Source organism: Copadichromis virginalis, linkage group LG12 (assembly GCF_057382275.1).
Source record: "Copadichromis virginalis isolate Kocher_CV1m ecotype Utaka linkage group LG12, C_Virginalis_male_GT1.1, whole genome shotgun sequence".
NCBI classification, from domain to species: domain Eukaryota; kingdom Metazoa; phylum Chordata; class Actinopteri; order Cichliformes; family Cichlidae; genus Copadichromis; species Copadichromis virginalis.
This window is the reverse complement of record NC_140629.1, coordinates 39,074,946-39,144,992: the sequence shown is the minus strand read 5'-3', so window position 1 is coordinate 39,144,992 and position 70,047 is coordinate 39,074,946. Positions and strand designations below refer to the sequence as shown.

At 46.3% G+C, this 70,047-nt stretch overlaps 3 protein-coding genes across 7 annotated transcripts in view; 1 reads left to right on the top strand and 2 right to left on the bottom strand.

The window, feature by feature from the left end:
- Nucleotides 1-9,072, bottom strand: part of fbp1a (fructose-1,6-bisphosphatase 1a) — a 9,179-nt gene extending 107 nt beyond the window's left edge. The window contains exons 1-8 of one of the 3 annotated variants that reach the window (XM_085476502.1): nucleotides 8,980-9,072; nucleotides 5,800-5,901; nucleotides 3,200-3,362; nucleotides 2,650-2,742; nucleotides 2,297-2,437; nucleotides 2,058-2,195; nucleotides 1,768-1,887; nucleotides 1-493 (exon numbers count right to left, since the gene is read on the bottom strand). The exon at nucleotides 1-493 is cut by the window's left edge and continues 107 nt beyond it. In XM_085476502.1, coding sequence (XP_085332628.1) covers nucleotides 302-493; nucleotides 1,768-1,887; nucleotides 2,058-2,195; nucleotides 2,297-2,437; nucleotides 2,650-2,742; nucleotides 3,200-3,362; nucleotides 5,800-5,837 — 885 coding nt within the window. In that variant the 5' untranslated portion in view covers nucleotides 5,838-5,901; nucleotides 8,980-9,072 and the 3' untranslated portion in view covers nucleotides 1-301. Of the gene's footprint in view, nucleotides 494-1,767; nucleotides 1,888-2,057; nucleotides 2,196-2,296; nucleotides 2,438-2,649; nucleotides 2,743-3,199; nucleotides 3,363-3,975; nucleotides 4,331-5,799; nucleotides 5,904-8,979 lie in introns of those variants that run through there. The other 2 variants (XM_085476503.1, XM_085476501.1) reach the window with 2 other exon arrangements.
- A 2,762-nt stretch (nucleotides 9,073-11,834) lies between these two features.
- On the top strand, nucleotides 11,835-61,132 carry kank1a (KN motif and ankyrin repeat domains 1a). Of its 3 annotated transcripts, none has more exons than XM_085476469.1 (12): nucleotides 11,835-11,894; nucleotides 39,565-39,694; nucleotides 49,245-51,902; nucleotides 53,821-53,985; nucleotides 56,273-56,369; nucleotides 56,584-56,802; nucleotides 56,919-57,006; nucleotides 57,180-57,399; nucleotides 58,776-58,918; nucleotides 59,772-59,972; nucleotides 60,101-60,199; nucleotides 60,346-61,132. In XM_085476469.1, the coding sequence occupies exons 2-12, from the start codon at nucleotides 39,658-39,660 to the stop codon at nucleotides 60,406-60,408; spliced, it is 3,990 nt and encodes a 1,329-aa protein (XP_085332595.1). In that variant the 5' UTR covers nucleotides 11,835-11,894; nucleotides 39,565-39,657; the 3' UTR covers nucleotides 60,409-61,132. The 3 variants fall into 3 exon arrangements, with proteins under 3 accessions (XP_085332595.1, XP_085332597.1, XP_085332596.1); XM_085476470.1 differs by lacking the exons at nucleotides 11,835-11,894; nucleotides 39,565-39,694 and adding exons at nucleotides 36,335-36,396; nucleotides 37,444-37,490; XM_085476471.1 differs by lacking the exons at nucleotides 11,835-11,894; nucleotides 39,565-39,694 and adding an exon at nucleotides 36,334-36,396.
- Nucleotides 61,133-68,717: 7,585 nt separating this feature from the next.
- The window catches only part of LOC146697636 (uncharacterized), a 20,993-nt gene continuing 19,663 nt past the window's right edge, over nucleotides 68,718-70,047 (bottom strand). The window contains exon 7 of the mRNA XM_085476514.1: nucleotides 68,718-70,047. This exon is cut by the window's right edge and continues 124 nt beyond it. Within this exon, the coding sequence (XP_085332640.1) occupies nucleotides 68,718-70,047 (1,330 nt within the window).

Below are 70,047 nucleotides of genomic sequence, written 5' to 3'. Positions count from 1 at the left end.
ATCTGGAATGTGTCTTTGATTTAAGGCACAACTGGAGGTAAACTGAGGAGCAAAGGTCTCAGACTGAAGTGCGTTTGTGTGTTTTGGCACATTTTTGGTCTTTGGTAGCTTTTGTTTAGCAGTATGTGAACTTATGAAGCACCGCTTAAAAATGGGAGCGCTAACGTGGCATGAAAACACCGTGCCTCCAAATCTCTTCACATTTTTGGTCTTTAAAACCCATTTTTACATAAAAACCATCATTACAGAGGCGGTAACGTGCATCCCAACAGGAGGACCGCTGTGTGAGTCCCGTGCGGTCTCACTTCTTGGCGTGTTTCTGGCAGATGGCGATGTACTCCAGCACGTCCTCGCTGGAGCCCATAGCCACAGGAGCTCTTTGGTGGATGCTCTCAGGCTGGATGTCCAGGATGTTCTCGAAGCCCGTGGAGGCCATGCCGCCTGCCTGCTCCATGATGAAGGCCATGGGGTTGCATTCGTACAGCAGGCGCAGCTTTGAGCGAGAGGGGAGGGAAGGTGTAAGTGCTCATGAGAAAGTCTGGAAAACTCACAGGCTCGTTCAGCATTTTAGTGCTTGAAGGAAAAAAATTGAGAAGTCACAAATGAACACTGGACCAGGATTTTCTAGAAGAGATCATTCCTCCTGTTCATGTAAAGATCTTCTTTTTGTGCTTTAAATGTAATCGACAGTCTGCTACAATAGTTCATAAACAGGCCTTTTGGTGTAATTTCATATATATATCACATTTAAACTGTCAGATGTGTTTTTTGGTTTTAGGCACCGTTACAGAGGAGCTGCTGAATCCTCCTGAATGACCAAAGTTTACAAAATGGTTTTTCTCCAGTATGAGTCAAACTAGCAGCCAGCTCAGGTCAGGGGGGCGTTTTCCTGCAGACCTCTGGCTGTACCGGCTTCACTTTTCAGAACCAGGAACCAGAATGTCAAAGTGAGCAAGCTGATTTCATCAGCCATAAATAATACCTGCCAGTTAGTGCAAAGTAACAGACTGAAATGCTCATTTAAACCAACGTAACCGAAGCACAAACTACTGGAAATCAATTCTATTCAGTTTTATTTATACAGCGCCAAATTCAACAGTTGCCTCAAGGTGCTTTATATTGTAAAGTCGACCCTACAATAATACATACAGAGAAAAACCCAACAATCATATGATTGTTAAGTGCTATGAACAAGCACTTAGGCGACAGTGGGAAGGAAAAACTCCCTTTTAACAGGAAGAAACCTCCAGCAGAACCAGGCTCAGGGAGGGGCGGGGCCATCTGCTGTGATTGGTTGGGGTGAGAGAAGGAAGACAGGATAAAGACATGCTGTGGAATGATCTGTAACTCACAGCAGGTCAAAGTTTCTGTCAGATAATTCAAATAGAAATGCTCCAAAAAGCACCGACAGCACCAACACTTCAAATCTGTGAAGGCGGACAGCAAACCCGTCGCTCAGCTAACTGGACTTTAAACTTTACCAGAGTGGGTGAGTTTAAAAACCTATATTCTACCTGCAGCTGAGTGACAAACTATCGACCCCAAACCATCTATGTACCTGCACAAAAACACTGTAGACATTAGTTCTGCTTGTAATCATTTGTAATCATCTGTGGGAACTGAGCTGATTTTGATCCCAGCCTTGAGGGGCCAATCGAGGAACTCAAGTTTTGACACGTTTTCCAAGTTTTTTTTAAGGTGCTACAGCATTGATGTCACGGACGCCTACACTGCATCCATCTTTTACATACAGCTGCAGGACCTTACCTTTCCCTTGGGGCTTTTCGTATTTCCTGGGTATAAAAAGATCCCTCCATACATCAGCGTTCTGTGCACATCTGCCACCATAGAGCCAATGTAGCGGGAGCCATAGGGCTCACTGCCGTCCTACAGGGGCGTCAAAAACAACATCTGCTGAGTGACGAGGTCTACGGTAAAAATACATCAGTGTGCACTATTAGTATTTAGTGTTTATTGTATATCCAGCATGTTTGTGGATACTGCTGGAATGTATAAATTTCCCCCTGGAGACAAACATGTCTGGACACCTGCGTTACCTGAGGGAACTTCTTGTTCTGCAGGTACTCTGTGACAGCAGGGTCAAAGTACTTTGCATAACCTTCATTCAAGCTGTAAATCTTCCCTCGTTTCTTCATCTTCACATCCCGCTCGACCAGTATGAACTCCCCGATCGCCTAAAGAGCAAAAAGCAGTAACAACAAAAACATGTTTGTAGATAAAATCAGTTTGCAGCTTTTCTATGTGGAACACGCGAAACCTTCAAAAGAGCGCTAACCGGGTCGAGCATGAAGCAGTTGACTCCCTGGCCGGTGGAGAGCACTACCATGGCGGCGCTGCCGTAGAGGGCGTAGCCCGCTGCCACGAGGTTCCTGCCGGGCTGCAGAGCGTCCTTCTCACAGGGCTCATCATCTGTGGTCTGAGGGAAACGGCATCAGTCGTGTCATTATTGATTCTGTTGCCTGATTCGACATCAGTGGAGCGTTTGCATTAAAATCAGTTTAGTCCCTGCTTTAAACATCTACAAGTGATGCAGCTGTAAAATCCAATACAAACAGTTTGCCAACACTTTAAGTTTTTAAATCAAGAACAAACCAGTTTCATCATAAGCTCTTAACCCTGTGCTAGTACCTTTTTGTAAATGGCAAAGATGGTGCCAATGGAGACGAGACAGTCGATGTTGGAGGAGCCGTCCAAAGGATCAAAGCACACGATGTATTTCCCCTGAAGAAGTAGAAAAACATGCAGTGAATATGTGACGTGTTATATACAAGAGAGTTACTTCTACAAAGAGGCGTCTCAACAGCTGCCTTGAAACGCCTCCGGGCAGCGAATCTGAGGCCTTATCTAATTTCACTGATCACCTGATGATCACCGAATCTGACTGTATCTATGCAACTGTCAGATGTCATAGAAAATAGTTGGTTTCTGAGTTTGCTCCAAAGGTTTTACAAAGCAGATTTCCCCTGGACGTTACACTCGGATGATGTGGAATTCACTGTTAAAGGAACTTTTAAAAAGGTCAACTTAGAAATATCTGAATGATCCGTCTCAGTTTTCAGAAAACGTCCCACACAAATAAGATCAGGTTTTTCAGGCTCGGTGGGTTCTTAGAGGAACCTGGAGCGTTAAACCCGGTTAGGCTCAAAGTCTCAAATATCTCACCTGGTCTCACACTTACCCTCCTGTCTGGCTCCACTATGATGGCTTTGTCATTCTCTTCAGACACCAGCACGCAGGAGCTGAACGATGACTTGAGCATGTTGATGACCAGATCGTTGGACAGGATGTCCAGCTTCTTCACCTGATCGCCCGTCACATTGGTGCTGCCGGCGATGCCGTAACTGAAAAAAGCAAAAACAAGTGAGCGTGAAAAGTTCACACACACACACACACACACACACACACACACACCAGGTAGTAACAAAGCAGTAAGCCTGCCTGAGTGAAACTGCTGGGACTACTTGCGGCTGCTCTGGATACTGAACAAAGACGTCTTTGTGTGGAATTAAATGACAGAGACTTCCTTGTTTCCATCAGACTGGATAAATAAGAGTAACAGAAGCGTGACGCTGCACTTCTGAAACACTCGTTACTCCTCTGAGACGCAGTTCTGCAGGAACAACATGCAACATGTTCTCTTACTTCACATAAACCAGCGGAGATGGAGAAATAAAGACAAATGCAGAAGTGAGCAGGAGCTGGCCCGTTCCCCGACTGGTTCGGGGTTAAAAAAAAAAACAAGTACCCCAGTAATAACCACCTGTGGACCGAAGCATGTCTCATAAAATGGGCGTGTCTGTTCCAGGTATGCGCTTTCTGATTGGCGCAGAGACCCTGGAGCCCTGCGTGCCGCTGAGGGCTTTACACAGCGCTGCATTCAAGTACGGAACAGTGCTGGCAGGGCCGTAACGGCTACTTCCAAACCCAACGGCGTGTGTAACGTGGCTCACTCACAGGTGGGCGATCCCAGCTTTGCGCACAGCGCTGGAGATGGCCTTCACCGCCGTGCACAGCGAGTTGAGCAGCGTGGTCAGCTCCCCCGTGCCTTTGGCCTTCCTGCCCTGCTCCATGACGAAGCGGGTCATGGTGACCACGTTGGTGTCGAAGGTGCTGCTGTCGGACATAGTGCCGGTGAGTCGCTGGAACTGCGGGTTTGAGGAAACTCTGCAGGATTTAAATGCGGCAGCAACGCGGAACTGCGCGTGGACAGCCGTGGGGGGAGTGTATGTAGCGGAGAGGTGTGGCCCCGCTGTGCACACTGAGCGCTGCAGCGATGACACGATAGTGTTACAAACACAAGGATGTGAGCAGAACAAAGAGAGCTGCACAAGCCCGAGTCCAGACTTTTGTTCCCTGAGAGCGACAGCCCGACACAGATACGAGGAGTGCGGACACGCATTGTTTCTGCGCACGATAGTCAGCGTTTACATTCCTCTTGCGCACACGAACTTTTCAGCGCGTTGCCCTGGATTTTCTCTTTGGAAAGATTAATGGCTCCAGAGACGCTCGCATGCTCATTTCATACCTCATTTCATAACTTGTGCAAATCAGCTGGAGTCATAAAACCATCAGGTCGAACAGAAGCGTGGGAGTGAGGATCTGAACTCCTGAAACTCCAGCATGCAGAAAACACCGAGTCAAATGAAAATGCTTCATGCAAACATGAAACTGTACAACATGCTGTAAGTCAGGGCGAAGAGGCTAAAACAAGCCAGTGCAGAGACAGTAGTGCTCATGTCCAGTATGTGGTACGATGAGCTTCCAGTTAGAACAGTTTTAACGTCTGCAGTGTTTTAACGCTGAGGTTGAAAGATTTTTCTAAAAGTCACTCCAATGCTGTCATGTCCTTATTGTAAGAAAGTCTCACCTTCCTCTTGAACACTTCAGTGCGATTGTGACACTTGAAGATGCTGCAATGGAGCTGAAAACCGTTTTTACCACATACCGCTGAAGACACACAAGCAAGCTGTCCATCATGTGTTTCAATAAAACCGATGAAGAAAGGCAAAATGTGACGAAGCTGCACATTCAATAAAATCCAACATGTGCGCCCGTTTGCACGCACACACGGAAACACAAGGATGTTTGTGTAGTTTAGAAGAGACCGAATCAAAACCATGGAGGAAATCTGATCTTCCACAAAACAGTTTCCCAGAGTACTAACATGTATCTGGGGTCACGCTGTCAGAAGATAAAGATATGGGAACAGCTCAAACATACCTGTATGTTGAATCGTTGCTTCACAGAGAAACACTGGTGACATTTCAGACCCATAAATCTGCTTTTCAGTTCAGTGCAGTGGAATAAACTCACCGAATCTCAACACAAATATAACTCATAATAATTGATTTTCACTCAGGGCAGACTGTGTATGCTTTACCTGATTTAAGTGAAATGAAAAGAGTCAGATGAAGCACTCTGTCTTATAACCTTTCAGCCTTTAATCTCACGTGGCTCTGTAACATACAGTAAACTTCACTGCTGACGAGCTCTGTGACCTCAAAGTACTTCAAGCAAAAATGATCTCTGTAAGCTTAAAACTGGAAACAAACACTAGGAGCTCATCACCATCTCCAGGCTTTATCTAACTGAGCTGTTTACTTGGTGATGAGACAAAACACTGACAGTTCAGGAACAGCAAACACACTTTTATAAAAATCTACTATGACTGACTGTTTAATAGTCCTTAAGCTCTCCGAGCCAGTCGGCTGTTATCAAAGATGACCGGGATTATATCTATATCCCACATATTCAATAGATTAGTGAGCATGAACTCACTTCAGAGATGTTCTCCTGCCTGCAGCTGCGTCCAGCATCCAACCGGTAGCATCAGCAGCACATTAAACCATATGTTAACTTTCTTGGGCTTCCATATGAAGGCTGTGATTGACAGATAAAGGTTTTGTAGTCGAAGAGTGAGAAAAAAAAACACAACAAAACATGGCTTTACTAATAAAAAAAAAAAAAAAAAAGGAGAGTCCCATGAAGGCCAGATGTCCCAGTTCTGCACTAGCACTTAAACGCAGCTTACATTTGTGGGTCGGGTAGCGTGAAAAGTGCCCCCCCCCCCCCCCCCCCACACACACGCACACACACACGCACACACTTGCACATGTGACGTCATATGTGCGGTTTTTTTTTTTAAACAATCTGTGATAGTGTTAGACGTTTGTCCTGCAGCACAGGAAGCGTTTAAAGGTGAAAACGATCCGATTTATATACATTAAATTAACATTTGACGCGTAATTATCAGCATTTATTCAAATTTTGATACTTACCATTTGAGAAATAGTTTTAGGTGAGACCAAATTGCTCTGTGTGTAGACACACGTCCGTGTACTCACTCATTTGTAAACTGTGGTTTGTGCTATTGTAGGAACTGTTTTGCGCACAAAGATGTGCCAACAGTAGCCGTTCAAATAGTAGATCTATATCAGGTCTAATTACATTTGTTTTCTCTAATGAAAACAAAATAAAGACGTTGGCTTTAAATGTGCAATGAAGGTAAACAGTCAGCTGTCAGTGCTGCGTGTTTATTCCACAGACCACATTAGATTCAGGGAGTTTGGCTTCTCTTTGCTGTTTTTTTTTTTGTTTTTTTTGCCTGTCCCATTTGGTTCTTTAGCCGTCAGAATTGTTGTCTGAAGACCAACAAGGATACCCAATGGATTTACTTTGCCAAATGGATCATCGTGGCATTGCCGTTTTGGTCCATTTGGTCGATCTTTGTTTTTATTATTTATTATATTTTATTTTCAGATGTTACAGACGGGACAGACATGAGTGAGAGATAGGAAAGGGAGAAAGAAAGAGGAAGGAAAGGAAAAACAGAAGGGGAGAGGGACAGTGAGAAAGGGGGGGAGAAAAAAAATAAAAATCTCCTGGATCACCTGTTGAGAGAAGAATAGAAAACAAGCAAAAAAAAAAACAAAAAACAACAACAAAGCAACATATTAAACACAACACCATCGCATTAATCTAGCTAAGTGTAAACAGCAGTAAATACTAAATATTCAATGTTGTTGTGCAGCACGCAGGACAGATGTGCTTCGAAGTAGCAGCCAAGAAAGGTGTAATTTGGGTCTACGAGCAGTGAACACCTGTGTGCATACCTGTGTGGATCAGCATGCTTGTATTCCAAAGGTTTCTCCATGTAACGATCTGCTAGGGAGTGTGGGGGGGCCACAGCCCCGTCCTCCAGGGTGTGAAGCAGGTATGGAGGAGATCAAAACTCCAGACATCCAGAGGCCCCCAGAACACAAGAAACCATGGAAGACCAACAGAGGGGCAGCTGCGCCACTGTCCCAGTAAGAGCTGAGGAGAGTCCCAGATGAGGGCTCACTCAGCAGCCGTGGAGCAGAAGCCAGGGGGAGTTGCAGTGACGCGCCCGTGAGCTCCGCCGGCAGCCAGCTGCGCCTGAGTGACCGAGCCCCAGGCCGAGAGGCCGGGGGCACCCCACCCCCGAAGGGGCCCGAGCGAGCCCCAGGCTCCAGGCCCCGATAAACGGCCGCCAAGGAGTGAGCCGGTGTGTACCTGGACGCCCATCCCCAGACACAAAGAACCACCAACGCACCGACGTCTGAGGGAGTCCGCCACCGGCAGGGGAAGTGGTGGTGGGTGGAGATAGGCCTCCAAACCTTGGAGGGCCTGAGGTGTCCCCAGAGAGGTGGCGTCTGATACCCAACCTGACATATAGACACAGACATACAGGCACACACAGACACAAACATCCATTCCCACCCTCATGCTCTCATATGCACTCACTCCACACTCAAAGAAAAGAGACGCTGTACACACGATCACACTCCCCAAGCGTACTCTACAAACCGGGTCTAGGTACCCTTGCCCCTGGAGGGGGGAACTGCACCCAGACCCAGGTGGTGTTTCCCTTTTCCCTGCGGTGGGGGGAGGCAGACCGCCCCGACTCCGCAGCAGCAGGGAGGCCCCACACTCCAGACCGCAGTCGGACGGCCAACTCCTCCTCCTAGCCCCCCCGCTCCAGCAGGCCGCAGAGAATGGGGGTGGGAGAAGACTCCAAACCTCCCTCCACCCGCTCATTGTAATGTTGATGCATGTGTGTTCTAAGGTGCAATTAAAACCCAGGAGGGCATGGAGCTACCTGCCAGAGAGCAGCAGGTAAGCGCATGGTCCCTCCTGCTAGCCCTCAATGTCTACGTGTATTTAAAATTCAGAGGTGGGCAACGATGCCAGGGGTTTGGGTGTACACCCTGATGGTAATTTGGACTCCGTGATTGTGCCCACCCCCAAGATCCTATATGTATGTGTAATGAGAGTGTGAGTAATGTGAATGTCTAAGTTGTGGGATAAAATTGAGGCAGAGGCAGCCAGAAGGGGACGGGGGGGGGGGGTAGCCTCCTCTGCACCCTGGTGCCATACCCCTACTCCAAGGCCCTGCATGTGTGGGTGGTTGTGGTGGAGCGGGAAGAGGGAGGCAGCTGGAGATCTCTTTGCTGTTAACGCCACTGGTCACCAGATGGCGCTGTCGGGCAAACGCAGCCTCCGGCGGGACGCTGACTCTGTCCAAAGCAGTGAGGATGCGTTTCTGAAACTTGTTGTCATCATGTATCTTTGAAATAATGATCATTTTTATGTACATGTAGGTATTCGTGTGTCTGCGTTAAATATTTAGGTTCATTTAAAAGTGTAAGTATTTTAAAGACCGTAAAAAATGAGCCCCGATAAGATTATCTGACACAGAACAATTAAGAACACTTGATATTAATGCGCCAACTGAAACCGCTTCCATCTATCGTCCCGATCTCTATATTGTATCGCGGAAGAGAAACATCTTCGTTAGTTATAGTAAGTTAAAACTACAAAACTTTAACTTTGTAACGTACATGTCTTTTTCTCCCCGGTGTGGTCACAGTTTTACGACACAACGTGTAGACACTGGTTAGCAAACGACGTGCTAACTGCATTAACCTACACGTTTACCTGAGTTTTAAGGTGAGTCCGGAGCGCGCTGTTTGCTCTTCGTGACTCAGCTAGTGTAAGTAGGCCGAGCCCTGTGCGCAGGTAAAGCAACACCTGTGCCTCTAACTCAGTGGCGTGTCTAGAAAATTTTTGTTGGGGGGGCCAGGTAGGGGCACAGATTTGGAGAAGGGTGGCAGATTTAATTGGCAGATAATGTTTAAAAAAAAAATTCTACCAACCCTTAACCATAATTCAATAATCCTATAAACCTAATAACCAAATGCACTTTTAACTCTTATTAGAATGAGATTTTAACCACTACGGTGCAAAGTTTTTAGATACTGCGTTGATAAAGTACAAGAGATACAATCAGTGCTTTGTCAGTGTTTACTCAGCATTCAAGGACATCAATATTTGCATAGTATTTTTACTGACATATAGTGCACATATGTTTTGGGCAAAAACATTTTTGAAAATTAAAATACGAACATTTGTAACAAACAATTGACAAATTAGCCAATGCCAATGCAAAACTTTATCTGCCTGTTAAAAAAAGAAGATAATCTTCTCACAAACTGGTGTTTGATTTTGAAACAGGAAAAAAGTGGGGAAACAACTGAAAAGACTAACATTTGAATGAAACCTGAAAGCAAGTAAATACTTTCTATGCTGCCTTATCGTAAACTTTGGTAATATTGATAAAGAACAACACTGGCTGATGATAAAATACAGTCAGCTGGCATGGTGACACTGCCAGTATTAACCTGCAGGGCTGGACTGGGACAAAAAAATTGGGCATTTTTACTACAGACCGACCCACCAGGTAGTAAAGCCATAAAGACTTTGACTGAAAACAAACCCTGTTGTGACAGTGATGTACAGTCTTGTTGGTATATGTATGATTTCTATACATTTTACGTCAGATAAAAACTTTGGTTGTAAGATTTAGATAATTATTTAATAAAAACTAGGTATTTTAAATGAGAATAAGAAAGAAAAGTATTTCTTTGTGCCCACCTTTCCCTGTTAATGCCCTACCTGGCCCCCTGGCAAAACTTTGCTAGACCCGCCCCTGCACAGTTACCAGCTGTCTGCTACATAAAAAAGGATCCTGGTGTTATTTGTCTCTCAGAAACAGTTCATAACTTCCCTTCAACTCATTCATGTCACCTAAAAGGTAAACCTGTTTCTCCATCACCTGTTCAGCTCTGATGGTTCAGTAAGGACATCTCCTGGTTTCATCTTCATGTTTCCCTCTCACCACATATCTAAACCGACATCATGACCAGCAGCTTTACAGCTGTGGCTCCAGCAAACATCAGCTGATACTAGAAATTAATATTAAATACATTCTAACAACAGCCGATCAAGCTTAAACGTGCTGCTGTTGTTTAGCGCAACATCTGCTGGTTTCCTCTTTCTGGCGCAAAGTGGGCGATAAACAAGAGAGAAAAGCCGATCAGCTGATCATTGATCAGTTTCATGATTGAAGTAGCAACAGGAGAGGGAGGGGGAGAGAATGAGAGAAGAGGCAGCTGTGCAGCATAAAGACAGAATAAATCCAGCTTTGTGTCTTTTTTCCATTCTAGCTAAAGTCCGGGACAAACTGCGTCTCTTCTCAGCTCAATACGAAACGTGTAATATTTTCTCTGAATGAGGGACCATTCCATTTTTTTAAGGAGCCGTTGGCAACTCTACTAACCTTATGAATAAAATAAAGTTCACTATCAGTAACATCATAGCACCCACCCAGCTGTATAAAAACTCCGTCAAACTGGCTAGAACGCAGTATGAGTTATTGCAACTGACAGTAAAAAGTCAGCAACATGAAAATAAACTCCACCTAAACTTGGTTTATATCTGACCCAGATAGACTGCAGGTCATAACTTCTTACCTGAAGTTCAGTTCACCTGACACTCGGACTGGTGGCTGCTTCGGGTCTCCCCTCCTGCCTCCCCTTCCCTCATCCACCTGTTGCCTCTGTGGAAGCCCCGTCATAGCCACCACCAAACAACGGAGTTATTTCTACACATCGACCTGCATCTGGCCAATCCACCACCTCTCATTGTTCATGCCATTACAAAAAAAATAAAAAATAAGTCACTGGGGATATGCCCGGTATGCCCGATGGCCAGTCCAGCTATGTTAACCTGCAACCAAATCTGCAGCTCCATACAGCAATGTTACGACTTAGATTATATCTTATAACGCATAACTCTTATGTTAGCTGCCCTCAGTAGCATACTGTCTGAAATATTCCACAGCTGCAATAATTCTTTAAGTGTTATTTTTTTCCTTGGTATTCTAATTTCACCGAAGTTTACTAAACTCAACAAACTTGATATTACTTACCGGGACATTTATTCTGTCCTCATTTTCTTTCACCGAAAAATTCTTTCCTGCAGTGCCATCTTTCGCGCTTGGCTCTCCTACCTTTGCTAACGTGATGCGCATAGCGCAGAAGCGATGCTGCATTCACTTACACTCGGATATCTGAGCGTCACCGTGAAAACATAATCGGACATTTGATATTTGATTGAATTTTATTGTTTTGCCTTTGGGGTGGCACCTGGGGTGGCCAGTCTGGTTTGGGGGGTGGCCTGTGCCCCCCCAGGCCACCCCGCTGGACACGCCATTGCTCTAACTGACCTTCACATCAGCTCAGACTGGGCTCCTGGGAGGGCACCGACTGCGCATGACCGCGGGTTAACTTGGAGCCCAGGCACGAGCGGACAAGTACAAAGAGGCTGCTGCTGCTGCTGGCGCAGAGGGGACGTACCGTGTGCGGCGGGCACAGACTGGAGCTTTGCACACTTTTGCGCAAAGTTAACGCATTACCCAGCTTTTACCCTCCGAGACTCCGACCCCGAGCACAGAAAGGAGTCCGAGGAAAGGAGCTGCACCTCCAAAGGAGCCCGGGAAGCGTTAGCGTGGGGTAAGTTAAGGTCGCTTTTGCTAAGACAAAGTGTGTTTTAAAGTGCTTCAGTTGTCCCAGGTGTCTCTGTGGGCGCGTGTAAGCGTGCACGAGCCCTCTGCTTAATTAATTACGTAAGTTGAGCGTGTCTTCAGTGCGTGTTGTCGGCCAGGTGGTCCTGCAGCGAGCAGACGAGACAATCCCATGAAGCGCTGCTGGTTAAGCTGGATTATATTTAAAGTCAGCTGGTGTTTGGGAGTCCTTCAGGTAATCTGGCGCTGTTTTTTTCCACTTCCGTCTGCGCTGCGCAGGTGTTATGAGGCTGAACTTTGAGCTCCAAGAGCGGGGAACCGGAGGCGAGGGACGGCGGAGGTTTTCAGGGGGATTCGCCCCTCGAGACCAGTTTCATTAAACTCGCGATTAAATCCACAGTGAGCCGCCTTCGCTCGGATTCAGAGTAAGTCAGGTGTCACCACAGGCTCGCGGACACCTTTAGCTCAAGCGCGAGAACGCAGAAATGTCTTTCGTGGCACTGTTTCCACAGCCGCGTCCTCGTAGCGCAGTGCGTGATGAGCTCTTAACAAAAGAGTTTCCGTGGAGCTCTAAAGGTCACTCAGCAACCCCGAAATGCTGCCAAATGAAACTAGTGTTGGACACGTTTCCTTCTTTGCTACCTGTTTTCATGCGGGGGGGCTCAGACCTGGATGGTAGTCCCCATTGTGCTGGTGAAGAGCTGGGGTCAAACAGAGGGCTCCTCATCCTCTCCTGGCTCACAGGCCTTTCCACTCTTCAGTACAGATGAAGCACTGGGGAATTGATATGTGAAGAGGAGGACTAATGGCCTTGTGAAGCTTCCACTGGGGTTGTTGCATATCTTAAGATCCACTTGTCTACACTTGGATAATAAGTGCAGATTTCATCCAGGATGCCACACAAAGCATTCCTTCAGGGCCCGAATGCCTCGCATTTTGTGGCTTTGCAGAAAGCATCGCACTTTCTGCAAAGTCGCTTCTCAAAGCTGCTGCTTTGCTGTTTGTAGCACTGATTAACAGCTTTAATGGGGTTTGAGGGTTAGCGAGTCATTCACTAACCTTAAGGTGGTTAAAGGGTCATCTCGGTGTCTCTAACAGCTCAGGCGTTCTTTACTTCACTGCAGGGAGCTTGTTTCATATTTTCATAAGAATAAACTGAAGATGAGAGAAAAATGATATTTCTGGAAGCTTATTGATTTCTAATGCTCTCCTCCTCGGTATCGTGGACATACGGTGGAGGTCTGTGAAATGACGCCTGACTGAGACGACCCTCACATCCGCAGGATCAAAGCCGGGTCTCATCTGCTCAGACGTGTGGCCTCCCCCGCCTCCCCCGCCTGTGATTACGACTCCCACCCCTCCTGTTTGTTTAGAGGAAATGACTTCCACTCCACAGCTCTGTGCGAGCAGCTTGCACGTCACGACTGGCCTCGCTTCTCTTGTGGGTGTTCAGTTTTTTTGTGGAGTCCTTGCCGTGGTGTTTTCTCTGTAATTTTATCTCGAGGGGGTTGCTGAGTTATAATTTTAGTTTTGGTTGAACATCTGTGCATACTTGTCTTGTTTGTGCTTCTCTTGCATGTTTTTGGTTCTAAAAATAAAGCTGCTCTGCCTGGGTTCACTTGAAAATGTTAGTTTTTGCGTGCGTGCACGTGAAGCTTCACTGCTGGGTAACCCCGAAGAAACCACTCTTACTGGCTGGACTGGAGGTGAAGGGAGTCGTCACAGCTGCTCGGCTTTAACGTGTGGGATGAGGACCTACATGAGCCTCGGGGTCTGCCCTGTTATTACAAGATCAAATGTACTTTAGTTTGAGTGGAAGATCCACTTAAACTAAAACCATAAGAGCCCCCTCCTGCAAAAACAAGAACAGCCCAAGATGCATTTGAGAGGATATAAATGTGTTCATGGAGATCTTCGATAAGACGTTTCACAAAGGACACAACGACCACGACTGTCTGAGCCGGGGCTCAAACCGGCAACCTTCCCATTACAAGACGAGCCGCCAACTCTTGAGCCACGATCGCCCCCATTTCACACACAAGTAGCACTTATGTGTTGGCAGTTTGTGGCAACAGTTGGTAGTGCTTCTTGTAACTGGAAGGTTGCCGGTTCAAGCCCGGGCTCCGACGGTCTCATTCGTTGTGTTCTTGGGCAAGACACTTCACCCGTTGCCTACTGGTGGTGGTCAGAGGGCCCGGTGGCGCCAGTGTCCGGCAGCCTCGCCTCTGTCAGTGCGCCCCAGGGTGGCTGTGGCTACATGTAGCTGCCATCACCAGTGTGTGAATGGGTGGATGACTGGTTGTGTAAAGTGCTGTACAAATACAGGCACCATGAAGCCTCTATAATGACTCACAGCTTTATTTAAGGACATGATGAAGGTGACACTGCTTACTCTGTAAATGAGCTTCTCTGAATCTCAACCATTCTGCAGTGAGTTATTTGTGATCTTGGCTTTTTCATTTCTAAACAGTGAAACTGTCTGGTTTCTAACTACCTTTACCAATAAACTGGGATCATTACTGGCTCAAAATTGAGTTTCTGGTTGGTGACTGATGCTGAAGAGCAGCTGGTCTGCATAGTGTTAAGGCAAAGAGTTATTATTGCCTTTAGTAAGAATAAGTCAGAGTCGGGGAGCACTGGAGATGAGAAAAAGAGCTTCAGGTTGCTGTGAAGCTGCCGTCCTGCTGTTCTCTGGGCAGTTGTTGCAGTTATTCTGAAGCATCAGCTGGTATGAAACTGGTGCTGCACCTCCACTCACAGTGCATGAGTTTTGGATGTAAATAAAACCTTTTAAAAACACCAGTGGACCGGCTGAAATGAAAAGGCTTGCATAGCTGATTCTAAGTAAAGGCGATCTTCAGGGAGTCCTAACAGATTTCCAGCAGCTCGGAGCAGCTGCCAAGTCGGCACCACGCTGTTTGCAAATTTGCAAGGAAGTTATTACCGCGGTGATCAAAGCTCTGGCAGGACCGCACGAAATTCTTTTCAAATCAGTTCTTGTGGATTTAGCAGCTTAATGGAGTCAGAGTGGCCTGAGATGGATTGGGAGACATTTGTGTGTGTTGGCACAGATTGTAGAGGAGGCTGTGAGGTGTGTTGGACTGATACTTAAAGCAGAGGTGAGATTATTTAGTTTCTTCTACAGATGTTTGGTGTCTGGGGTATCTAGTTTTGCATGGATGACTTGCAGCTGGAGTTATTCTGCACAGCCAACATTTTGGGTGATTCAGGAGGCCGACGGTAAACATGATCCCGGTCGCTTCTACCTGCAGAGATTATGAAACAAACCAGGTGAAGTTGTTGTGACTTTGAATTTCACTGACAACTTACATAAGAACAAGCGGACACATGAGCTATCACGATGAATGTCAGCGGCCCGCCAAAGAGCCCCGGATAGTGTTTTATGTTGTTCCGCCTGCTGATGATTCATTTCTGCATGCTTCAACTTGCGAGATTCTCGTTGGGTAGAAGATTGCTGCGGCGAACATGAAGGAGTGAAGCTTTTTGCTCTCTGTGGCTGGGATTAACCCTGCCTAAACCTCGGAGTGCGTTTCACAAAGATGTTTTGTTTCCTGGTATGTTAATCCCGTTCTTTCTTTCATGCTCCCTCACAGTCGTCACATGCTCGTCGTATCACAGACGATCAATAAGGGATCATTGACCTCTGACATTATGAAATTAAGAGTTTAAATGAGACGTTTTTGTTTCTCAGCTTCGGCTCCTCACAGACTTCGTTTCTTTAAACCACCCGAGCTGTTGGGACAGCAGCAGATTTGTGACGGGGTCTTCTACGTAAATATTTGTGTTGGTGTCGGCCTCGCTCGTGTCGGCTGTGGAAAACTCGATCTTTGCAGTGCTGATGGGACCTTTTGAATCAATGTGCCGGGACGACGCCCTCGTGGAAACGCGCTCTGCCTGACAAGACTTGCAATAAATGATTGTTTTTAATTTTCACTTTGATGGGAGGAGTGATGGTGCGTGGAACTTGAGGCTAAAGCGGGAACACCGTTGCACACCAACCCTTACAGGGGAAGGAAGTTATTCTTCCAGTGTAGAGCTGACGCCTCACACACTCATCCAGTGTGGCATTCTGGGAAATCAGTTTTCAGCTTGCTCGTTTTTAGTAAACAAGTTTTTGTTCTCGAGTCACACAACAAATATTTCAGGGCATGTATAAATGTTTATTACTCCAGGCACCTGTTTGTGGAGGTTTCAGATCAGTGCTCGTGTCGTGTAAGAATCTGTTAACCTTTTAGGATAGAAATAAATGTGACTTTGATTTCATTTGGACCTGTTGGTATTAAAACATTTGAATAAATGTATAAGGAAATCTTTGGATTATAAAATAACTGGAGGGTTTTTTGTGTGTTTTAAGAAAAATGACTAAAAACCTTTATTTTATATTAAAATAAGTATAAATAATTGGGTGGCATTTATTAATTTGTGCAGTTTTTCTCTTATCAAGGTGAAAATTTGAATATTATTGATATGATTTATATTTATTGGAGCAGAACAAATACTTGCAAATAAAAATCTCGGTAAATGGTCATAAAATCAAAATCTGAACGATGAAACCAACAGAATCATTAACATCACTAAGACTTTCATATAGAGTTGTTCACATGGTGACCATCATCTGTCCATGAAGCCATGCCGTCAGTTTTCCGAGCAGATAATTCCCAGAAAAGCTCTGAAAGTTCAGCTGTTCCTAACCTCAGCAAACTGCTCGCTGACCTGCACCGTCGTGGCTTACAGGTGTAGCACCAGCACCTGCAGCAGGTGTAGCACTGGTTCATGTGCTGGTGAAGGACTAGGGATGGGTACCGGTGTCCGGTGCCATGATGGCACCGGTTCTGACATAAACGGTAGTAACCAGACCGAAAAGCAGCGCACATTTCGGTGCTTTATTTCGGTGCTTTTTTTTCCTGAGCTGTGATACACTTCTAGCCAATCATTTTACGTTTCCGAGGATAGTAGGCGGGTCCAGGTACGTACGTTCTGTTAGAGCAGAGCTACAGATTAAAAATGTCCAAGGCGAAGCGGTCAAAAGTCTGGCTGTACTTCACAGCAAAAGATGCAAACTCAGCAGCAACAAGTGCTTTAAGCTGATACTGTGATACTGTCAAAGGAGGTAACACCAAGAATCCGATGAAACACCTGGCGACGCATAGCGTTTTTTTTAAAAGCCCAGAAATGCGCCGTATTTGATAGCTTGCTGCGAGACCTCACACCGAGCGCATCTACTGCGGGTGGGTTGCCTGTTATGCAACATCCCCCAAAAACACGAAGAGGAGAGTCCTGGCCCCTAGCCCTGCCAGTGTAGCAGAAATGATGATGGCAGCAGCAGCCGTTCTTCTCTGCGTGAGTAGCTAATTTACGTTGAGTAGGCTAACCACGTTATTACATTAATGCATGTAAGGTGAACTAGCAAACATCATCATAGCTACATGCTGCTGTCTTCTTGTTTGATGGCAGATACTCCCTTCACCCTGGCCAAAAAGGCTAAAATGACCAAAGAAAAAGTGGGAAACAGTTAAACATGAGAGGTTTTTGGACAAAGTTTGTGTTTTTTCCATTGATTAAGCACTGCTTCCAGCCAAGAGTGATACTATATATGCCCCATAGCTGCAGAAAAGGCTAACATTGTTATATTTTTACAAAAAACAGCTGAACATGAGAGGTTTTTGGACCAATTTTGTGTTCTCCATTCTTTAAGCACCGGTTTGAGCACCGGCACCGTTTCAAAAGTACCGATTTGGCACCGGTATCGGATAAAACCTAAACGATACCCATCCCTATGAAGGACTGTTGCTAACTTCTCTCCTCGTATTCACAGAAGCCGTTTTCTACAGCATATTTCATAATTCTTTGAGAAAACTTCATTAAAACTGAAAGTAAGAACTATTGTATGGTGCATCAGGCGCTGGCAGCTGACTCCCTTTTGTGGTGCATGTAGATCAGAAACGAAGGCGTCCAACACACGAGACGAGCTATTAGCCCGTCTTCTTGTTCCAACCACAAAACTCTGGAGCTGCAGGCGGGGAGCAGCGGCACATTCGACTCCTCTGAACCAAACATCCTTTGCTCTGCACGTCAGGGGGAAGTGTCGCTTCTTAAAAACGTCTCACCCGTAGCCTGTCATTATCCTTTCAGAGCTGCTGATGAATGAAAGGTGAGCAGTCTCAGAGAGGAGGGAGCGAGAAATCCCACACGTTTCTTGTGCATTAAGCAGGACAAGGCAGGTGCAAAGGGGATTCAGGGCTCAGTTGATACTGTGATAATCCCTCAGCTATGCAGGCATGCACAGACTCTGCTTGTCAAGTCGAAGCATTCCACAGTCCGGGGGTCTGACGGGGCTTCACGTTAGCCAGAACCTGACCTGCTGATTAGAGATGCAGCCAGCTGTGCGCGGGACACATTCAAGCCTAGTTTACATACAAACCTTAGCATGAATTTAATACAAATGTCTTCATTCTTGGTTCATTGTTTGTTTTTTGAGGGAAATGGATGATGCCCATTTTTGTGAGCAGAGTATATACAGTAAAGCACTTTAAAAATACACCTTAGCGCTCATTATTTGAGAGTTTTTCCTTGTGCAGCTTTTTTTGCTGGCAGCTCTCGGTCTGAATCTCCCATCATCCTCTGCAGCTCAGAAAGGGCTGTTGAGTTTGTTCCCTGTCAGGGATGCCGCTGTTTACGGCCGAGAGCCTCGGCCCAGTGGTCACCGTGCTGCTCATATTACAGCCTCCCTCATTGGCTGCTATTGTCAGGTTACTCTGTGTGTGTGTTCAGCGTTTGCGTGGCCGGGCTGCGATTGGCTGTGCCGTGTGAGACGGCGCCGGGTGACGTCTCTGCTGTAATCCCTCGTTTCTCTCTGGTAGCGCTGGCTGCTCTGTGCCAGCTGCAGCTCTGTGAAATGCTTTTACAGGTTTCTAACTGAGGAAGGTGAGTAAAAGGTGCAGCAGTTACCAATACAGCTGTTGTAGTATTATTGTTTTGGTTTTTTAAGTTGTGTTTAGTTTCTAAAACTTGCTGGTGCAGGTTTTAACGTTTGCATGGTGGGACCAGTGAATGTTATCAGAAGGAGATGTGGGGAACAGGAAGCTTGAGTCATGGTCGTAGTCACAGTTCGGGTGTTGGGTGTGTTGTTCATGTAAGCATCTGATCCCTGGTTTGGAAAGCCAGCTGAGCTTGTAACCTGGGTTTGAGTTCAGATTTACACTCGGATGTTGGTGCACATAAACTGCTCAGATGAACCTGGATCGTGCTCTTACACATTTCTCATGTCACATGCCATTACCATTATCTGACCAGAACGTGGATGCTGATGTGCGTGTGAACAAATTATCCAGGAGGAACGCAGTGAAGTCTGCGTGTGGAGATGCCGCCGCTGTGTGACGGTGTTACTGCAGCTGCTCGGGAGATAAACCTGCGTGAAACGCTGCTGTCGTTGCTCTGACTGCAGAGAGCACGTAATGTTAAATGCTGCTAGTACAAGTCATTCACTTTATCTGCTTGTTAGTGTGAACCGGTTCAAGGGTACAGCCGGGGTTTGCTGGGCGAGGGGGGCGGTGGTTGGTTGTGTCTACAGCTGCCACTCTGCACATTCCGACTCTCGGGGCTCTGCAGCTGTCTGAAAAGTTTTGGCATCTTTAATGAGACGCAGGCTGATGTGACTTGTTTTTCTTGGGTGCTTTCAAAACCAACCTCCTGATCGCTTGCAGAGTGATGCTGTGTTCAGTCATGTGACCTTGTGGTTTTTAGCATGTTTTTGAACTGAGAGATGCACTACACAGTTGCATTGTGGCCTCACCACAAGAAGTGGTTGTAGACGAGAGATGAGATGAATGGATGAAGGCGGTTAAAGAAGAGCCACGAGGACTTTATTTCCTACCGCGTGTTGATTCAGGAGGACCAGAGTCACTGAAATTGTGTGATACGAGTTACAGCTGAGTCCACATTAAAGCCTGAACAGTGCTCGAGTTGTTTTTAGGGTCAATACAGAAGTAATAAATCTGATTACATCAGTAAATGAAGGGTAATCGACTTCACACATGCTTACCTGAAGGCACTGCTCAGCTGTGAGGTGTAGTCAGCTACATGTGCTGCACACTGGGCTGTATGGCTGTAGCATGCAGTGGCAAGGTTTCCCTACTACCCCATTATGTTTAGTTTAATAATTAAAAACGGCTGTACACCAGCTGATGGTGATTAACCAGTGCATCTGTTTATCTGTGGGCCAAAATCCTCAACGTTTAATCCTCCTGGTTTCTCTGGAAAAATCCTTCATGAGGAGAGAGCTGGTTGCCTCTCTGCCACGTCTCCGTCTTGCCTAAACTTGGCAACCTGAGGACCAAATGCAGAAAAGCATTAAAAGGGGTTCAGGTGAGAAAGTGAAAGACACAGCCTGTACCTGCTGCAACTGTGTATGGAGGGAAACTGTAGCATTCATTTGTCTCATTTAAATGTGATGTGTAGAGCACGGCCGACAGTCTGTGGAGCTTCATGCAGTATAAGAGCAGGCAAAGATGTGGGTTACGATCCCCCACACAGACCCTGCACAGCAGCTGTCCTCTTGGCCTGTATCAGGTCACTTTATCAGATCTACTGTAATTGCAAGCTGCAGGAAAGGCAGGAAACTCTTTGTATGCTTTGCATCCTTGTGGAAGTAATCAGCCGGACATTTGGGAAATTTTTTTTTTTTGCAGCGTCACAAATTGTGGCAGTTTGTAACACAGATGGCAGCCATTTGTGCAAACCTGCAAATCGACAGCGAAGCGCGTAAGTGCGAGGAGCACGTCCGGTACAGTGAAGTCTTTCAAGCTGTGGTAACAAATTGTCGTAGAGGTCGTTGCATCAGTTTCAGGAACTTTCCACAGGCAGGTGACGAAGCTCCGTCAATATAGAAACACCTCTCCAGCCAGACGGCTTTCATGAAAGCCGTCTGTGGTTACATGCCTCTGATTTGGTGTATAAACACCGTCCTGAAGGAGGTCGGGCGTTTCACTGTTAAACTTCAGCAGTAAACCATTTCCTGTTACGGTCAGCTGGGCTTACAGTGGAGATGGACTCCCTGCTGGCACCGTTGATCTTATCTGGGCTGGTTAATGTTCCTGTCAGCACACATGGGCACGTTTTCATACGAGGCTGCGCTTCCACACCTAAACTTTCAAGTGGGGACGAGTATCGATGATAAATTTGATAGTGATGAACTTTGAAATGGTGTTACTATAGCGACCGGTTTACAGCGTTTGGCTGTGTGTGTCCTCATCGCGGTGGTGCGGTGACGTAGGCTTGCTAATGGCCTGGCGTCCTCTCAGGTTTCAGCCTCCACAAAGTGACGGGCACATCACCATGGCGATACCAGTCCTCGTTCCCCTGTAGTGGAGAGCATTAAAGGTCCCGCATACTTCAAATCCACACTGCAGCAGCTGAGAAGGATGTATGACGTGTGAAGATGGGAGTGGATGCAGGTCCATCAGAAACCTCCTACGTGATCATCTCAGATTCAGTTCTTATTAGGAATGATGTAAAATTTCAGCTCCTTTTAATTCTTTGGTTTTATAAACCATTTAGAGAAAATTAATCGTCTGTTAGGCAGGAACAGACATGCACAAGCTTTACTCATCAATCTACAGACTGCTGCACACCTGCATCCTCAGGCTCGTGTGTGTGTGGTGCCACAGATCGTTTAGATGGAACAAACTCACAGATGTGAATGTTCTTCATTAAGGACATGTTTGAAATCCATTGATGGGCTTGTTGTCTGAGTAAACAGAAGTAATTCTCGCTGACGTTGGATGCTGCGCGTTGTGTAATTAGTTTTATTTGTTCTAATCACACGGCTCAGACGGTAACGCTGTGGGAAAGGAAAATTACCCATCAGGACGCGGCTTTGTTGGTTTAAGGTTTTAGCAAAGCAGTAATTGGGTTATGTTGTGCATAAATCTCTGCTCTTGTCGTTGTTGAAAATGGTCTCGCTCGATTAACATCGTCTTTGTTGGGAGAAGCAACCGTAAGCTCGTATTCAAAAGCTGCAGTCGTGAACATCTGTCTTATCGTACTGTAAATATTGTACTTTGGTAGTCATGCACAGTAACCATTAGTCGTGGATGGGGGGGCTCGTAAGATGTCACGTGCCAGTGACCCACGCCCACAGTCAAGTGGAGCTGCTTTGCTTATTCAAAGCAGAGAGCAGGTTGTTGTTTCAGCGCGCTGGCTGATGGCAGCGCTGCTGTTGTGATGAAGGAAGCAGAGAACAGTTTTCTGTTGCTGCTCTGAAATCACTTTGTTTGTTTTTATTGTACTTTTTAATCGTTATGGACAGTTTGTGTCTTTACTGCACTTTTTAAACAGCTGGTGCGTGTTAGCAGCAGCAGCTCGAGGTTAGCACGTGAAGATCGGGCAGATCTGACTTTGTTTTGTTTTCTCCCACGTTCTGTACGATTACCTTGGTTTTGTTGTTCTTTAAACACATCCAGACCCCAGTGCAGTGCTGAGGGTCACACACAGGCCTGCTGCCCGACCCACAATACTCCTGACCATAATGGCTGTCCCTGGGAGCGGTCAGCCCTCGGGCTAGAGGATCCTCGTTGTTCTGGCTATGCATGGCCAAGCCCAGTGAATTCAAGCCTGAGCACCAGACACATGCCTGCAAGCTCCCCTCCCTGCACTGGCTCTACAGGCCCTGGTTTTTACTTCCATACAAGTTATCCAGAGTCCATATCATGACCCACGTTGTAGTTTGTAAATACATGCTTTTAGTCTGTGTCCTGGGAGACCCTGCCAGGAGCCTCTGTCCGTGCCAACACATCCCCCCATCTTGTGTTGGGTGGTTCGGTCCAGCGTTGGAGCTCGGGTGAAGAGCGCAGATGACCGAAGCAGCTGCTGCTCTAATATGTCCCAAGGAGTCAGCTGAGGTGGTTCTTGGATGCTTCTCTTGGAGGTTTTTGTGGGAATACTCAGAGGTGACACCCAGAACCCACTGGAGTTCTCGGGGTTGTGCAGAGGGTCATCTGGCTTGGGAACGTCATGGGATGCTTCAGATGCAGCCTGCTGCCACATGAATCGGATAGATGAATGCAGTAGACTTTAGCTACAGTAGTTAATGTTAATCCTTAAAATTGATCAGTTTGTTTGTCCAGTTTTATTTTTGCAGGTCTGTTTGCTTCGAGTTTGGTTCTTGAAGCCGCAGAGTGTGTTTGTGGCGTCTCAGCTTAATGGTCTGATAATGACAACTCTGCTTAATGGGTTTATTTGATAGAGCCACTTTAGAGTTGCAGCGTGGCGGTCACTTTTCCACTGAGCTCATTTTAAACAGAAACGGGCCGAGTTTTGTTTCCTGTCAGGCTTTGGCCACAGATTTCCACCACTATCGGTTTTATCTGCTTTTACTGGTCGATGCATCTGCTCTTCCTTCCTGTCTTTTGCATATTCAGTGACATCTGCCACCAGACTGCTCCCACATTGTTCTTGTCCTCCAGTGAAGCTGAAATAATAGAAGAGCACAGGCCAACATTCGAGTCAATATTTGCTCATGAGCTGTACCTTCTGGGCTCTGTTTTAGAGACGCTTTTGTTATAATTCATAATGAACTCTGTTCTGTTAAAAGTCAGAATAAGGTTGGACACCCAGCTGGAGTTATGAGGAGATTCATCCCAGCAGGACAATAATCTCCTGAGGAAACGGCTTCCTGTTACTTTGGCTACTTCAACAGCAACCAGACCAGATTTGCATTTTAGTTCAGGACCAGACGTTAGTTCAGACGTTAAAGATGGACTGCATGTTTGTTTGTAGTCCTGTTTTCAGGGCTCATGATGGGAAAATCCCCCATCTCTAAGTGTGAGGCTGATCTGTGATGCACCTACAGGCTGTCAGGTCTGAAGTCTTCTCTCCTTCCTGTGTTTAACTGGAACAGGAAGAGCTCAGGTTGTCTCATCAGTCTGCAGAGTAATGCAGAGTCACCGGTGCACAGGTGTAAATGCAATAAATGCACTGCAGCGAGGATTCAGCGCAGTGATGTAAACCCTACATCTGTCATACAGTATCGTGTATTTACAGCAACATTTCTATCTCTGATAAGACAAACACAGATCTACCACTGAGTTTATGTTTGCAGTGTAAATGTGCAGCAAAGTTCAGCAAGCCAGAAACAAAACGGATGCTTAAAGCTGAGATGAAATATTCGGGCAGTCATTCTTGGAGCCGGACGGATTGACGAGTGTGGGAATTTGACTCATCGCTGTCAAAACACGCAGTCAGTTTAGCAAATATGACTGTTCACAGGTAGGAAAAGCCGGACAGCAAAAGTTACTCTGTCATTCCTAAAGGTGACACAAAACATTCCCAGAATGAGTTCATCCCTTTGTTTTGGTGGAAGTGGCGATCCTCCCAGCGAACAGACGCCCTCCACAATGCCACAGTGTTTCCAGAGGAATGCTGCTGCTATTGTTGATCGGAATGACTCCCGCTGGGAAGACCGCCCCGCCTCGCCCCCTCAGCCCTCCACTGCCAACACAATACAATGTGTTGCATTATACCTATGAAGGCATGCTACTGTTTTCATAGCCTGCGACCCTGCGAGGCCAAGATAATGAAAAGGATAACACGGAAGTCATTAGTTAGTCCCACAGTTTTTCCCACTTCCTCCACCCAGCGATGGCTGGTAATCTGACGCGAGCCCGACCGTGCAGATGAATTTACATCTGCATTAAATGTCCAGAGCTTAGTCTTAGCCCCGAATTCATGTTATGAATGTTTAGAGATGTGCATGATTTACTAGCTGCAAAATAAATGTTAGTTTTCCGACTCGGACCGGTTTTCGTTTGTTAAACATCGCTGATGATGTCCTCTGCAGACGTCGACACCGTCCACGTCTCGTCTGTCTTCACCTGGAGCGGCGTCTCGCTGAGCCAGACACCCATTTGGTGTTTAACGACTTCCTGAAGCTGCTGAGGTTTGCTGTAACGAGCCGTGCTGTCAGGGTTGGAGGTTGCACCTCTCACCGATTCCTCCTTCTGGCGCTGATGCTAACGCTCTGCTTTACTCTTGTTAATCGTATATGTTAAATTTAAATTGTGTAAACTTGTTCTCGAAGCAGATAATGAGACTTTTTAAGGCTTGTTTGGGAGGTTTTATCTTTTGTGGGTCATGGTTTTGTTTGAATTTGGCGTGTCCCCCACTTTTATTTGGTGGTTCCTTTTCTGCTTCCCCTCTTGGGAACAAATTAGACTTTCAGATTAGGGCGTCAAGTGACGTGTGGACGGCTTCAAGCGCTGTTGATGCTAACGGGGAAAACGGGAGAGGTTAGTGCCTGGTCATTACTGTCATTCCCCTCAAACACCCCCCTTCTCTCCCTGTACTTTCCTCCCCCTCCCTCAGTGGAACAAATCATTTAGCTAATGGGATTAATCCTCTCTCCCTGCCTCCCCCCTCCCTCCTTTCCTCTCTTGTCTTCTTTCTTTTCTCAAGTCCATCCTTGAGTTCCTCTTTCTTCTTGGCAAACACGAGTGCTTCGTGTCAGTGAAAAGCTTTAGAGGGAACACTGAATTAACGAGGACTAAATGCAGGATTTGGGAGCCTCGATCACCTTCCTTGTTACTAAACGTTCTCGTTGCTGTGATCATATAAATGAGGAGTCTTTTCTCCAGACGACCCCTCAGTTGGGAGCCAGAATAAACTCTTAATCGCTGTATTTAGGCTGCTTTGTCGTCCCAGTAACAGAGTAGGGATAACGGCCAGCCCCCGAGATGGCATGCTCGATATCCCCGATGACAAATGACACTAAAGCCAGTTAATCAGGGCTAGCACTGATGTCACCACATTAACCTCTCCATGACAAACAATGAGGCCAGCTAAGAGCGCACAAAGGCAGCCAGCGTCGGGACCAGCTGGGGCGGACACGCTCAGCAGATGGACATTAATATATTCTACATTACATTTAAATTGAGGCTTTTATTTATAAGCTGAACTACAGGATCTGTAATAACTCAAGAACAGAGTTTACTCACATTAACTGACTCACTGCTCTCTGACCAGGTATGAGCTGCAGAGTGGTTAACCGACCTTGCTGCTGGCGCTCCACCTTGCTGCTGGCGCTCCACCTTGCTGCTGGCGCTCCACCTTGCTGCTGGCGCTCCACCTTGCTGCTGGCGCTCCACCTTGCTTAAATCAGCACTTTGTCTCCAGTATCCGTTCCAGCTTCTCCAGACTGGACCGATAATCTGTCGAAATATCAGAAGAAGTGTGAAGGCAGTTTTTAGGCCATTAAATGATCTTTAAGTTGTTGGTGGAGGTGGAGCAGGTCGCCTACTAACCGGAAGGTTGCTGATTCGTTCCCCATCCTGCTCAAGGATACTAACCCCATGTAGCTCTCTGATGCATCCACCGGTGTGTGACCTCTGCAAATGGGAGGATGTACAAGTTGTGTAAAGCTTTGAGTGCTCAGAGTAGAAAAGCGCTATACAAGAACCGGTCCATGTACCGTTAACGAATTCCATGTGTTCTGCCCGAGGTGGGACTGCAGAGAACTCAGGATGTGTGGGCAGCTAACCTTCTGCCCAAAGGCCGATTCCTGGAGTCATAGTTACAATAGATAATTATCAACAGGCAAAGTCCACAAACGAGCAGCAGCAGGTCTGATGCTGCTTCATAACTGGTGCTTGTGAGGCCGTTTAGACTTCCTGACATTAAGGCTGTTTTGTTGTGAGGGGAAAATGAAAACAGACGCTTGTTTTCAGGAGTTTGCAGCTGTAACTTTGGCTGCTTGTTAAAACCTGCGTGCTTGTTGTTTGCACAGTGATTCGCTGCTTTCTGTTACGTCTCGGTCATGATGAGATTTCTATCAAACTGAACGGCCAGCTGCTTTCAGTGGAAAACACTTTATCGTGTGGAGGCGGTTTCATGCTCCCCTTGTGCTTGAAAGCCTGAATCTGGCAGGTGTCTTTTGTTCCCGGGACCTGGGCCGCGGCACAGCTGGGACTGCAGCCCCCAGAGATAAAACTGCCTCTTCAGGGAGTCCTGATTGATTCTGAAAGCAACCCGCATAAACACACAGCCTGCGTTGTAACAGCTTTGTGGTGGTTTGACGATACAGTGAAGTGCAGCAGGGCTGCTGTTGTGCTTCTAAGCAGTGCGTGGGACGGTTCTACAGCTGTTCAAGTACTGTAATTATTTAAGGTGTGTTATGCTAATTTCTAGTTACATACTGGAATTGCTAAACTCAGAGTAGCTTTGCATGATTCAGAGTTCAAAATACTCCAATTAAACCTTATTTCTGTTACGCAGGGCATCAGGGTTTCTTCTGATTGGCTGCCCCTCGTAAACAGGATTGAAATGCAGGTTGGTGGGCTTCTGTGCCTGAACACAAAATGACCTAAATGTACACAGGAAGAGTTGAATAGGTCCATTTTATTTGAGACAAAGTTTTATTCAGAGATGTAGGTCGGCTTAAAAAAGGAATGTGAAACAGACTGACGGGGAGAATAAGTGAAAGATACCAGGCTGTGGGTGTGTTGCTCGTGACCCTGAACCCGGTCTTGCTTTTATCTCCACAGCCTGCGCACTTTCTTTCATGTGTTTTCTGAAGAACAAGCAGCTGCATTCTTAGTGTCGCTTTAGAAACTCTGAGCAGTTTCCACAAATGTGTGTTAGCTGTGCAGATTTTAAGGTTTCCACCAATAAGAAGCGGCGCCTGTAAACACACCAGTGCATGCCCATCAGCAAGTGTGCCGATAAGAGTTTATTTTCTCTTCCATGCTGCATGATCCTTAAACCTACACTTTTCTGATAATGCAGCAGTCGTCTGGAGCATGTGGGCCTCGTATCTGTGGAGATATGAAGCTTGTGTATTTTTGTAACATGAACTTTACGCTGTGAAAGAGTGTATTAGCCCCCCTAAACCCTGCACAAACAAACGGACTCCATAAGACAACTGAAGGTGGGAAAGTCCAGTGGATGAGTCCTCTGAGCCTTTCCAGCCCCCAGGGGCGGGTCCTTGTCCCCATTTTAACCAGGAACATGACTTAAACTGCGTTGCTCTAATGGCCACCAGGGGGCAACACCTTGAATTGCACAAAAGAGAGTTTATGGACTCAGGTTCTTATTTTAAGGTTATACTGAATAAAGCATGTTAATATATTTTGATTATTATAAGTGTCAGTAAGTGATGCTCACACATCACCTGCTGGTTTTACTCGGTTCTGAGAAAATCACGTTTTTATCTGTTTAATTTTGGGAAAAACCAACGAGTTTAGACTGTGTCAATAAAAATGACCGTCCGCATCATCGAACCTAAAGGACCTGCGAGCGCTTCTCGTCTGTGCTCGCTTTGTTCTTTTCCAGTTCTGGGAAAAAACTCAACTTGTATTTAATGCAGATGGTCCAGTTCCTGTTTTAAGCCCATCGGCGCGGCCGCGTGTGGTTGGAAACTGTTTCGCATTTACAGTTTAGAGGGAGATGCCTCTTAAATTTCTGTAAGTAGAAATATGTAACAAAAACAAACTCTTTTAATTTTGTTTTGTAGTTTAGTGCACTTTATTGCAGTTTATGTAGTTAATATGTATGCATTAAGTCCATAATATTAAAATTTATGATATAATTAATATATAGCAACTTGAAACGCTCTACAGCATGTAGTTCTGGGCTTTAAAGGGGCAAACATCCAAAAACAGGAGGTGTGAACTCAGCCTGCCTCAGCAACATGCAAAATCAGCTTTCAGCAGTAGCTGCAGCTCATTAGCTTACATGCATGTGTGACAGAGTGATATCTCTTATTACTGTGGGTCAGGGAGGACGCTGACCTGCATCTCTGTACATTACAATGCTCCACAGCTGCAGCTCTCCTCCGCCTTCCCCTGGCTGTGATCCAGCTCAGTGGGACTCATTAACGCCATAATTGGCCCACCGGCTCAAGTGTTTGGAGCTCGCTGAAAAGGAGGGAAAAGTAGTTTATTAATAATTACAGCCTCCAAAAATATTCCTGAGATCGTTTCTGTTCAGGTAACACAAACTGCAGAAAAATACGTGGAGGCTTTGTTTCTTTAAAAGAAGCTCATGGTTTTATTTTACCCTCTCGTTTTGGCGTCTCTTGCCTTCTTCGCTCCACCACATGTTGTGATCACTTTAATTAGCTTGTCGTTCATTGTCCGGCAGCTGTCAGAGGAGAAGGGCAGCGCAGGAGGCAGCGCTGCATCTCATTGGTCTGTCTCCAAAAGGTCGTCAGAGTGGGCTCGCTTGGCACAAAAGCAAACACGGGAGCACTTAAGTCGGAATTTCTCCCACAATGCTTCTTTGAGCGAGCTGACAACACGAGTGAAAGCTGTGGGAGGGACCGCCTCTCTCTGGAGGTTGCATCTGAGCGCTGTGGCGTGTTTAGAGCAAACACAGACGTGTGAGCTGTAAAGGTGTCCACGTGGCTCGTACCAAAACTTTAGTGTTTGTAGAGAAACCTGAAGGCTGACGTTTGTCTTTGTTCTGATTCGTTGCACCTCTCACATGTTTGGAGTTTACGTTGTGGTTGGTTGACTCTTTGTTTTATTGAATTAAAGGTGATCGACGAGTTTCAAAGTAAAGGCGAGTGCATAACACGCCTTGTAATTAAGGCTCATTCATGTGGTTTCACTGTTGGGTAACACGAGAACAAACCCAGTGATCTGTGTGCTGAATCACGATGGCCGAATAAAACCAGTTTGAACTGAAGGATGAGTTTCAAAGTAAACTGTTCCGACTCACTGCTCTGCAGGAAACTTTAGCTTCAGTAAAATCAGTCATGTTTGTTGTTCTAGTCATAGATGTGAACTCCATTAGATGGAGAACAACGTCTGTGCAAAGCATGTAATTTAAAAGTAACTTGGTGCCTCCACCGGCTGCGAGTGATGGGCGGTGTTCACCGGCCCATAGCTCCACTCCGCCTTAGTGACTCCACTCAAGAGCTGAACAAATAAGCGGCTCCAGCCTGTCCTTGGTCAAGAGCAGGCCAGACAGAGGAGGACCTGTGGGGGGGGGGATAAAGAGAAAACCAGAGTCGACACAGTGATCCGGGGAGACGGCGTCTTCTGTAAAAGCAGCTCTTTAACTCTTAGAGCGCAGAGAGAGACGGATGTGTTGATCTGTGGCGTTTTGGTGTTTGTTTCACATCTTTCAGCCGTAACCTGGAGCTGAGTCTTGTTCCTGCAGGGGGCAGTGTTGTCAGCAGAAAGGCTTCGTGTGAGTGCAAAGACTGGGTGACCTCTTAAATCTGTGCTCAGGACGGCAGTGAGGCGAACAGGCTGATTAATGGCGTACCACGGCGTCTGCAGTAGAGTCTTCTTTTCCCTCTTTGTTGTTCGGTGCTGGAGGAGCGGCGAGCGAGACAGAGAGGTGTAAACGGGCGTTTCGCTGATTCCTTGAGGCTGAAAATGACCTTTTTTTTTTTTTTTTTAACTCAGTAGTTCATCCAAAAACAGTTACTGGTGCAGCTAAATGTTTTTCTCACTGCAAACAAATTATTAACTCAAATAAGCTGAAGGACGGACAGTTTAGAGCCTGGCAACTTTGGCATGTTTAAAGCAGCTGATTGGCTCTTTGGCTGCAGGCGAAGAAGTAAAACTTGGAGGAATAAATCAGAGCAGAGCTGAAGTTTCTCCATCCTGGCAGACAGAAAGCATATGCCAGTGTAATAAACACCAAATTCACTCAGCTGTGAGCTTATTCTTCATTTTGTAGCCCTCAAGGTCTAATTTCTTTATTTGTTCAGAGCTGTAAGGAGGAGGAGGGACCCTGACAGACCTGCAGGGTCTGCTGTTTGTGTGCATTCGATGGTCTTGCACAGAATTCCTTTGTAGGGACTCTGAACCTCTGGAGAGCAGCTGTCGCGATAAATGGCTGAAGCAGATAAAGTCGATTACTAAAATAAAGGGACAGCAATCAAAGACACTTCTGCACCATGTCGTCCTCTCTTGGCTTTACTACGGTGGAGGTCATGACGAGGAGCCACGCTGGGGGGCTAAATGCATCTGTGTGCACTCAGTTGCAATGATAGGAAAAAAGCTCAAGACCCCAACAAGCTGCATTTTCTGTTAATGGCTGTGAAGAGGACATTTAACACGATATTTAGGAGCTGCCACACGATGTTACCCTTATTAGGCGCTAGCTAAACTACAGTACATATTTACTGTGTGGCACCAACGCCATGTTTGCATCATGTGTTACAAGCTAAATGTCAGTTTTCGGTCTCATTCCTCTGACCTGTACATGCACCGCACAGATGTTGGTTTTCATTAACATTTGAACTAAAACCTCAGACGTGAACGCGGAGCGTCGGTGCGGTGGGGGTGGCCTGTTAAAGGCTGAATGTTTACACGGTGCTTGGCCACTTGAGCGCTGAGTTTAAACACAATATAACTGAACAGACTAAAGGAAGGATTGATGGAGCATGGAGCACAAACAGCCTGCACTGAGACTGTTACTAGAATAGATCTGCATATTTTTAGGATGGCCTATTACGCTCTGTTTAAACGCTTCGGTTATAAGCACAGCTACACTCCTTTTGTGGTGAAAGGTACACAGAACTCTTGATATGCAAGTAAACTTCAAAAACGAGTATGAATGAAAGGTTGGAGGCACTAATTTAAACCGAGCAGGCCCACTGTGGTTTTAAAATGCAGTGCTGTCTGTCTGATAAGTGCAGGTTAACGTCTGGAAGAAGTGAACCAGCGACTGCCTCGTCTCACAACATTTTCACTCCTGCCGATACCTTTCCCAAATTTCAAAGCATCCGAACAGCTGATGCTGGAATTCGAAGCGCGTGCGGTATGGTGCAGATTTCAAAACGAGCTGGATTTAGATCTGCAGGTGTGACACAGATGTGCTGTGATCTGAAGTCCTGGTTCCAGTTTGTGCTCAGATACTGATTCTTCTGAAATGACCGGGCCGACTTCCACGTGCACGCTGCTCAGATTTTTATGAACGAGATAAAGCGAGCGATGGCTGGGAGCGTAATGACAGGGCCAGTATGTATAATTGTCTTTGATTTCTATAATTCCAGTCTCAGTGGAGGAAATGCTCGTCGTTCGCCAACACTGTGTTTATCTGCGAGCACGAGGCTCGCGGCTGCCTCGGAGGAACAATAGCAGGGAGTTGAAAGCGTCTGCACCAAAAATAACTCCATGTGTGATTATACAGGAGCAGGAGTCTCTGCAGGTCGGCTCATCAGCTGACCTCACAGTGTTTGCAGGGTAAGTTAAAGTGTGTTGGGTTTGTCTGACCTCAGCCCCGAACCAGACACAGTAGTGACAGGTGATCACTGAGGTTCTCTGTAAAGAATACAGGCTGCAGTATTTACAAAGAAAGCAGCATGAAGCGATGCTCTGTGAACGCCTCTTTTTCCTCAGAAGCAATACTAAGTTAGAGGCACATTAGTGGGAAAGGACCAATCGTAGAGAGGCGAGGCTGAGCTGGTTTGAACACGTGCGGAGGAGAGAGTGGATCTACTGGACAGGCTGGAGGAAAAGAAGATTAAAGGTCATACAGAGGGTTTGTGTGACAGGATGCTGCAGGGAGCATGGCGAGATGGAGGGAGATGAGCCACTGTGGCGCCCCCTAAAGGAGCGAGGCAGCAGCCCCACTGCAAATAGGTCAGCGTTTGATGAAGCAACATGGCTGCTTTCACTCTTTTGCTGTGTTGCACTCTTTGTTTGACGGAGACCTTATCTCTGCTCATATTTGCATCAGACGCCTGAATGAAGTGTGTGCGTGCGCGTGAGCATTTCCACGTCTTTTAAAGAAGCTGCTGAACTTTGCGTCTGATAAACGTCGTCGTGTTTATCGTGTGGTCTTTGGCGCTCGTCAGCTGGGAGCGTCAGTACGTTTACACTCATGGATGTTTAAGAGCAGCAACATCAGCCTCGCTGCTGTTTATCACTGAGGTCCAAAGAGTTTGTTCTCCAAAGATCGTCACCATAAGAGACGTCTATAGAAAAGCAAAAACACAAGCCCGTCTTTATCCTTTCAATGAGTAATTTATCATATGTTGAGCTGACGTGCACCAGCCTGACTTATTGAGCCTCAGCATTGATGCCACAGCCTGGCACTCTTAGCCTCTAATGATTCTGTTTCATCAACTTCTTCTAATCTTAATCAGCTGCTGGAAAAGATTCCTGAGCTTCCCTGAAGATGGACGTCTTTGCTTTTCTCTTCTCACCTCTGCCCATGTGACTTCTCTTTAAAAATGCTAAGTAGGGGACACAATCCTCTGGTTCTTCCGGGTCCTCCCTCCCTGGTGGAATAATTGAGAGGCTTTATCACAGGCTCTCCAGAGTCAAACTCGGCAGGCTCCGTCAAAGTGAAGTGAACAGTTGAACAGAACCAGCTCTGCAGCCTCCAAACTGTAGAGCTCGTCGGCACGTCCGGCCTCCTCGCCTGGCCCGGCTCTTCTCCACGGTCGGCACAGCAGCTTCCCCTCAAAGCTTCAGAGGCATTTCCTAATGAGGCCCAGATGCAGAGCTGAGCTGACAAGCAGCTACTGCTTGTTCTGCAATTAGTCACATTTGCGCTCGTGCACACGTTAGCGCTGCAGCACAGGAGCACGCCGTTTCCTTCAGTTTAACTTTCCTCTACGTTTTAATTCTTACGGACATGAATAAAAATAAAACGAGGTGAACTCGATGCTCCACGTGCAGCCGCTCTGTTACGCTGCTGAGCTTTTCCTGATTATCTGAATGAAAACATCCCGGTTCCTCTCGAGGCTTTTTCCCTCCATTAAAGCTGCAGCCTCTGCTTTTATTAGGGGAAAAACAGCTCTGCTGAATATTCAGCGCAGCGGGTCTGCAGCCTAACGGCCCTCTGGTAACTTCTCCTTCTGTTTACTGTCCACACAAAAAAGCCTCGAGTCTTTGTTTTACTGCAGTGGAAAATGTGAACTGTGGCACCACATCCTGTCAGCTCGAACTTCTTTATATGTGTGTCGATGTGATGCACGCGTGAATGTTCTGACAATAACGGCGGGCATCACCGTGAGCCTGACGTCACTGTTAGGAAGAATCATTGTTTGCACGTCTGTGCTTTAAAGCCACATTTGAGAGGCTGACGTTTAAAACGTGTTTATGATAAAACTCATTGTTCAGTGAAATAACATTTAAAGTCCCATTATTATGAAATTAATGAAACATGTAGGTATTCAACATTTTATTGATAATGTCACAGATTGTATTTTTGCACATGAAAAAGCCGCGTGTTTGAAAACTGTGTGATGAAGAAACTGTTCACTGACCTTTTTCTGTCGTTCCTGAAATAAATGGAAACAAAAACAAGACTAAAACATGTCGTTCCCATCCACGCCATCGCCAGGAATAAAGGACAAAAATGACTTAAATGAAAGTCGTCCTCCACGTTGGGATTTCCTTCAGTAACAAACGTGCTTCATTAGATTTCCTGGGATCTTAAATAGGAGACGCTGCTTCCTGTTTGACTGACAATCCAAACAAAGTGTTTTCTTACATTTTGTTTGTTGCTTGGTGTAGCTTCACTTCACTAAGAGGGGAACTCGGTGAAGTCAAGTAATATTTAAAGATAAACTTCATACTCATTTACAGACCATTTAGAAACTCGTTGTTTTGGTTCAGCTCTTAAACAGCTTTGTGTTGATGTAATCAGATTACTTTTGTGCGCAGAGAAGAGGAAGCTGGTGGACGTTTTAGTTTTGTTGCACTGAAACACAGCTCATTTCTACCTGTACCTGCTTCTGCTGAAGTGCTCTTGGGCTCGTTCACCTTTCTCTTGGCTGTTTGTACTCGAGTACTTAAAGAGCTCAGCCTGTGTACTGACTCGAGCACGCCACGGGATGCTGTTTGAATGCTCGTGCGTCTGTTTGTGTAGCTCGTCAGGTGTCTGTCACGGTAAATAATGTAGCTGTGTGTCTGTCAAACGCACCTCCAGGTGGAGAGGAGTCACGCCTGCCGCTGCTCAGAGCTGTGCGTGCACGCTTGAAAATTATTTAACAGCTGAGAAGGAACCGAACGGGTTGTTCCGGTTTGCGTCAGCGCTCAAAAGTTTCCTGCTCGAGGAGTTTGAAGCTCCTGAGATCAGCCGTGGATCTGCTCTGGTCAGCGCGGTGAGTGAGGCTCTGTTTAAATGGGAAGCTTTGATTCACAGGAAAGGCTCAGAGTCGGACTCTGAGTACATTTAAAGTGGCTCCTGTTAAAGCTGAAGGATGTCGGAGATTAAAAATAGAATGTGGAGTTTATGAAGCAGAAGTCAAGATTTTATTGACAAACATGGGCTTCGTATTTAGTTTGACCGCACGCAGACGCTCTGCCTTAGAGCGCACAGGTCACGATTTCACAGCTGCTTATTACTCTGCTGCCTTTACTGTAAGTGGGAGAAGTTTTTTATATGATCACTTAAAACTATAATAACTGGTAACACTGTGTGGCAATGGGAACTGTGGGACGTGCCAGCGTGCTGTCAGAGCTGCAGGGCTGAGACTGAAGAAATGTGAGGGTACCTGTGTGTGTGTGTGTGTGTGTGTGGGTACCAGTGTGTGGATTAAAAGAAGTAGTTGTTTGTCATTGAAGCTGTTAGTAGATTAACTCTGGGTTTTATTTTTGTAGATCGATGCACATGGAGCCCTGAGACCTTCAGTCTGTTACTAATGACAGAGCAGTTTTACCTGAACGGGGGGCGGGGTTGGAACATGCAGTGTTGATCACTTTATTTATATTTATTTATTTTACCTTTTGTCATATATGATCAGCTCGCTGAATATCCTGCCTTTGCATGCAGTAGTCATGGAAACGGGTTACCTCAGAGGGCATTGGCTGGGGGAATGTGGCCAGCAGGTAATCGCGTTTATTTGAAGTGGGTATGTTTTCAGTCGCTGAGGTCTGATCCTGAGTGGGTGCTTCTGTGGAGTGTTTTTATCCTGTGTGGTCTGATGTTATAATGAAATGTGTGGTTAAGAGGAGTTCAGCTGAATTATTTCTTTCTTCACTGATTACTTCCAAATACGTTAAATCAGTTTTCTGTTGACCGTGGGCAGAAATGTGACGGGTTCTTGCTTAGCTTGACCTTTGACCCTCTGCTGTCCCACATCAGCCCTGATCCACGGCGCTGCTTTCTGTTGTTCGCCCTTCTGTCTTCACCTTCAGCAGCTGAGCCTTGAGAAACGCGGCCGTGCTGGTTGATGTGCAACCATCTGAAAGGTTTTCCATTGTGTTCAGCTGCCTGGCTCATTAGCTGCGCTTCAGCTGAAGGGCGGAGGGTGTTTACCCACGCCGGCCGACTACGCGCTTCACCTGGAGGCCCAGCGGAGGGGTCGTTCCACCCAAACGGCCTTAAAGTCCTGTTTCCTCTTATAGGACTCGGATCGTTTGGCTGTCATCTGAGGAAGTCGTCTAATCTTAGCCGTGAAACGTAGCTCTCTCTCTGAGGGCTGCTCGGTGCAGGCTCGTGTCTGAGGGCTGCTCGCTCTGTTTGTACCTGCGTCAAGGTGCAGGAAGTTAGAATGAAAGTTGCAGGTAAGCGGCTTCATTATTATGATGGAAGGTGTCACTGTTGTGGTTTGGGTTATTGTTAATATATCTGAAGTGTTTGTGTGTGTGAGAACTCCTGTTTGTGGTTGGTGTGACTCTGGGTCAGCTCTCAGGCCTCCACCTGCAGCTTCACCCTGTGCGAAGCTGCACAAACACGGATTCTGGTTTATTTTTTAAAGCTCGCACTGAAGAGTGGGTGGAAACTCTGTAAGCACGTAATCATGAAAATGTCAGAGGCTGAGTTTATGTCGATCATTAACTGCAGGAATGTGCAGACTAGACCTTAAAAACCTCACAGGAGGTTTCGTGTCACTCATTTAAAAAAAGGATGAGCAGGTTTTATATTAAAGGCTTTTGCCAAACACGGAAAAATTCAAATTGGAAGAGGAATAAAATCTCTTTAAAGAAATTCTTTGGTTAAATATCTGTTTATACAGACTTAAAGACACTTGGACCCAAACAGGGCCTCAGTTTATAAAGACTTTTTTCTCTCAGCAACACTAAATGTTTGCATAACTTCAGTATTTACCTCAGTATATCATGTTTGGATTATTTGGATTACTGTTTATTTTTATAGGTTATGTTGTTAATTGATTAAACTTCTGATTTATTATGAATGATGTCAGAAATAATCCTTTAAAATAAATTTTTATTTTCAGTTTTATTGCTATTTTATGAATTATCAGGTCATAATTCTGTTCATTCCTGCAGAGTTATTGTTTCGCTTTTTATTATTTATTCCTGTAAGTCTCTTTATCACAGTGTCTTTACTCAGGAAAACATTAACGGATCAAATTTGCAGATATATTGATGTCAATCAGTACTCGCTGATTTTTAAATTGGTGCGTCTTTATTTTATATTTTCTCCTGGAAACAGTTTCATAAAAGTGACCTGTGACCGTTTTAAGGCCTGTAGTGCATTAAAAGCAGGCTGATGCTCTGACTCTAGGATCGATGGCTTCTCCCACAGTGGTGGTGCAAAGCTGAACAGTAAATAGACTCCGCCTCCTTCTCTCCTGCTACTTCCTGCAGGTTTGTGTTCTGGCGGCTCATGGAACAGGACATGTGGGAGATCTTTGGTCAGTCTGTATATTATTCATTTTCCCTTCAGTTAGAATCGTTTGCATGGTCTTGGCAAACAGAAGTTGTGTGTATGTGTTGAAATGCTTACTGAGCTTCATGCTGCTGGAGAGCAGCTGCATGAAACCTTTGCTTTGTGTTCGTTACCTGTTGTCTCAAGTTTCAGTTCATCAGTGTTGGATGTCCAGTCCTTTGAGTCCCATTAGGTGTTAGCAGGCTCAGGCTCATCCATTGTAATCGTAATGTTTTAAATGGGCCAGCCGCCCACAGCTCGATAGTCTGACCTCCTCCACAAACACCTTTTCTTGCTCTCTAGCAGAGGAGCACCCAGGTCTGCCATGACGAGTAATCCTAGCATCCCTTTGATGGTGTGAAGGAGCAGCAGCTCTGCTAGGAGCTCGTTAGCCTGTCTGTGGAGAGCCGGAGGATCAACTGACCAATAAAATGACAGCTTTATGCTCGTCTCTCCTGGAGTTCCCCACCTCTGATTTATTTGATCCATCCTTTCTGACTTTTCTATCCAAGAATTGCTTTCGTGTCCTAAAACAGCAGATTCATTGTATAATATTTTTTATTTTATTTCACCCAATGACCCGAAAGCCGAGCACAGAGCTGAGCAGATCAGACCCAGACACCATCCGAGCGATATCCAGACGTCGTATCGATGCATCTCTAAATGTTAGTGGCCATTTCTTCCACACATTTCTTTTTGTGTGACATGCTGGAGCCAGTTTTAAGTGTGAGGGAGGAGAACAAACATGCCTGCGGTCTATTTGGGTGTTGGAAGGGTCTGTGTGCTCTGCAAAGGCTGCTCTCAATCCTTCGTCTCTGTATCGCGACTATAATAACTCCCCAGGGTGACGGACGGTCGGGACTTAGAGGCTCCGGCCTGATGACCCTACGGCGCTGCTTTATTTGGCTGCACACTCTAAACAATGATTTACTTATGATGCAGCTGACTGACAAAGTGACCTTTCACATGTTCCTCACACACATTTTATGGCTGTCGGCTGCATGTCGTCACAGCAGGTGCAGCTGTTGGGTAGATGTGTTTAAATACTTTGTTTGTAACACTTAAATATGCATCGTTACGTTAAACTGTAAGTGACGGTTAGGATTCATAACCAAGAATGTTTTCTGATGATGTTTGTTATTTTTCATGCACCAACGGGAGTAAATGCTTTCCTTTCTGCGCTTCTTGGATGCTTGGTTAAACTCTGACTTTGCTGGGAAATGTTTCTGGTGTTTGCTGGAGGTCTCAGCTCGGTCCTGGCTGATGTTCAGCGCCTTTAGCTCCAGTATAAACGTTCTCCAGAGGCCTGGTAATGAACTCATTTGATTCAGGTGTGTTGACCCAGGGTGAGATCTAAAACCTGCAGGACACCGGCCCTTGAGGCCTGGACTTCCTACCCCTATTCCTGAGGTATGCGGCCTCACCGACCCTGATAATCGAGTAAGACCGAGTATATTGTAAAAGTCTTAGATTGTCCTCGACTCTGTTACCACTGCGGGGCTGAGCTCTTGATCTCTAGCTGTCAGAGTCACGTGTTCAGTGTAAAGGTCAAAGGTTTCAGCTGTATCGAACCTCGTCTACATCTGTGCTCCTCGAGACCTGACCCGCCCCCCCCGGCCTACTGACTCCAGTTTTCGTCTTATATTTGCAGCTTCTTATAAGATGACAACGGCTCTTTTGTTTTGTTGCTCATAATGTGTCCATTGATGATGATGAGCAGGCGACTGCACACAGGACCTCTGTGCTTCGAAATGTCAGGATGCAAACACACCTGTGAAGGAGCGGAGGCCGGCCGGGCTTCAGCTCCCACAAAGACACGCTTAACAAAAGGTCAAAATACGTGCACTCACACTTCACATATTTCAAGTTACACTGGAGGTCAGAAAGCCAGCGCTCTGTTCTCATGTGAACTTTAAAAAGGAACCAGTCTGACCGCTGGGACAAAGTGACCTCCTTTACTGACACTTTTTAATCTTTGAAAGGTTGCCTTGTGTTGTTTCTCACTAATTGTTGCTCACCTGTGTGCGTCACTAACTGTATTCCTTTGTGTTCTGTCTCAGGTTGCAGGTTGCATGGTAATCTGGACTTGCTGCATGGCAGTTGCATGACGGCACTGAGTCTTGTTGTTGGACTGAGAGCACGCAGCTGCACCCATGGCTCAAACCGTGCACGTGAACGGCAATGGCCCAGGTAACGTGTGTGTGTGAGTGTGAGATTCTTGCAGGGATGTCTTTGACCTTATTTCATTGCAGAGCAGTTTGAGGGAGACGCTGGTTAAATGCGTCCCTGCATGTCTAAAGGTTACAGGCTGCCTCCGTGACTAAGATGTGCTCTCTGGGCGTTGGTGGGCAGGGGTACAATGGGACTGAAGTGGGATTAGGGGTCCAGTTTCAAGCTTAAGTCATGCTAGTATATTTAAGGTCTTGGCTCCGGCTCTTTAGACACAAACACCATGAGTTGCAAGAAGTAATTTTAGTCAAGTCATCCAGTAACTTTTCAGACCTCGAGACAAGAGTTTAACATCTTCACACGCTGTTTGTGCAAACTTGTATTCAAACATTCAAACACTGAACAGCCTCTAACAGCTGTGTGAGTAAGTGTGAGCTCACATGCACTGTGGTGGGTGTTTCAACATATCAGCAGAGGGTCCCTATGATCAAAAGTTTGTTTTTATTTTCCTTTACTCTTGGCTCTGTATGACGTCAGGAAGAACATGATGATGATAATAATGGAGTGGATTTATATAGCGCTTTTCTAGACACCCAAAGCGCTTTACAATGCCACTATTCATTCACTCTCACATTCACACACTGGTGGAGGCAGCTACAGGTGTAGCCACAGCTGCCCTGGGGCAGACTGACAGAAGCGAGGCTGCCATATCGCGCCATCGGCCCCTCTGGCCAACACCAGTAGGCAAGTAGGGTAAAGTGTCTTGCCCAAGGACACAGCGACCAGGACAGAGAGCCCGGGGATCGAACCGGCGACCTTCCGGTTGCAGATGCAATTCCCAATCCCCAATGAGGCGAGCGTGCACGTGTCCACCATCCAGCTGAGTATGCTAGGCTATCACCAGCTTCTGAAAGAGGGTGCTGTTAAAACAGCGCTATTATTTGTTTTATTTTTTTCTGTTGACTGCTTCTATTAGCTCATCATTATTAGCAAACTTACTCGTGGACAAATAAATAAATCGCCCAACCTTATTCCACAGTATATTTTTAATGAATAATCATAATCTTGGCTCGAACCAGATTCAGTGATATCTGAAGCACAAAGGGCAAAGAGTTCTGACGGAGAGAGAATTTTGGCACTTCAGTATGAAAACACACACACACACACACGTGTGCGCTCTCATTCCTGTGTAGACTAACGGGAGAGCGTGAAGCTTCTTGCTTCCAAATCCCTGCTGGAATGTGCAGCATGCAGGTCGGGTGCTTCAGGAGCGCCGTCCTGAGTGTCAGTCTGCCATCACCACTCCACTCTGCTTGTGTTTCTCAACATGATAAAGTCTGAGCTTCAGTGGCCACATCGACAATAAGTTTGTCCCGAGGAACCCTCAGACCGCTGAACTCCTCGTCGTACAAATAGCCTCTCTGTCGTGTTGGTGGTCAGCAGGCAGACGCGGTGAAAGAATGCAGAGCAGATGGTGATGTTTAACCTTTTATTGTCGAGGTGGGTGATGTGCTTTGGGAAGAATGTCGATCTGTGATCCAGGGCTGCTCAATCATGGTAAAAAATTACAACTGATACGTGGAAAATGTTGCACTTGTTGAATTTTGAGAAGGATTTGTTGTTCCTCACCAGACTTCCTGTTTTCAGCCTGTCTTATCATCTTGGCTTGAGCTGAACTAAAGCAGCTACAGTGTGAAGGGGGGAGTCTGAGCTATCAGAGGAGGTGAAAGTGCAGACTTACAAAAATCTACAAAACCAAAACACAAAACAAACAGTTGAAAAGCTGCATGTTTTCAACTGTTTGAAGAATTGTAACCAAAGTCATTGAACAGTAATATTTAAACTGGAGTGCTGCATGCATCTTACATATCTGAAGCTCGAGAATGAAGCTTCTCTCAGATTGGAATAAATGCCAGATGTGGGACGCCTCAGCGCATTGAGCAACAAACCATTAAGCACATTTCTTCCAAACAAAACCTCAGCAGACTTTAATGCGACTCCAGCACTGTTTGCAGGACTGATCCCACAGTCTTAAAATACTTCTCCTCAAAAATGTTGGCCTGATTTATTTTAGACCAGTGGGGAGTGAAAACACTCAGGATGTGATCATTTTATATTCTGCACAAAGCTGACATCGGGCAGTGTGAAGTGTTACTCCTGAAACTCAGATCCTGGTCCAGCCCCGGGTTGTCTCTCGGAGCAGACCATTATGGGTCTGACTGGTCTTCAGTGGCACCGGTCGGCACGGGGACACCGCGGTGGCCATCAGGCCAGTGAGGCCACTCCCTGCAGCTCCTGTAAACCCACAGAAGTGGTTTTGTTTCAGTAGCAGTAATGGACCCAGCTGCCCTTTTAAACCTCCCCCATGGTAGCTTTCAGTCACTTTCCTGTTTGTGTAAGAGCTTCGAGTTGATAATGATGTGAGCCGGAGGGGGCGGGACGCTGCGTCTTTGTAAATGTTGTTTGTTTCTCTCTCTGGAGCTGGCTGCTCCAGACCCTTACTGTCTTTACACAACAGCACCGATGTGCCAAGTGTGGTCGTGTCTCTCTGAGCATTAATCACTTCATTGTTGTTATCTGCATGCGCCTCCACAGTCAAGCAGCACAGTGCAGTGATTCAGATTCCTCTCACTCATAAGTTGCATCAGTTAATGCGTTTGCAGTCAGGAAGCTTCCCTCGTATCTTTAAAAGACACAAATCCAGTCCTAAATCTTAATGAGCAGAATCCTGTTTAATGTGCAGAGTTTCATATGAATTTATCTCATTTCCAAGTTATGATGGCAGGTTCATCTGTCACCCTTTTGTTTCCTTTAAAGGTTTGTCTGTGACTGCAGCTCCAGAAGCAAAGGCAGTCGCATACATTTGTTACTCTTTTGCACCAAGAAGTGAGAAACCAGCCACACTAGATCAGCCAAACTATTACGTACACTTCAATGAGTCTCCTGCTGAAAATGGTGTTTCAGTAGTTTTATGAAATGTACACGAGCACCAAGGAGGCGACTGAAGGTTCTCAGTCATCCAGGTCATCGTAGTCGAAGGAGCTTGGAAAGAAAAGCGTCTGGACTTTAAGTTTCCCTGAAGACGTTTCATCCGAGAAGCTTCTTCAGTTCTAAGGTCAAATGGTGGAGCGTCCCAGATTTAAGCCCTGTGGGAGCGTCCCTGTGAGGGTCATGGACCCCCTATTGATCCTCTACCTAATCACACGAGCCGAGGTGTGAATACGGGTGTGGGTCACAATCAGCCAGGGTTTCAGGTGAAACCTTGTGAAATTGATCATTGTGAAACCCAACCCCACCCTATCGTCTGATTTACTGGGGTCAGATGGCCCAGGATGTGAGTGGGCATTAAGGGAAAGGATCTCAAAACTGGATCATAGATGGCAGACAGTTGGTGTCGTAAGCCCCACCCTCTGTTCAAAGATGGTCATTCACAGTAGACCTAGATGGCTTCTTTCACTCCTCTTTCAAAGGAGGAGGTCCAAGGAGGTGGCTGTGCCGAGCCTTCCTGAGCCTCGTTCCGTTTGATGGCACTTCCTGTTAAAAGGGAGTTCTTCCTTTCAGCTCTTCCCGTGTTCTGCTCAGAGGATCGTTTGATTGTTGGGATTTTCTCTCATAGATTACAAAGTTTCCTAAACTTGAATTAAAAATAAAATGTAACCATGACGTTAAACTGTGACATTCATTCATAAGTTTACACCCAAACCGATGGTCCCACCAGCTAATTATGAAACGCTGGTATGTTTAACTCACTAAACCAAAGATGTGTGTAGTAAACACATCTGTGCCTCAGTGAAAACATGTTACTGAATATATCTGGAGAAGTATTTAACAAAAACACAAACCTGTTAACTCCGACCGTCTCGTAGCCATACAAACTGAAACTGGATCATCACATTTACGTGTCGGTTGACTTGAAGCAGCCCGCACACTGTCGTTGATGTTTTTCTTGACCATCTATGAGAAAATCCAGAGAGGGGCACATTTTTTCAAAGTGCCTCAGTGTTTGCAGAGGAAGCCCAAACATTTCCCTCGGTCTGCATCATCATTGTTGAATTTGGCAGCTGCGTCTGGCGCGACCCCGCGAGTTCCTGGAAGAAGCCCACAGTCGAGCGGACCGGCCTGCGTGCAGCTAATGTGCAGCTTTAATGGACTCTTTGTGTTTTTGTCTTGTTCTGGGTTCAGATGAGGACGGACGCGTCTTGCCTTTGTTGTGTTGAACTGCTGCAGCGTTGATCAAACGTTGGCTCTATTTTTCTTGGGAGTAATTAGGCTCACGGGCAGAGCCAGGAAATACCAGGCTCCGTGTGTGTCTGTGTGTTACTCATGTTGTGGGGACCGAATTCAAGTCCTCATAAGGAAAAGCGCAAAACTTTGGTATGAAGCTCATTTTGAGCAAACTCGAGTGTTTCGTCTTCTGAAGGGGTAAAATCAGAGCTGTTTCTGTGCCGTCGGGCGGGTGGAGGCTGCTCCACCCAGGCGCTTGCATCATGTTTGGCTCTCACAGCTATGCCGGAGCACAGCCCTGCACTTCCAATGAGTTTGCAAGTTTTTCTCTGCACATCCTGAACAGCCCTGAGTTCACTTTCACTTCTTTCAAGCATTTCACGAGTCTTTCAGTGTTTCTCCTGGATGCTGTTGGTAGTGATGGTTGTGTTAAAGGTTAATTATTGCAAAATCAACGTTATAGACAGACTGTGTGGACACATGCTTGGAATTGGGCTGCAGTCTTTTCTTTGCTCACAGTGTAGGTAAACAAACAGACGACAGGCAACGCTGACAAACTCAACATCACAGACGATAATGGCACGTGTAGCACATAAGTGCACTGGTGCAAAGATGTTGGGATAAATTATGGAGTTATAAGGGTTTGATAATGTTACACATGTATACAGTAAGCGCACAAGGACTCGACTATATAGCATGCTTTGATTTGGCAGCAGGTATGGGGGCTGTTTAAGTACAGACACTATGTGAGTGTCTAAGTGTTGGTCAGAGCGACGGCCTGAGGAAAGAAACTGGATACGACTGGAACGGGTCATGTGACGGGTGTGCTGTGACGTTACCTGCTCGTTTCCTCCAGCTCCAGGCCTCGAGCGCCGGTGTCCTGCAGGCTTTAGCTGTTTTTGACCCAACACAGCTGATTAAATGGCTGAATTACCTCCTCAACATGCCTGGAGTTTCCCACCCCTGCTGCAGGGCGTTTAGTCTCTTTGCAACCACAGGTTCCGCCTCCTGGTGGCCATTAATTAATTAGGTCAGTACCTGTGCACACAGGTGAGCTACAAACCTGAAGACTCCAGCCTCATCGTGCGGCTGGGCTCCATCCCAGACCATTATCTGCACGGCTTCCTGCCACCCTGTCTCCACTTTCCTGTCTGATAAAGGCCAAAAAAATACAGGTTAAAGGCACACTTCACTTTTCAGACCCAGAAGCAGCGTGTGCATACTGGATACTGGTAAATATGTACACGTGAGGTACCAACAGTGAAACGGGTGTTCCCAAACAAGTTTGTTTTCTTTGTTATTTCAGGACTTTTTGGAGCGTCACTAAAGATCTTAGAACACTGGAGACTCGATCCCTTTTGAGCAGGAACTTAAATTGAACGTGAGCTGTTGGGCAGAACCGATAAGATTAAAATCTAAATAAAAGGGCAGTTTGCTCAGATCTGAACACTCCAGTGTTTTCTTCTGTGGATGTCGGCGTCTCTCAGATATTCACAAGGCCCAGTGCTTTGTAGTTGGGCCTAAACTCATTTTGTCTACCATCACTAACGAGCAGTTCACTCATTTATCCTAATATCCCCGGATCGCCCCACGCGTGGGTCGTAATGTTGTTGTCTTGGACCACACCTAAGTGCACATGTTATCAGATCATAACAGCTTTAACTCCAGGCCGGTCGTACACATTTAAAACATGTAGTTAAAGATTACTGACACCCTAACTGTCCACAGACTGATGAGGAACTGTGCTCTAAGGTGAGATGTAACCTTCTGTAACTGGTAATTAAAGTGTGTGTGTGTGTGTGTGTGTGTGTGTAAAAGCAGGTAGTTTGGCTTGAATTTCTCTGGTTAACAAACAGCTGGCAGACACATTTAGCCCAGTAGCCTCATTTATTCAGCGTCTGATGGCGCTGTGGAATTAAAAGGCTTTCGTCAGCTCTAAATTTAAACTTTTACAGAGCCGCTGTAAAATAAGCACGGCCCCGCTTGTATATTTTTCTTCAGAGCGTCAACATCGGGGCCCGGGCCGGCCTGCAGTCCCATATTTTAAGAGCAAACACGGAGAGCTTGAGCGGCGTGAATGAATGAAGGCTGGACATTTTCAGCAGCTGATTGGAGAAGCAGAGAAAAGCTCAGACACAGTTCGGGGTGTTTTACGTGGCTCACGTGTCTGTGGACATGGAAACGACTGAAACGTGTTACCGACGGTGCGTGCTGCTGAGTTTGGCTGCAGAGGGACGTGTGAGGAACTGGTGTTTGACTCTGAAGCAAGTTTCTGCTTGAGCTGCGAGTCCTCATTGTGAGCTTGTACATATGGCTCACCTTTGATAATTAGGCAGAAATATTTGAATATCTGAGGGAAGTAGAACAAAGCCGGGAACTGTGTGGTCAAAACTAAAACTCTGCTCCGCTGGACGACTTTGACTAAAAGAGGCATTTTTGTTTATTCTGTCTTTTATTAATACACGGTGCACATGCTCATAGCTGTATTTGGTCTTAATGTCCTTGGATGGGTAAGAAAAAAACATGTATCCCCCTGAAACTAAACGATTAAAAACCAGCTGTTTATACTGGAGCTCAGCTTATTAATGGTTTGAGTTCAGAGACGATTAGACTTTCTGTAAAAAGTGTCAGATGATTATCACCTGAGGAAACGGCTTATCTTCATCAGCTGATTAAAGCACTTTTGGACCCTCAAATAATGATTTCAGTTGTTTGTATGTTTGTTCTGCACTTGGAAGCAGAGCGTTAAACCCACCTGGTCACAGCTGAAAGAACGAGGCTGAAATTCCCACACGAACAGGCTGAGCTGTGAGCTTTGGAGCAAGAGCAGAAAATGAGGTGGAAAAGAGAGGAAGTATGATGAGTCCCTAAATTTGCTAAATTAAAAACTCGTACAGCAGCACTGTTTCCTCACAGCAAGAAGGTCGATTCCACCATCAGGCCGGATACACTAAACAACAGTAATGTGGTGTTTTAACATCCAGGATGTTCAGGGGAAAATGAGAAAATAATTTTATGACCAAATTGTAACCAGAAATGTGCTTTTCTCTCTCCTCTCATTGGCTGCTGAGGCAGGTAAAGAGGGAAGTTTGCAGGTCCTGTTTTCGAGGGCTTGGTCACACTGGTGCAGCTCAGTTTGGGGAACAGAATAATGCCTCCTTTTCATGGCTGTGCAAACGGCTTTAGGCAGGGCTGAAGACGTGGTCTGTAAGAAGGGAGATGAAGTCCAGCAGCCTCGCTGTGCTAACTGTCATGTGACCCCTCAGACTGACGAGCTCACAGCTGCTAGCTGCAGCAGACGCCCGGGCTCTTCTCGCTGTCCTGCTGCCCGACCCCATCAGTTGTCAGCTGATGAGGTCATCGCTCAGCTGTTCGGAGTGTCCGTGCCACAGAGCCGCCCGTCACATGCGACACGGCCGGTTGGCGCTCGTGCCACAGGGGGACTCCTCCAAACCAGACAGCACAAGACCGTGACTGTGCGCTCAGAATATTTATACCAGGGGGAAAAACGGGACGTGACTCTCAGGGCAGCAGAAAACAGCCGGGGCTTTGTCTGCAGACGGAGCTGTCAGACGCTCGACTCACAAAAACAAAAAATCAGAAAACACGAGGAAACTGGCTTTTCCCCCCCCAAACAACTGTCAGGAGTGCAGACTAGTTTAAAATTGTGACACAGCATGATTTAAATAAAGTCTTTACCTTACAGCATAAAGCGCCTTGAAGCGACTGCTGCTGTGATTTGGTGCCATAGAAATGGAAGTGAACTGGAATCCATGCAGTGTTGTCATCACAGGCTGAACACTGAGGGGTAAATTTAGCCGTGCACGTACCAGGTCACTCCGTGTGTGTGTGTGTGTGTGTGTACGTGCACTCAGGTGTTTCCCCTCAGTTTTCTTTACCTGGTAGAAAAACGAAGGTAACTTCTGAAAATAAAGGCGTGGACACAAACTGACTGTAAGTCACGGATGAGTCTTTGTATCATGGAGCATAGACCAGTGTAAAAGTGTGACTGGTGTCAAGAACAGACTGTTATTGTTGTGGGTTCACCTCCCCTCCATGCATAACAGGACTCTTATTTAGGAAGGGAAGCGCCCGGCTCTAGCCTCACACGATTGGAGGAAGCAGCTGTCCAATGGTGCACCAGAGCAGCGCTGCGTGTAGTTTACACCAATAGTGGAGCTTTTTATGTCCCGTGTGGAGAGAGGATTGTGAAAGCGAGCACAGAGTGAGGAGAAGGCGTAGTTGCGATCCCAGCACAGAGCCGTGAATGTGAAGCCGAGAGGAGCAGAGGAGGAAACGTCCAGTTAAAGAGCTGCTGGTGTGCGGTGAGTGAAGTTTGAGCAACACATGCAGAGGTTTTAGCAGCAGGCTTATCCCTGTAGTTCCCTCCTCCTGTTGCTGAATGGAAAGGAGCTGGGCGGACTGGAAGGGAAGAGCAGGGCTGTTTATTTCCAGCCTGTGTTTGCTTTAGTCACTGAGAGTTCCAGGCATACCAAGAACAAGCCTCTGTATTTAGCCAACGCGGTGTGAATGCGGCGGCCTGGCTGTGACGGAGGGCATTTTCAGCTGGAAGTGTTGGAGTTTGGACTTTGATTTAAGCAGCTTTGATTGGCCCGTAGCTGCTCTTTTAACTGGGTGATAGCTCGTGGTCACTTCTGCCTGTAACAGCTAAAACGTGGACACTGGATGGATTTTGAACGAGGGAATATTGACGTCGCCTCTCAGAGCCCTTTGCCTTCTTTCTTATGTGAGCTTTGGAAGCGACGGTCTGTTTGTGTCACAGCTTTGAACCTTTGGTTTCGTCACACCTCGGTGAGCCGACTTTGACAGATTAATTTTGTTTTAAATCTCCTGCCGCTTTTGTGGAAAAGCCTGAGTGCTAATTATTTTGGCAGATAATGTTTTAGTTGGACCCAAACTATGTGAGACGCAGAGATGTGAGAAATTTGAGATGTTTGTACTCGCTCTGTCAAATGATGACGACCGTCTGTGGCCAGAGGTGCCGGCAGCGTGCTGCGAGCATTAGACTAACTCTGTGTAAACAAAGAAAATACCTGCACGTTAAGAGTCGGATCAGATGAAGCTGTTGGGATTTGTGGATTTGTCCTCTTTATTTTCCTCCTCCTGTTTTTACCATGTGGCTGAATAAAATGTGCATAGATCTATGTATATGTAAGAGTGGGATTATTGTGATTTTATGTCTCAAATTAACAGGATAAATGATTTTCCTGACTCTCACACTGTCACAGACTTGCTCAGTAGATCCTCTCAGTATGTACGAGTCTATAAATCGGTCTGTTTCCAGCATTAAAGCGACACTAATACATTTTTGTGGTCTCTCTTACAGAAAGAGGACAAAGATGCCCAAGCACAGAAGACGAGAAGGACTCTGAGGCCCCCTACTATGTTGAAACTCCTTATGGTTACCAGTTAGACCTGGACTTCCTCAAGTATGTTGACGACATCGAGAGGGGCAACACTATTAAGAAGCTGAGTATCCAGAGGAAGCCCAAAGTGGCCAAACCCTCGGCGGTGCCTCGGGGCAGCACTGGCGGGGTCGGCGCTCAGGCTGAATGGACCTCCACAGACTCGCTGTCCTCCTCCAACAGTGACGGCAAACAGTCCCCGGTCTTCTTCACCAACAGGGCCGCTGCCCCGCTGACCCCCACCCTCTCCAGGGCAGCCTGTGAGGTGCCTCTGCATCAGCCGTGTTCAAGCATTGCAGAGCAGAAACAGCTCCTCCCCCCGCCGTCGCCCAGGTTTGCCCCTCGGCACAACCCTCAAGTGGAGAAGACCCTCATGGAGACCCGCCGTCGGCTGGAGCAGGAGCGTGCGCTTCTGCAGCCGCTAAGCGAGCCTCCGATGCCCCGCCGGCGTCTCGCCAGCTTCGGTGGTATGGGCTCCAGCAGCTCGCTGTCCTCCTACTCTGGCTCCATAGGCACAAGCCAGATCTCTCCCAACACCTATCAGACTCTGCCCATCAACGGTCATCTCCCTAACGGAGAGTATAACCCCTATTACCCACCATCCAGGGGCAGCTCCATCCGCCACAGCCCCATGAGCTCTGGCGTGGCTACCCCGGTAACGAACGTCAGCCCGTTACACCTGCAGCAAATCCGGGAGCAGATGGTCGTGGCGCTCAAGAAGCTGAAAGAGCTGGAAGAGCAGGTGAAAACCATTCCCATCCTGCAGGTGAAGATTGCCGTTCTGCAGGAGGAGAAAAGACAGTTGGCTGCTCAATCAAAAGGTCAAGGTCTTGGCGGCTTCCGCAAACGTTCCTACAGTGTAGGCTGCGCTGACCAAATGGAAAACCCGGGCCCCATCCAAAAGGAAACGGAGCTGCACATCATCGAGCCAGAAGCCCAGGAGCAGAGCGCTCAGAGGCTGGAGGAGTTCAGACGCCTGGCTGCTGAGGTCCAAGCACTGGAGAAGACTTCCAAGGACAACGCAAATGAAAATCAGCCTCAAAACCTCACGCAGAACCAGGCCCACCAAAAGTCTGTTGGCATAGTTACTGATCAAAATATGAATAATCTTCCAGCCACCCAAAGAAAGCCAGAGAAGGAACGCTGTTTTCGGGACGCGGGGGTGTCTACAGAGCAGCTGGAAATCCGGAGCACTGCAGTTGGCGTCACCGAGGCCATGCTGGGCATGAGCAGCGAAGCTGAGAAAGAGATCGAGCTCCAGCAGCAGACCATCGACTCCCTGAAGGAGAAGATCTACCGCCTGGAGGTGCAGCTCAAAGAAACCACTCATCAGATGGAGATGGGCAAGCTGAAACTGGAGCTCCAAGCTGCCGGTGGGTCAAACAAGAAAAAAGCAGACAAAGGTTTGATGGTCAGGCCGGAGATGTACAGCGCTTGTGTGGAGGCGAAAGTCCAGACACGCAGCCAGGGAGTGGGCGAACATCTGGAATTCAGCCATGTTAGCACTGCTAAAAGTCCACAGACTCTGACTAGAGGAGTGTCCTGTCAGCCTTCTGTGCACAGCGTCGCCACAGGACCGGATATCCCCATGGACCGGTGGGTGGTGCACGAACAGATGGAGGTGTCTGACCAGTGTGTAGGACGGCACGTGGAGACGTGCCATCGGCAGGTAGGCGTAGAGCTCAGCGTTTGTGAGGTGGGAGTGAACACAGAGGAGCTGGTGGACAGCTTGACCCTCGGTGAACCCGCGATGGAAGCCAGCAAAGAGCAGAGATCCGTGGGCTGTGGAGACTGTTCGGTGGATGTGATCGTTAGTCCCATCAAGACGCTGGTGTCACAAGGAACTGAGACTGACCGTGTCAGTCAAGTGGACTCTGGAGTCACGGCGGCTCCTGAGTTCCTGACTCAGGAGACCAGCACTGAGGCAGAAGTTGCACACAAGTCCACGAACACGAAGCAGGCTGTCCTCTCAGACTCATTCACTCACATGGAGTCGGTTACATCAGATAAGCAAACCAACACGGTGGTCACAGAAACCCGGACCGTCGCTGCCGGAGAAGGACTCGTCAAAGACGTTCACTCAACGGCAAAGATGCGTTCGATCGCCGTTGGAACCACCTCGGACGTGGAGCTCTTGCCCGGCAAATTGAGCTCAACTAAAACCAAAGAATGCGGGGTGGGGCCAGTGAGCGTCCATGAGAATTTCCTGGTTGGTTTAAAAACCAGAAACATAGCATGTGGCCCCTCCCAGCCGGCTGAGTCTGTGGCGAGCATCGGCAGCCAGGAGACGGCAGAGGTGAAGCCTGCGCCGGCCGCTGTGCACGCTGATCCGGCCGCCCTGCAGGCGCACGGTGGCGTTAGCTTGGACCATTACATCGAGCGCGTGCAGAAGCTGCTGCAGGAGCAGCAAATGCTGCTGGCCGAGAACTATACCGAGCTAGCGGAGGCATTCGGCCAGCCCCAGTCCCAGTTTGGGGTCATCAACAGTCAGCTGGTCAGCACACTGTCATCCATCAACTCAGTCATGAAGTACGGGAGCGCCGAGGACATCCTGAAGCTGCAGGCGGAGTCAAAAGAAGGTGAGGGTACTGTTTATTTATTATATCAGACTAGAGTCTGACATGTAGACCGACTCGAGCTTTCCTCCCATTATGATAATGGCTCTTCTGTAGCTAACGATCGTGTCATTTGATCGTCCTCAGCTGATGGAGTTTGCTCCGCTGTCACAGAGATGATGTGATTTCCATTTCATCCTCTTCATGTTTGCTTCTCCATTTTGAAAGCGAGCATTTCCTCCAAACTTAAAGTTATTATTTCGTTTGTATGAAAGCAAAGTAACAAATTCATAAAATACTGAAATGCCTCCTTCACTCAAAACTACAGCACAGACCTCGTGCTTATCTTTATATTTTTACATGCTGTAGGCATTTCTGGGAGTATTTCAACTTGCTATGCAGCAATACAAACGTTATATCCCAAATTTTAATAATGTGTGTGCATTAAATCCATAATAACTACACATATTGCAAAAGAAGTGCAATTAACTACAAAAAAAGGATTTTATTTTTTTTTTTACACATGTTTCTACTTAAAGAAATTTCAAGTGTCTTCATAGTTTCATTTTTGAGATACACAATGTTTTTTTATTAACTGCAGGAAAAACGAAATAACTATTATTAAAAAAACAGCATCAAGAGAATCTACTTCCAACAGGTCAATTAAGCCTCCCAGAAACTGTACAGAAAGGCATAAACACCAGTAAACCTTTGAGAGGCGCTGCAAGGAAAAACTACGTTTCCCCAAAACATGACGTCACGTCCGGTTTTGACAGGTGATGGTGAACATGCGATGGTTTGCGCTGATGTAGGAAGTGCTGCAAACAGCTGATCAGATTGGCAAAGCGTGTTTCAGGATTATTATGTTTTTGTTGTTGCAGTGATTTTTATGTTTTGTTTTTTTTTTGTTGTTTTTTTTTTTTTTTGTTTTTTTTTTGCAAAGCCATTTGGAAAAAAATTGAATGCATGTTATGCAATTTCAACTCCTCCAGTTTCATATACAAAAAAAGTGCGCCAGCTTATGTGGTTGCAATTCTACCAGGATTTAAAAATGTTACGTTTAAGCTCCGATGGGCCTAAACGGGTTACAGACAGCTGTGACGGCACAAACCTGTCGACATTCAGCTGAGTGATGTGAAGTTTGCAGTAGCTACAGTTAAAGTTTTAACATGGGAGTCTATGGGGACTGCCTCAAGTGGTCATTAGAGGAACTGCAGGTTTTTCAGCCCTGGAGGAGTGCTGCTCGTCTCAGACACATTTGTATGCATGTCAGTGTTCTAATGAGCTGAATCAAGGTGTAGTTCAGGACTGAAGGGTGGGTGCTGGTTTGGAGTTTAGGGGGTGGGGTTGTCACACACGTGTAAAGAGAATCCTGATAGGATCAGACAGGCTGTGCTGATCTGTGACCCTGAAAAATGTGGCAGGGCCTTTGGACTTGAACCAACAATGAGCTCATTTCTTTCAGGAGGCAGTAATGTCGCACCATTCTTCCACTTGTTGTTTTTGCGGGCCGCCCTGCCTTCACTAACAGCTCCCTGCTGATGCTGATTCATGGCTCCTTCTCCCTTACATAACACACGTTGTTGCAGATGAGCACGCGGCGACTCTGTGCTCCTTTCTGGCCTCTTTTGCGATGTCATCACACGTTTCCTCTTTTGTTTTTATCCCGTTCTTGTGACTTTACTCCTGCCATCAACATTCAGCACACAGTTACATTAAAGTCACGGCTGATGCTGCTCCTTGGAGCACCAAGAGCCTTTTTCCTACTGAATGCTGCCGTCTTCAAATCAGAGGAGTGAAAAACTGTCTTGATTTAGAAAACTGGATCTCAAATCGCTCCTCGCCTCTGTGGCGCTCTGTCGTTTCAGACGGTAACAAAGTGAACGTTCAGAGCTCAAAATGTCTAAACCTGCCTGACCTTTTCTTTTGTTCCCCTTGTCAGAGAGCAGTCAGCAGCTCCAGCTGTCGTCTGTCGGGGCGAAGCACGTGGAGAAGTCACCTGACCTCACAGCAGCGGATACGCCTGCGAACACGCCGTCGCAGCAGCAGATCAGTGCGGCCGAGCAGAAGAGCCGCATGGACCTCCAGATGTCTACAGCGCTGCATGGTGCGACTGCAACAACACAGCTCATTGTTGTTATTATTCCAATATTAAATATTTTAAGAGTGCTGCAGTTTACAAGCTGCATATAAAAGATGGACCTGCCACTGCCGTCTGTAGTTGGAATCAACATCTTGAAGTTTCTGTTTGTTTTGTGGGTAGTTTTGAGCTAATGCTAACAAGTCTGGCTAGTCCAGAGACTCTGAGGCGTCCCACAGACGCCTGCTCGTTATTTCTAATGAACTTCCTGATAAAATACTACAGCTTCATCCTAATTGGACAGCCAAAAGTGCTCCAGGCCACGCCTCTGACAGTGTAAATGTACCCCTGTCCTGACTGTGGAGGTTGCAGGTTCTGAGATGGAGGTCTGGAGGCTGAAGGTGGTTTCGAGTATCATAGACTCCCAGATCTGTGTTGCTTCTGCTTTTAGCTCAATCAGTTTTATTTTGGTGCTGCAGCCACACCCACCTGACTGCTACGTCTTATGGTCAAGTGCTGAACCTTAACATGATTCAAAGGTTTTTCCTCCACAGCAGACGGGCTGATGTCTGATGCTCTGTGACCCAGGAACATGAATCAGATTGTCAGCTCGTGCTTTTTGGACTCTGTTGCTCAGTTTGAGAGTCAAACACATCTTATTTGCCTTCTTCGGCCCCCGAGTCCATTTATCAGGGTTATAAACACTGCGAGCTGAAGTCACTGTTTCAGCTTCAGTTCCTGTTCCTGTGCAGAAGCAGAGCGCCAGAACAGTAAGAGCGAGGCTCTGGAGCGTGACGCAGATGTTTTCCTAAGTTATCTGACCAGATGTTTAGGCAGTGGTCTGCTGGCTGTAGAGACGGCCCCTCAGCAGAACATTCAAACGCTTCTTTCACAACCCGGCTGCTGTAAGGTGTGCGTTACCTCACCTGAGCTGACTGTAGGAGGTCACCTCGCGCAGACGCCAGGTGACGTGTGAAACGCCACCACGAGCGCCGTCATCGGCCCGACGAGCGGCTCGCGCCACTCTCACTCCCAGCTGTCAAAACACGGGAAGCGTGCTGAACGATTCTGTTGCTAATGAGCAGCGCACGCGCCTGTGTGTACACATGCAGCTCCTACATGCTGATGCATGAACTCCCCGCGGCGTTAAGGAGGCCCCTCGGTGGAGGCAAGTCCTGGCAGATGTGCTGAGTGTTTCTGGCTCGCTCTGCTGGTATTTCGGTTTTCGAGGCCTCTACTTAAAATGACTGAGATACTTCGGGCTTTGAGTCGGCTTCCAGCGCCTCACGGACAGATGAGACGGACACTTAATGGCTGCTTTCGTCTCTGCCAAAGCTCTCGATCATGTCAGAACTTTTAGTGGAGCATTCAGGCGTTATCGGCTCTTTGTAACCAGCTCAATGGGCTATTTAGTTACATGGTGTGTTAATTATGCAGGAGGAGAGTTGGAGGGATGATTTTATGAGGAGGATCGTGATGAAACATGGGAAAGAGACGGAAACGACGAAGGAAAAACACTTTGCACTCCGAAAAGTCTCACCTTACACACTATAAATAACGGAAACATAAATGGTCTTATTTTAATGATGCATAAACTCCAGATAAGTGTGTCTGTCACAGTCCTGTAATACTGTCTCAGCCACACACGGCTGTAAACAAAAGGGAGCCTAAATAGTCCAGCTGTTTAACATGATTCCAACAGGGGGCGCTGCGCTCATGAACAGAGGTGAAATATAGAAGCTGGAGCTTAAAGATGTCAGAGATCTGATTTAATCTTATTGTTTATTAATTTAGTGACGAGGGTCTGTTTGAGATGAAGTCCTGACGAGGAACGTATCTTTGTTCATAAGTGACGTCTGAATATCTGCAGTGTTCAAAAATATGTGAACACACAATCATCACATGACGGCAGTTAAACGTGATTCTGTCGCTCAGGAAACAAAAGCATTCTGCAAATCAAAGTGACAACAGGAGGAAACGACGCAGGCGGTGCCGTCGCTCCGTCTATCGTCGTCACTCCGTCCTCGTTGCTGCTCTGTCGTCGTCGCTCTGTCGTCGTCCTCGCTCCGTCCTCATCGCTTCCTGAAGTTGAACTTTGTGTCACATTGTGATGATGAAGGGTTTCCTTTTTTATGTATCGATGAACTATTCATGTTTGGATATAACAGCGCGCCTACATGGTGCTTTTTATTAACGATAAACACACAGCCCTGTTTTAAAGCAGCCTGTTCGATTTATCAGATGAGTTTAAGTTGATTCTGGATTACGTGTCATGTTGTCGGCTCTGGTTTACGATGTTCTGCGTCTCCTGCAGGGCAGAGCACCCTGAAATCCATCATGAAGAAGAAAGACGGCCGAGCCGACTCCAACGGCACGAAGAAGAACCTGCAGTTCGTCGGGGTGAACGGAGGGTGAGAAATGTTTTTAATCAGAAGTTTGCAGCGTGAGAGTTTTTCAGTGTTTGTGTCCTGGCTGAGGTCAAAGGTGGCAGGGCTCACGTGTGCTCAGCTGCGTCGACGCCGAGCCTCACGAGCTCGTTAGTGTTGTTCGCAAATATGAAACCCGAGCTGCTGATCTGCACTCACATCTTTGTTTCTGCACCTCTGTCGCCCCCTCGTGGCGCAGATACGAGACTACGTCGAGTGACGACTCCAGCTCAGAGGACAGCAGCTCCTCTGGGTCAGACGAAGAGGACGAGGAGGAGGAGGAGGGGTACGGAGGAAAGGAGGAATACCAGAAAGTGGAGGGGCAGAGCACGAGGGAGGAGTTCCAGCCCGAGGGAGCAGAGGACGTGGACAAGAAGGATGACGAGGAAAGTTCAGAGAAGCAGGAGACGAGAGAGAGGCGAGTAAAGAAGATGAAATCATGATGATATTTTTCTGTCTGTAAATTTGATCAGTTGTGTTAGGATGAGGCTGAAGCTATTAGAAGAATGACGTCTGTTTGACCTCGACTCAAAGGTACGAGCTGAGCGAGAAGATGCTGGCTGCATGCGACGTTCTCAAGTCGCACCTCAGTGACTCCAAGGCTGTGACCAACAAAGACCTGGTGAGGAATCTGATCAGCTGTTTGTTAAACGATGTCATGAAACGTGGTTTGGAGCGCAGCGCTGACCAGTCACCACGGTGGATTCAGTGTGACACGCCCACTGTGCACCCAGAGCTGGGCCTTTGGCTAAATTTGCCTGTCAGCGTGCTGATGGTCACTTCCTGTCTGTGCAGAGAGGCTGTCTCAACACGGTGCAGCACGAGTGGTTCCGCGTGTCCAGCCAGAAGGCGGCGGTGGCGGCCATGGTGGAGGACTACCTGGGAGCTTTCACGGACTTCTCTCCCGCCGTGCTGCGCCACATCGTCAACATGGCCGACGGCAACGGCAACACGGCGCTGCACTACAGCGTTTCACACTCAAACTTCCAGGTGGTGAAGAAGCTGCTGGATGCAGGTGAGAGCTGCGTTCGTGCGAGGCGGCTTTGAAGCGATCGGCTCCCAGGAGAGGCGCTGCTGAGGGAGGGCTTCATCTCCCGCCTCCAGCTTCTTCTTCTCCATTTATACTGTTTGTTTGTGTTTGTTTTCTAAATGTAAAAACTGAAGACAGCAGACCGTCTGTCCATCCTGTAAGTCCTCGGCTCGTTCACTGGTGGAGCGCTGCGGGTAGGATGAAGTTCAACTTAAAAAAAACTTTATTTAACTTGATGTGGGCACAGAGCAGTGAGACGTTCATGTTGAGGGACGTGCAGTCTTTATTTGTTGTCTATAAAACGTCTCAGATGTCACGATGGTCAGATTTCACCTTTTTGTCCTCCTGGTTTCTCCTCGTGCTTCACCTCCTTTTTCCTCCGTCCTGACAGTCGAGGAGGATCCTCCCTCTCTGTCCCCGCAGCTCCTGCTGTTAACAGCAAAATAATTATCTGATAGTTTGACACAAAGGCAGCTGAGTGACCTCGTGATGCAGAGCCACAGATGCAGGCGGGACACGGCTTCACGCTGGAAGACGATGAAGGAAAACACTGAAAGTGAGGATACAAGGATACAAACGGCTTCGGTTGGTGCTGTCTCCACACAGCAGGAGGGGGCTCCTCCAGCTCCTCCGCCTTCCTCTCAGGCTCGAGGCTTGTTTGGACTCAGAGTTGTAATAAAGAGTGGTTAAACGTGGTGGCAGTAATATGACTTCCAGTCAGCAGGACTAGAAACGGTCTGTTTGCATTTCCATATCTTCCTGTGAGAAAATATATTTTAAAGCTCGGGCAGGAAATCTGCACGTGTGAGTTAAATGTCACCAAGAACACGTAGACGACACGGACGCTCACATTTGGGCTCCAAGACAGGAAAGTTTTCTCGTCCTCGCTGACGCTCCCACACAGCGAGCTCCGCGGAGGCTCAATAGACTGTGATGAGGTCGCTGCCACTCGCTGCTCTGAAGGCCTTTTGTCTCCTCGGCCTTTTGTGTCCTTGTGTCCGTGACGCCGTCTCCGCCCCCTCCTCCCATTGCAGCCTTTGTCTGTCCCAGTTCTAGCTGAGGCCTCCGCTCGCTTCGCTCCCATCCGGCCTCTGACGGGTTTCTTCCCCCTCCATGTTGGCGTGTTCAGCTTGTAGAGAGTGTGAGGAGGAGCAGACGGTACGACTCGAGTGTTTCCTTTTTGTTTATTCACGAGGAGAAGCGACTGACAGACGCGTCACATGCTGACACGTCTGTGACGTCGTTGACTGACGGTGACGAGTCAGTGTCCAGGCTGACCCCCCCCCAACCCACCACTGACAAAAATGTCTTTGTCCAACCTTCTGGAAGTTTTAAACTGTCTGTGTTGGTGTGTGTTTCAGACGTGTGTAATGTGAACCAGCAGAACAAGGCGGGATACACCCCCATCATGCTCGCCGCGCTCGCAGCCGTGGAGACGCCCAGGGACATGCGTATTGTGGAGGAGCTCTTTGGCAAGGGTGATGTCAACGCACGCGCCAGTCAGGTCAGTGAGAGGAGGTCAGAGGTCAAAAGGTCGCAGCAGTAATACGAAGGTCACGATGGCCTGACAAGAGCAGAGTCGCTCTAAAAAGCAAACGAAGCAAAAGCAGAAATGAAACGTGCACGATGGACGGAGCAGAAACGGGAACGTTACTGAAAAAATCAGAAATGCACAAATGAAGCTAAACATGAGTCGATGAACGACTGCCTGCAGAAGTTTAAACAGAGTTTAGTTTAAACCTCTGGAGCTGCTGAAGGGGGAAAATTGCACTTTAGTGACACCGTGTGGTGGAGAAGGGTAACGCCTGGACTTTTAAAAGTGAGACAAATTTAAGTTTGTGAAATACTGAACATTTGATCTGGAGTCGTGTTTGGGAACGATGCAGCGGGAACACGACCCGTTAGCGTGGACTGCTTCCAGACAAAGCTTCTTAGAGCTGCTGGAGAGATTTTGACCTGGTGCCACTCGGTGTGTTTGTGGCACAATGTGTGCTGATGAACACAAACCAACGTCGAACTGCCTCTGAGAGAGTTTTCAAACATGTTGAAATATAGAAAAGGATTGTTTGCATCCTGTGATCATGAATAAACAGTAACATCAATCATCTGGATGATTGTTCCTTCTTTACCTGAACCATGCATCGTTGCTTCACCCAGGCTCCGCCCACCGTACAGTTGTACTGGCTGTGCTGTGATACTGTGGATGTTTGTGTGGCTTCATTGAAAACGGCAGCTGTGTGATCAGAGCTCTCCATTTAATGAAACCGTTTTAGTTCAGAGTTGATATTTGCACGAACGCGTCGGCGTGGAGGCCGGAAGCGTCGGGTTTGCTCACCGTGCTTTTGTCCCCGCCGCAGGCCGGCCAGACAGGGCTGATGCTGGCGGTCAGTCACGGCAGGATGGACATGGTTCGAGCTCTGCTGGCTCACGGCGCCGACGTCAACATCCAGGACGACGAGGGCTCGACGGCGCTCATGTGCGCCAGCGAGCACGGCCACGTCGAGATCGTCAAGCTGCTGCTGGCCCGGCCGGGCTGTGACGCCACGCTCAGCGACAGTGTGAGTTGTGTAGAAGAACTTTGTTGCTGTAATGTTGGACCCACTGGTTTCTAAACATTAGAGAAGCACTGCAGGTGTGTAGATGCTGTTCTTTTGGTCATGCTGACTTATTTTGTTTGCTCCACCAGGATGAGAGCAGCGCTCTGTCCATAGCTCTGGAGGCGGGACACAAGGACATCGCAGTGCTGCTTTATGCTCACGTCAACTTCTCCAAAGCCCAGTCACCAGTGAGTCGTCCTTTTAATGTTGCACCAAATCATGGAAGCTTCGTCACACATTTCAGAACCTCCTTCCTAATAATCTGGTGTGTGTGTGTGTGTGTGTGTGTGTGTGTGTGTGTGTGTGTGTGTGTTTGTTTGTTTGTTTGTTTTAGGGAACGCCTCGACTCGGCAGAAAAACGTCCCCGAGTCCGACCCGGAGGGGCATGTTTGATTAAACCCAGCCTCTCCTCTGCCCACAAACCCTGCGCTGCTATTGGTTCTCATGCACGACGCCTTACCCATCGCTGGATTTACCCAACCAACCAATGAGATTTCTGGATTTTCTTTGATCTATGTGCACATTTGCCTCCACGACGAGCCCAAAGTGCCCTTTGAATATGAATGTAAGCAGCTGGTGCTTCACAGACTGGCTGAAACGTGTCCAAAGTCACAAACTCTGGAGTTCAGACCAACCTTTAAACTAAAATATGCCTTTTTTTTTTTTTTTTACTTGATGCTCAGTGTTGATCATAAAGAGCACCAAACCCTCGTCATTTGATTTTATTTTTAATTATGTTTGCGAGCGTCAGAGATGGAGCGCGATCCAGCCATCCTGTACATACCGCTGGCCTCGACATCCCGGTGTCACGTCGGTGTGAGCTAAACTGGAGAAGTTTTACTTTTATACAAATGATTTGTATCTATTTAAAAAGAAGAATCACAGTATTTTGAATATTTCCTTTTACTACTTAACAATCCACGAGGTTATATATTTATCAGAGTATAGTTTTTAATGCAGAGATGTATTACGTTGTACATACGGTGGTCGTTTGACTCCAGTTTCCTTCTGTGTAAAATAAGTTCTCTAGTTTTCATCAAGGTACTGACTTTCATGCTCACGTGAGATTTGAAGTGCCTTAAACTTTACCATGTAACAATAAACACCAATTAAAGAATCCAGACGTGTCGGGTTTGTTCTCACCGCTCGACGTTTCTGCAGAACGGTTTCATACCAGTTAATGAAGAAACTGACCTGTGAACAAAACCGTGGTTCATGAGCAGCAGGGAGGTCAGTGTTGGAGTAAAAGGCATAAAAACAAGTCCTCAGATCAACCTTTTTTTTTCTCTTTTACAAGAAAACTGGGGAAATACTGAGATTAATTGATTCATACGTCAGTGGGGGGTTTTTTTTTTTTGGTTTTTTTTTAATTTAAAAGATCCTCAGGTATCAGGACTAGAGAGGAAAAATCACACAGTCCAAAGAAAAACCCTGAAGACTTTCAGAAAGCTGCAGAAGTGTTGCTCAAGACCACTTTAAAAATTAAAGTCTGGCTCCTCCAAAACAAATCCACTGCTGCAAACAAAAGGAGCTCGTTCCAGGAGACCTGGACAGGACTATAACCCATCAGTGGGACCAGTAAGTGCTCCTTGGTGCAAAGAGGAACATGCTGAGCACTGCCAGAGCAAAATGACCTCCAGCAGGACGCTGGTGTGAACGTATCTGACTGAACCAACGGACTTCATGACTGGCTTGAGTGTCTGACCTCTTCTGGTGGGTGCTGTCACTGTCCAGCACCGAGAAGCTTTTCTGTCTGAGGAGTCCAGCGCTCCTTCATGCAGAGACAATGTCACAGTGGGATATTTGTGTAGTGCAGCCTTAAAGTTATAGTTTGGCGATCAGTCGATCCCTAATTTCCTTTGGGATTAATAAAGTATTCTGATTTCAGAAATGTCCTGAACTATTTTCATTGATTCCGGGGTGTCTGGAGGCTCTTTGTTCAAACATTTCTGGGTTGTTGCCCAAAAATGGCAACAACGGTTTCATTTGAACATATTTTATTATTTCATCTTAAAGAAAATCAGCATTACGTAAAAAGCATGTGCACAGGGGTCGATTCAAATCAGTACAAAAAATATCAGCTTTAATTTAGAAAAGCAGCTTTCAAGACACGCCGCCAACTCACTAAGGTTTATCCACCAGGATCAAAACGAGAACGAGCCAATCACAGAGCAGAAGAAACAAAGTGAGCACGTGCAAATTCTGCTTCAAAAAGTTCTTTTCACTTTAAGATTTTGGTCATTTTGTTTTACTGAGTTTAAACCGTTCTGCTGTTTCTGACCATAAGCTGACGGTTACATGTTTGATGTGTTCAACAACTCGGACCTGCTGGAGTTTTCCAGCTTTGGGAGATAAACACAATAAATGAAGAGACTTCATGACCCAGGTTAATATGATCAAGGGCCAGCAGGTTTGACCTGAGCTCTGCTTTTACTGCACTGTTCAGACAGAGGCCTGATTCTGCCTGAAAGCACAAGCAGAGGGGGGCATAGCTCAGTGGTAGAGCATTTGAGGTCTCCGGTTCAAATCCGGATGCCCCCTGTAGAGGCTCGGTGCTGTTTTATCTGCCCTGCTGACAAGCTCTGAATCTGTGAGGAAACGACCTGCTCACACTCATAAGAGATTTGATTTCTTATCACAGATGATGAAACCATGCAGCAGATCCTGCAGCTGCTGCTTCACACTGTTAGTTAGCTTTCACCTGCACCTGCCTGCTGTTGAGCTGCTCTTTCTGTTACTGTTGCTGTGGTAACCATCATCTTAGGATTCATTTGCACTTTAATTTAAGAGGTCACTTACCTTCATACATTTCTGTTTGCAGTTATCTGCAGTTTGGTTCAATGCAGCGCAACAAGGCCCTGATGACCTGAAACCCAACGTCCACACACCTCTCCCTGATGTTTAACACACTGATGAGTTGGAGGCTGAATGAAGCTCAGTCTGACCTAAATGGCCTTGGCTGCTGACGTCTTCCCTGCTCCTCTCCTCCCACACAGAACCAGGTTTAAAGATGGTTTGATGAGTTCAGGCACCGACATTACTGTCATGGCTGGACCAACATCTCAGATGCTTCAGATCCATTTTTCTCTCTAAATATTTGACCCAAGCCTGATCACCTGTGATGAAGATCACCCTCTGAGTCCTCCTCTGTTGTTTTAGGATCCCTGGAAGTCTATTTTAAACCTGTTGTTACTGACCTTGGTTTTGAGTTGGACAGTGATTTTAAATTGGACAACCAAATCAGAGCAGTGGTGAAGTCCAGTTTTTATCATTTAAGGCGACTGGCAAGAGTAAAATCTTTTCTTTCGAGGCAGCACCTTGAAGCAGTGATCCATGCTTTTATTTCTTCCCGCCTGGACGACTGTAACGCACTTTATGTGGGGGTCAGTCAGTCACGTCTGCAGCTGGTTCAAAATGCGGCTGCACGACTCCTAACAGGAACTTGAAAAAGAGAGCATATAACCCCCGTGCTGGCCTCTCTGCACTGGCTGCCTGTGTCTTTTAGAGTTAATATTAAAATTCTCATGTTTGTTTTTAAATGCCTTCACAGTCTTGCCCCGCCTTACCTCTCTGAGCTTCTTCATCCCCACACACCCTGTCGGTCTCTCAGGTCAGCTGACCAGCTGCTCCTGCTCAGAGGGGGCGGGGCCTTCTCTATCGTGGCTCCTAAATTATGGAATAATTTGCCCATGCACGTTAGAGAGGCGCCTTCACTGTCCACTTTTAAATCACGTCTTAAAACCCACTTTTATTCCTTGGCTTTTAACCTCAGTGAGACTTGGTTTCTCTTTTAATTGAAGTAGTTGTTCAATTAATGATTAAATGACACTCTTCTTTTATTTGGTTTTTATTTATCTCATGTAATTTTATTTTACAGTTCCAATGTACAGCACTTTGTGTCAGCTGTGGTTGTTTTAAAGTGCTTTATAAATAAAGGTGATGATGATGATGATGAAGAAGAAGACACGCAAATACAAACAACATGCAGTTGCGTTTTGTCAGAGCAAGAGCAGCCTACAGCGACCTCCGTGTTGGGCTTGGTAGCTTAATGAAAAGGTTTTTTTGCGGGGGTTTGCCATCAGAATTATTGTCTAAAGGCGACGAAAGATGCCCAACAGATTTACTTTATCAAATGGAGCATCCCGGCCCGTGATAGGCCTCCATACCTTGGAGGGGAGCTTAATGAAAAGTTAAATTCCCTCTTTGTCCTCATTTTTATGAGAATACTGAACACAGAAGAAGTCTCTCAGCCAGATTCAGCAAAGACATTACTCCTGTTTAAGACATATTTAAAACTAACTGAAGCCAGAAAGCAATGCTGTGATCAAAAACTATTTTAACAAAAGAAGTCATGCTAAGACTTTAGGGAAAAAAGACTACTTGCCACAACTTATACTGTAAACAGTGGAGATTGATAAGCTTGTTTTCTGCTGGTGTGATTACAGATGCAGTGGTAGTCATGTTCCCCAGGCTTCCACTGATGACATCCTAACGTCTGCATCCTGGCAGCAGGTGGAGGCACATTCAATAAGGCGTGCTACTATCCCCGCCCAAAATGATCCTACTGCTGCTTCATGGTGCTGGAGCTTTTTCTTTGTTAGACATGTGAAAATGGACATTTCCTAAAAACTAGAGCAGGGGTCGGCAACTAAAATTTCCTCAGAGGTCAGTGTGCCATATGATTGCATTAGCAATAAATTTAATAACGCTCTATATGAACAGTTACACACTATATAGAACAACTTTATAGAATCATTTGTTCACAGATGTTGGCAGCTGTCAGTGAATAGTTATCAGCTATTTGGAAACAAGACACTTTTTATCCATGACAGCAAATGAACTGTATAAGAGAAAATACAAATGCTATTTATGGTCTCCTCACAACAATGATATGAAAAATAAACTGGGCCAATATGGCATGTTTGTTAATACAGGAATACACATGTTAATGTGAACTCTGGGCTCAGAGTGTCCAGCATTCAGAGGCTACCTGAGGACTCATGTGAGAGAAAATCTGCTCACACAGACATGTAGAGCCAAACACTGTCAATAAGGCCTCTGCAATGTTCTGAAGACAGCTAAACGTGTCAGGTAGTGATGTCCAGCAGGTGAACATGCAGCTCCATGAACACACACAGCTGTGGATTCCAGCTGCTTCGATGTCGCATTAACTCGACCATGCGAGACAAATCCAGCTGCTCATTAAAGATTTCTGGTTTGATCAGAAAATAAAACATTGGTCCAAACACCTGAAAGTCCCAAAAACACATTGTGAATTCTGTCTCGATTCTACGGATGTATCCGTGTGTTTCCGTGGTGCTGATGCTGAGCGGACAGCTCCTGAAGTATTTGAAGTGTCAGAATGTGGAAAGCTAACAACGTCCCTCTGACCAGTAGGCTACGTTATTTTTAGCCAATTACAAGTTGAATCTGGTAGTTGGGTTGTTAGCTAAGATACCGTCATCAAGAAGCGGCACAACTAATGTGTCTATGCGAGCTGATTTGCGATGTGTTTTTAATGCACCTTCTCAGATTAATACACTGCGTGTCGTGCCCAGAGCTGGACTGGGACAAAAGAATTCAGCCGGGGCATTTTCACTACAGACCGGCCCCCCAGGTACTAAAGCCATAAAGCCTTTGAATGAAAACAAACGCTGCTGTGACAGTGATGTACTGTCTTGTTGGTATATGTGTGATTTCTATACATTTTACATCAGATTAAAACTTTAGGTGTAAGATTCAGATAATTATTTAATAAAAGTGAGAAATTTTAAATGACAATAAGAAAATGTTAAGAGATATACTCTAAAACACTTCTTCAGTAAAGACTCAGAGAAGAGAAACACACAGAACTTCTTGCTAGCAAGGGCAGCCTCCAGAACTGAGACTCGCCCAGAGGACTGCCCTGGTCTTTATTTATATGCTTCAGTGAGCGTTTGTTCCATACATTGGAATGTGTGTGTGTGTGTGTGTGTGTGTGTGTGTGTGTGTGTGTGACCCCATAAATGACTTCCCAAAACCTGCTGGTCTCGAAGTCCAGCGGTTCATCTAAACAAAAAGCACTTAGCCTAAGACAGATATAGCTACGTTAATCCTACCGTAAAACAATAAGACAAGCTACGCCCTCTCCCATGCTCCCAGGATGTGGGGTGAAGCCAGAACACCCTGGAATGTTACAGACCTCCTAGGATGAGACATTCTTTCAATATGCCACCAACTATATACTTCTAAACACTAATGATTACATGCAGGATTCTACCATATGCAAATTTATATCATTAGTACAATTTTCCTATTGACAGAAAGAAAAGTATGTCTTTGTGCCCCCCTCTCCCTGTTAATGCCCTACCTGGCCCTCTGGCAACACTTTGCTAGACCCGCCCCTGCACAGTTACCAGCTGTCAGCTGCTTAGAAAAGGATCCTGGTGTTATTTATCTCTCAGAAACAGTTCATAACTTCAACTCATTCATGTCACCTAAAAGGTAAACCTGTTTCTCCATCACCTGTTCAGCTCTGATGATCCAGTAAGGACATCTCCTGGTTTCATCTTCATGTTTCCCTCTCACCACATATCCAAACCGACATCATGACCAGCAGCTTTACAGCTGTGGCTCCAGCAAACATCAGCTAATACTAGAAAGTAATATTAAATAAATTCTAACAACAGCTGATCAAGCTTAAACGTGCTGCTGTTTAGCGCGACATCCGCTGGTTTCCTGTTTCTGGCACAAAGTGGGCAATAAACAAGCAAGAGAGAAAAGCTGATCAGCTGATCATTGATCAGTTTCATGATTGAACAGCAACAGGAGAGGGAGGGGAGAAGAGGCAGCTGTGAAGCTTAACGACAGAATAACTCCAGCTTTGTGTCTTTTTCATTGTAGCTGAAGTTCGGGACAAACTGTGTTTCTTTTCAGCTCAACACGAAACTCGTAATATTTTCTCTGAATGCAGGACGATTCCATCTTTTTACGGGACGGTTGGCAACTCTACTACTAACCTTATGAATTAAATAAAGTTCAACATCAGTAACATAGCACCCACCCAGCTGTATAGAAACTCCGTCATGCTAGAACGCAGTACGAGTTATTGTAACTGACGGTAAAAAGTCAGCACAATGAAAATAAACTCCAACTAAACTTGGTTTATATCTGACCCAGAGAGACTGCAGGTCATAACTTCTTACCTGAAGTTCATTTCACCGCCTCGGCTCTCCTCCTGCCTCCCCTTCCCTCATCCACCTGCTGGCCTCTGTGGAAGCTCCGCCACAGCCACCACCAAACAACTGAGTTATTTTTACACATCTCCCTTCATCTGGCCAATCCACCACCTCTCATTGTTTATGCCGTCACAAGAAAAAAATAAAATAAAATCATCGGCCCACCGATGGCCAATCCAGCTATGGTCGTGCCATCAGTTAACCCTACGTGTGCCACAGCTGGCACGCGTGCCCAGGGTTGCCGACCCTTGAACTAAACAGTCATATATCTGTCTATTTAAAAAAAAATCTGTGATTTTATAATAAAACGTGATTACACAAAATGTACAAAACCCAACCAAAACAAATAAACACCATGGAAACAGTTACTCTCAAGAAAATACAAGAAATCAAATCACACATATCCAGATTTTTACCAATCATTACAGAAAACAACAAATCAGCAAAGACTAGAATGACTGATTCAACTTACAGTGCAGTACAGAGCAAAACTAACACAACTTAAATGAACATCCTGGTACTTAAAGAGCTCAGCCCAGGAAAAACTCTTTGATCCATGACTTCAAGAATAAAGGTACCTGATCACCAAATGTGTCGTCTTTCTTTGTGATAAAACATTTAACACCCCCACCCACACACACACACACACGCACACAGACACACAATGATAACATTTGAATGACAAAGTCACACTGATAACTGTTCTGTTCTTTACATATTTCAATATAAATATGTGCGTTTGTTTATTTAATTTATTTATTTATTTTTGAATGAACGCGAAGTGCATAAGATGCCAATAAACACCAAACTAAAACCAAAGAGAAAAATCAGTTGATGTGAATCTTCATCCATCTTTTCTCCTCTGCTTATCCTAATCAGGGGGTGGAGCCTATCCCAGCTATCATGGAGAGGCGGGGTACACCCTGGACAGGTCACCAGTCTGTCGCAGGGTAACATGGAGAGACAGACAACCATTCACACTCACACCTATGGGTTATTTAGAATCACCAATTAACCCCACTAACTGCATGTGTGTGGACTGTGGGAGGAAACCCAGGCAGACACAGGAAAAACATGCAAACTCCACACACTCCAGGTCAGGGAGTCAAACTCGCAACCTTGTGATGCTGAACCTGGAAAAACACTGATCATAGCTTCCACTCTGCCAGGTGGTAGATTAATGAGCTGAGACAGAGTGGAACATGCTGGTTCCACGTGAGTCTTTTAGTAACTAATACCTATTCAATGTGAGGAGTTAGTTTAACCAGTCAGAAGCTTTGGTAATGTTGGGATAGTGACTTGTGGTTTAATGGTGAGACTGGAGTCCGACACTGTGTTTAAGGCAGGTTCGATGACACCCAGTCAGAATTATTTGCTGTTGTGAGGAAATCCCAAAGATGTAAAACATGCAGAACAACAAATCGGTGCCTCTTTAAATGTTTTTCCCAGTACAAATGAAAGAAAAACAACTGAAATCATTTATTTCTCGTCATAAAATGCTGCAGGCTGATGTGTCATTGGCCTCCTCATTTAAGATTTTTTGAATCAGTTCACGAAACTGTTTTTGACGTTCTTCCTTGTCGTTCATTTCCTTCACGTGTTCTTCCCGCTGAGCATTTAATTCATCCATGTGTTTCTTTTGGGATTCGTTGAACTCTTCTGCTTTCTGTCTGGCTTTTCTTTCATAGCTCTTCTTTAGGTCCTCCAGTGTTTTCTGATGATTGTTCTCTGTTATTTCCATTTCTCTTCTTATTTGTTCCTCTTGTAATTTGTTGTTTTCGTATTTTATTTTTTCTTGTTTGTAACTTTCCAGCAGTTTGTCTATTCTTTCTTCCTCCTCCTGTCGTCTCTTTTCATCTTCTTGTCTTTGTTTCTCTCGCTCTTCTCTTCGTTCTTTCTCCCAGGCTTCTTGTTTTCGTTGCATCTCTTCTCTGGTCTCTTCCAGATGTCTGTCAACATTTTCCTTTGCCTCTTTTTCCAACTGAATTTGTCTGTCTAACTTTTCAAGTACTTCTTGAATTGTTAATTGTTGTCGATATCTTTCTTCTCTAGTGTCCTTTTCCTCCTTTTCTCTCATTTCTTCTTCTTTTTTCTTCTTCTCTTGTTCTTCCTTAATTTTGTTCATCATTTCCTCGAGTTCTTCAGCTTTCTGTTTTCCCTCCTTTTCTGATTTTTCTCTCTCTTCTGCCAATCTTCTTTTCATGGCTTTCATTTCTTGCTTATGTTTTCTTTCAATCTCTTCCTTTTCCTTCTGCATCTCTTCTTCCTTCTCCTTTAAATTCTTCTGCATCTCCTTCCTTATCGCAGCTTCAGCCTCTTGCAGCATCTCGTTGGTGTAGAAGCTTCCTCCATTGTCCTTCACCATGGTGTCAATCTTTTTTATCAGCTCACTGACTTGTGTGCGGTTTTGTTTGTCAGAGTTATTGAACACATGGTATCTTCCTCCACAGTTAGAGATCAGCTTCTTAAAGGAACTGTGACATTTGTTCTTGATGTAATCATCAATAGACTCTCCCTGACGCTCCAGATGGTCTCCTCTGGTAAAAAGGATGATGGTGAACTTTTCTGAATTCTTCCCAAAGAATCTTTTAGTGAGCCTGATCATTTCTCTCTCCTCTGCTGTGAATCTACCAACCCCTATCACCACCAAGAAGACATGTGGTCCTGGAGCCAGGAGACTGACACATTTCACCATCTCCTCTTGAATTTCTTCATTGGACAAACTTGTGTCAAACAGACCAGGAGTGTCGACCACAACAACAGGACGACCGTCCACCTCACCCTGTGCCTTCTTACAATATGTTGTGACCGACATTTGA

Excerpts from the sequence above, each read along its gene's own strand:
- kank1a (XM_085476469.1), top strand. The coding sequence starts at position 39,658 with ATGGCTCAAACCGTGCACGTGAACGGCAATGGCCCAG. Across the intron at positions 56,370-56,583 it reads TTCGTCGGGGTGAACGGAGG|ATACGAGACTACGTCGAGTG; the intron begins GTGAGAAATGTT and ends CTCGTGGCGCAG. Across the intron at positions 59,973-60,100 it reads ACGCCACGCTCAGCGACAGT|GATGAGAGCAGCGCTCTGTC; the intron begins GTGAGTTGTGTA and ends TTGCTCCACCAG.